The sequence below is a fragment of the Ischnura elegans genome, chromosome 6 (genome assembly GCF_921293095.1).
Source record: "Ischnura elegans chromosome 6, ioIscEleg1.1, whole genome shotgun sequence".
NCBI lineage: Eukaryota > Metazoa > Arthropoda > Insecta > Odonata > Coenagrionidae > Ischnura > Ischnura elegans.
Window position 1 is genome coordinate 100,620,593 of NC_060251.1, and position 72,089 is coordinate 100,692,681.

Here is a 72,089-nt window from a genome sequence, read left to right on the forward strand (position 1 = left end):
CAGATGACTGACTAACGAAAACTTTCAAAACCGTACTACTAGAGCCATCTGTTGGTGATAAGAAAAGCTAAATTATCCTCTTGGCCGAGGGAGGTAATCCAAATGCGAATTCCACGGAGATAACTTCATAAATTTTTACGCTAATTGACATAAACTTGTAAGATTAGTTTGCGGACGAAAAAAATATTCTCACTGTGATTTGGGAGGTTTTGCAGTCTATAATGTCCACCAACTGCGGAAAATTATTGGGAAAAATTCATCAACTACTATGGTGACAGCATATTTCCCCCTATGAAAAAATTGTATAAACCTGTTTCAAATTTTTATACATTGCCATTGTAATATATAAGAATGTATAAAAATTTGAAACAGGTTCATACAATTTTTTCATAGGGGTCTGCAGCAATGGATTAAGAAAAATGCAATAATAAAGTGGAGATGAAAAGTAAGTAGTTAACAGGTGATATACGCATGAATAAAATCATAGATGAGTAATACAGGAGCGAGGCGTCATAGATTGTTTTTTTCAAATGTAAAACTGTGATAGCATGCCTATGGAGTCGGTAAATATATATAGTTAGACTAATATATAATGGGGAAAAACAAAGTTACAGACTTGCCCTTCAGTGTGTAGGTGCAATTAGTGCTTAGATACGATGAGGATTATAATATATGTTATAATACGAGGGTTGTACCAAAAGTAAGGTTCCCATATTTTTTACAAATACAAAACTATGTTTATTTACATTAATTTTCACATCGTTGAAAAGCTTATATACTTTTGCCTATTTTTCAACGTAGTCTCCATTTTTTTCGACACACTTTTAAAGACAGTGGTCCAGCTTTTTTATCCCTAAGTTGAAGAAGTCTCCCGCCAACCTGTTTAGGAAGTGTGTGACCTCTGCTCGGACTTCATCGTCGCTCTTGAAGCGTTTGCCACCTAAGAGTTTTGTTTCGGGGATATAATGAAACACCCATGCTTCATCTCCTGTGACGATAGAGGATAGAGACCAACAACTCCTCCCCCCCCCCTAAAATTGTTGAAGAAATTTGCGAGCACAGTCAAGGCGTTGCTGCATGTGTCCGTCAGTCAGCATACGGGGGACCCAGCAAGCACACATCTTGCAATAACCCAACGTTTCTGTTAAAATTCTTTCAATTATGCCGTGGGAAGCTTCAGGGATGCGTTCAACAAGTTCATGGACAGTGACCCTCCGATCTTTGAGCAGCTCACTATTGATCTTCTGGACAATCCAAAACTGGCGGTCTTCCACTCCGTTCTTTATTGTGAACTTCCGTGCGACCCTCGGCAAAAGCCCTGCAACATTTGCGGACGAGCTGAAAGGACGTGCACTCTTCACCGTAAAGTTCAGTCAGGTGCTGATGAATCTCCAATGGCGGTAACTTCCTTGCAAGGAAAAATCGGATTATTGCTCGATCCTCACACTTGGCGGCAACGGGGATCATCACTTTCATTGTTGACGGTTGCTAAGCCAAAAATGAGCGATACAGTGAATCGCCGGCTGGCGGACTCGAGAGTAGGGGAACCACTGCACACAGCAATGTTGTGGGATTTAGCGTAGCACCTTTGCTCAACACTGTAGCTCATTGGGAACCTTACTTTTGGTACAACCCTTGTATAAACAAGCTTAATAATTTATGGAAGAATACAACAATCTAATAAATATACTATGCCCAATAGCCACAACCATGGTCCTTGCCACAACATAAAGTGTTCATCAAGTGACTGCCTATCACAAAAAAATACATAATAGCTAATCTTTTCATGTAGGTGTACCATCTTCAATGGGTTAACCAGTAAAAAAGATATATTACAAGTAGAATAAATCAAAATATTCATTTTGGCTTGCGTTTGGATTTCAGCAATTACATAAATTTGTTTGCATTAAATACTTTTAAGTGCTACATCAATGGAAACTTAGTCTCCATCATTGCTTACATTAAAAAACAGCAATGTTAATCACTTTCTTACAGAAGATGTATCTTCTCCACAAAACAACATCAGCAAAGATTTCCGTTAAAAAATATGATACGTTGAAAATAAGTTCAGAATATTAAAGTTTTCAAGTGCAAAGACAAACAACTTTTTCCCTGATAAACACAGATTATCTTTCTGAGTGTGTCCATAAGCTAAAGTGATATCAATATGGACATCGACCTCAAACCGATCAATTAAACTTTTTAATAAATTGAAACTGACACCTTGGGTACCATCATAGACACTTATTACCAACAGTTTCAAGTGTGATATCCTAATTATTGTACCAAGATGCTCAGGTAGGGCCCCTTCCGGGTGGATGCAATTCACAATTTATACAATAGAAAAAAATATTGATGGAGAATAAATTGGGGAATTTTTAAATTACAGCTTCTCCTGAGATAGAGACTTTTAACTGTTCAACTTACAAATATCCAAGTTACAACCAATATTATTTTGAAAAACAAGCATTGAAACATACCTAAAATTTCTTTTTGAAAATACCACAGCAATCACTAGCACATGATAGCAATGTGTTCCTATCAAGACTTTTCCTCACCGGTGTTATTTTTTGCAATTTTGTTGTAATTCATAAAGGCCTGGTTACACAATTCATTAACACGTACGGGTTCATGTCTAAATGTATGAAAACGAGAATGAACGCCAAAATGCACCGTGTAACCACCCAACTTGTGCGAATGCATGCACAGAAAATAGAACCTGTTCTAATTTGCTTCATGCATCATTTGTGGTTAGTACATGTTCCGTTCCACCAAAATCATTCATGCAAACGTACATTAACTTGTACGTGCTAATGTACTGTGTAACCAGGCCTATAGTCATAATTTTCTTAGAATACTAAAATTAAAGGATTACACATGAAAAGTGTCTTTACCTCAGTGTGAATCCATGTCAGTCGGTACAGCAATATCTTGGGCTAAATTTTGCCTAGTAGAAGATTTAATAGCTGGTTATGTCACTTCCAACTTCCAACCAATCCAAACTACAACCAAGTTTTTCTGAACACTAGTATCCTTTTTGTAAGTGGAGGAGTACTCGTAGTACATATGTATTACCTATATACCAACAGATGTGGGGGGGACTGTTTGTTTTTTGGGGGATTATGCAATAATCATTCACAGGGATGGGCAAACATAACTACAGATACATACAAAGTCGTTGCTCTCACCATCTGTTGTGGGAATCAAGTTTACCCTGGCAACAACGTTGTTATCATCCCTCCAATAAACACATGATTGATGAACAGGATTTCAATATTGGTGGATAAGTATACATTGAGTAGGGATTATTCTGTGAATAAACACGGGCTATAGAGAAAATACAACAAAAATAATGTGGAAGAGTATTAGATGCAAGTATGAAGAGATACATAGCAAGTAGTGATAGATTGGAATTAGTAGGAACAATGAATTGCTTGACATGAAGGGTGAAGTGAGAATTCTGATGTAAAGAATACAATGAAATTCTAAGGAGACCCAGTTGGTGTGATAGCAAAAGAGTTGATTGTGGACCCAAGTTCAAATCCTGATGGTGGCAAGGATTTTGCAGAGGTTGCCCAATCCAATGATTGTTTGCGAATTCAGAAATAATTAGTGTTAAAAGGTACATTTCTCTGCACTAAAGTAACATGATTGAAGGAGCAATAGCTACTTAGCACCTTCCATTTATGATGATTTTCACAGAAACCGAGGAAGATAATGAATTTGACAGTTTTTTTCACTTATGCTTCTTAACCATTTTCCTCAATTTTGGAGAACACCAGTGGGGATATAATTTCTCTTAACTGCCCTTGTGCAAATATTTCCGTTACATTTTTAGAAATACTCATGTGGTGTACGAAATGGGATACTTTTCAAACTAATACCATTAAAACCCTTCACCACACACTGAGATTTACAGCAGGAAGTCCCAGTGTGTGGGTAACTGGGGCTTTCGACTTCGCCAATCACAATATGCTTTATGATCTTCGGTTTACGGGAAGCTCTAGAGTTTAGTAGCAAGAGAAAAAATTATAACTCAGAAAAATTATGATTCAAACAAGGCAGCCAATATATTTGGTGCTTCTGTACAAATCATGTAGGTCCTTCCACTGGACAAAAAATTCATCAGCAAAATGAAGCAATATTTTTCCAGTTAATGACAATGTCTTAACTCTACATATACTTTCAACAAACACTATTTTACAGTCACATATCCACAAAATTTTCATAAAAAAAGCAATGGCGCAAATTGGAACACACGTTCCCGGCCCATTGCAAAGAATCAATTCCGGCTTTTCACGAAGTAAAAAAGGAACTGAGTACAAGAGAGAGTAGAGAGTAGAAAATACAGAAGAAATGTATGACTGGTTCACATGCCTGCTTCTTGGGATCCTATGAATAATGTATCTTTCCGACTCTCTCTTCAGGTTACCTTCATTTTCAAGATTTATTACTTTGGCCTCACTTCCTTTGTCAGTGCTAGCCATTATGTACAGACGGGGGTTATAATTTGAAAAGTTCAAAGTTCCGACTAACCGCAACATTTCTGCGGTATGCCCTCCAGATCCCATAACAATTGCTGTTTTCGCTGGCTTCAGCCGACTTTGAGGTCTTGCGACAAGTTGTGTTTTACGATAGCGCACTAGACACAAAAGGTAAACGATTCTTGCAACAAGTCCAGCCAGTAAGAAAATGCCGATTGTTACATATGTCATGACTGCACACGAAATTAATTCACCATTCCAAAATATTTTCCTGATAACAAGGAATGAATTCACAAAACGCACGGTGGTTCGGATTGGAATGTTGTTTATTTCTGCGATTTTCCTTCTTACTTTGTTTTTCACATGGTATCATGGGTATTTACCGTTCAAAATTTACCAATGAATTGAAGTTCCAAATTTTTCTAATGAAAGCGCTGTGTGTACGCGGGCTAACTCAGCGTTGTTTTCAAATACTTTAATATGTATTATAGGTGGCCATGAAAGCGCCCATTATTATTTGATAGCGTGAAATAGTGGTTTTTGCGTTGGTTGACTCACATACTATAGGTAAACAGACACACCACTGTGAAAAATTTCGTCCATCTTCAGAAAATATGCTATTTGATTTAACTGATCAATGATGTTATGTATATGTAGATATTCAACTTTTTTACATTCTTCAGAAGACAAATATGAATATTCTAAGGTACTGAAATGCTTAATAAACGAAAAAAAAAAGAAAAATATGAATGAAATTCACATCTGCATGGAATCAATAACTTATAGTTTTTACACCTAAGAAAAATTAGCTGCAATAATTGAACTGCATTCAAAATGAGTCCCCTGAATTTCCATGGATTCTACCCTTTATACCCCTCAGCGACGGACGCATATTCCAATGTTGACTTTGATGGCATAAAAAATTAATTCAAATTTTGATAAGACTGTCAACAATGGAGAGCAACTGGCTCTTGGAAGTTCCAGATTCTGATCCATCAGGAAGGTTTTTTTTGTCCTTCAGAATATTACCCTTTGGTACACTTGTGTGTGACTCCATTCTGGTGTTGTGAATGACTTTATTATTTCATGATGCATAATTGGAATATAAAACCATATTGTGTAAGCAGTTTGTTTGTCTGTCTTGCAGCAATGGAGCAATAAAGCAGAAGAATTGGATGGATGAGGCAGATACTTTATGGAGATCCATTATGAGATATGAAGTGAAACACTTTGCACTTTCCGCATAAAAATTTATTAAACTACAGTTGAAATATTTCGCTGCACGGCAGCATTATCAGGACTTAACCAAAAAATTAACCATACCAAAATAAATACAAAATTGCACACTTGCAAACATTTGGGAAGGTGGGGTGGTAGGAGATTTGGGAATTTTAAAAAGACTAACGGTCGGTTACCAAGAAATTAACCATACCATTTGGTATGATTAATTTCTTGGTTTAGTCTTGATAATGCTGCCGTGCAGCAAAACATGTCGACAGTAATTTAATAAATGTGGAAAGTCCAAAGTGTTTCACTTTATATCTAATAAATCTGAAGCCTGATGATCAGAATGACCTTAATCATTGCCAGAATAAAGCAGTATTAGGTTTGCAGTGAGCACTATCATTTGGTGACAGCCTTAAGGCAAATTTGACGTCTTGCCAACGCTGACATTCTATACAAAAAATGGTATTTGTATAATTTTCTTTTAATATTCTTAATTACAAAGTAAATAATGATAAAATAACTTTTTACTAACATTTATAGTTAACATTTCGGTTACCATTGGAACTGTTAACAGAGAAATATGGAATAGGTATTTGTGAATAATTTTTGTCAGGAATTTTGTACCGACACTGTGGTAAATATGGAACTCTTGTGCAATTAAGAAATGTTAATTTTTATGTTCATTAGTAGAAATACATATTTAAAAAAATGCTGATTTTTATGCATGGTTCTGACATTCTTTATTGCAGTACACAGTAAAATAATGTGTATCATGAGGAAAATGAATGCTAAAAGTGATTTTTAATTAGGTTAAGTCCCCATTTCACTCTCTGATAAAATATTCTCAGAATGCACCTTGCTACAAAAAAAACTATGAATGTTGTGAACTCAAAGGGTTGTGTTCCCGAGTTTGGATGGAGAGGGCTCGGCGGGCCCAGGGTTTGTTGATGGTGGCTGGTTGTCTGGGGGTTGTTGATTTGGTTGTGGGGGATTGTTGTGGGAGACGCCATTGTGGAGAGTAGGGGATAGTGGGCTGGGAATTGATTGTGAGACTGTGGAGCGGTGTAAGTGGAGTTTTAGAAATAAAAGTGATTTTAATAACCTTTGCAAGATTGCATCTCTGGACCAACGAATTGGCAAGGACCCCAAGTTGTGCCCGCTTCGTGAAACTCGTTCGTTCCACGTCGCATGCGCACGACATGTACTCATCACTATCCCTTGGCCTATAACCTCGTGGCAATGGAAGGATAAGTGCATTTATATATAGTCTCAACAGGTTAAAACAGTGGCATGGCCAGGAATTTTGCTTGGGGGAGTGGGGTCCCAAATCATTGGGGGTTTGAGGGAATATTTTTGGAAAGCATGGTACTAAGTTGAGGGTACCATTAAAGAGTTGGCACTGGCCAGAGAAACCATGGCAGAGACTACATTTAGACCTGGCAGGACCCTTTATGGGGAAGATGTTTATGGTTTTAATTGACAGCCACACGAAGTGGCCAGAGTTGAAGGAGTTAAGGACCAGTTCAGGAGAGGAGATCATTTCTCACCTTAGAAATGTATTTTCTGTCTTTGGACTCCCAGAGTATAGATTGTTACCGACAATGGCCCCCAGTTCACTGGTGAAGATTTAGCAAAGTTCTGTGAAGTGAATTGTATTAGGCATGTATTTTCTCCACCATATCATCCAGCAACCAGTGGGACTGCTGAAAATATGGTAAAGATTTTCAACAGTGGTGCCGACTTAGAAAAAATATTGGGGGGGCCCAAACCAGGGATCTTGCCCTGGGAAATTTTATAAGTATTGAGTTTTAAGTTTTTCAAGCATTTTAGAAGAGTCATATGATCAACATTAGAACCCTGATAACTTTAATCTCGATATCTGGACACTCCGGGGAAAATCGACAAGCCTGACACATTTTTTTCTCACACCCATAACGAATTTTTGAGGGGGCTCGGGCCCCATGGAGTTGGCGCCACTGATTTTGAAGAACAAACTGAAAACCCTTCTGCATTCAGGAGTTCCCTTGCATGTAGCCTTGCCCAGATTCCTTTTTGACTATAGACTGGCACCTCACTCCAGTGGCGCAGCGAGGGGGAATTTGGGGGATAAACCCCCCCCCAGAGCTCAGAGAAATTTTTAATTTTAATCCATTTTACTTAATTGGATTGATATTACTAATGGAATAGTGTAAGGATTGCTAAAATGTCCCTCAGAAAGCCGTAAAACTCACCATTTTCAACCATTTATCTGGTCAAAATTCTGCAATTTATTAATCTTGCACCTACCGCTTATCCTGGTAGAAATACCCCAACACACCCTGATATTAGTTGCATCTAAACCCCCCCCCCCCCAGCCTTAATTCCTTGCTGTGCCCCTGCCTCACTCTACCACAGGGGAAGCTCCAAGCAAATTGATGTTTGGAAGACTCCCTAGTTGTCGACTTGCAGTGGTGAAGCCCAACATGAGAGAGGTTGTGACAAACCACCAACGGGCTCAAGGAGGAGCTCAGGGTGGTTCTTTTGGGCGAGTGTTTAGAGGTGGTCAAGAGGTGATGGTCAAAGTTTACCCACATGGTATAGGGAAGTGGGTGAAGGGAGTGGTGAAAGAGGTTCTTGGTACAAGGAACTACAAAATTTTGAGTGATGATGGGAATCTCATTCACAGGCATATTAATCAAATCCAGGGAAGGGAGAAAATTAGGGAGAGGCCAGGTTGTGTGGAGACTGATGAAGTAGGTTTCGCTCCAGTAATAGTTCCCAGACGCGAAGAGGTGAGCATTTCAGAAGAGGGATTGGACCAATCTGTGGGGGGTAGGGATGGGCAAAAATAACCAGTTATTTATAACACGTTTTTTTAATTAGGTTAATCGATAAAAAACCGGTTATTTTTAGGCACCGTTAACCTGAGTATTAAATTATTTTTTGGCATAACTGAAAAATAACATTGAGAAAAATAATCTGTCTGCTGCTTCCCACACTCTCTTGGGAACAGTTGGAACTACCAGCACTATTTGCCGTTGCCCACAGGCTGAGGTTTTCCTGCGCCTCTACCGGCCACAGAGCATATTTTTTCTGATGTAACCGAAAAACCTATTGGCCGGTTGTAACATAAGCGTTGAGTACTCATTGGGTGCTTTCCATTCATTGATACACGTCGACACAAGTCGACTTGCGTCGCGGTTTTCGTGTTCCATTCGGTGTGTGTCGCCGACTGTTGTGACACAAGTCAACAAACGGTAACGCACAGGAATAGGAGAGTTATAAACAAATGCCGCGAGCCGACACAAGTCGACGCGTGAGTCGCATGAATGGAAAGCACCCATTGGCATAACCGAAAAATAACCGATGGCAAGCGGGAGAAAAATAACCGGATGAGTGAATACTCGCGGGGGAAACCTATCACTGCGGAAAGGTTTTTACTGTGGGTCTAAAGTTGAAATGGAACGAGTAATCGGTTATTTTTCGGTTATGTGGGTTATATCTAAGCAACTAGCAGAAATAACCTGACGTCTGAACACTCATGAGCAAGCCATGCTGCTCATCGCTTTGGTATAGGTTTTTTTCAATGCATCTCAACTTGGAAAATGGAACGAATACTTGGTTACTCTCCAGTTACTGCTAAATAACCTGAGTAAAATAACCGAAAAAATCGGAAATGAAATAGAAAAGAAGTTCCGGAAATATTACATTTGTTTCTGAAAGCATGCTTGCCATGTGATCAAAGATATTAATATAAATATGAGTATTAAAAAATTATCAACTTTACAAGTTAACAGGGGTTTTAAGAGTACTGTCACTTCAAGAGTTTTCTGAGGGGGACCGGTTCCCCTCGAAAACCTTATGTTATTTTTTTAATAGATTTAGTTATATTATATTAAAGCACATGTTCTGCATGCGTCATGTGCACCACTTGCACGGCAACCATACCCCTATGAAAAATGTATAAACCTGTTTCAAAATTTTATACAATTTATACAATTGCCATGGCAATTGTATAAATTGTATAAAATTTTGAAACAGATTTATACAATTTTTTCATAGGGGTTGAGATGTTAAGTCATTGCACTTATTTCATATAAATTTGTAATATATAATATAAAAACCAATTTTTAGACATTTTTATTAATTATTTTCGAGTTTCAAACTGTTAAGCCCGTATGGCACTTGCCAATTTATTGGCCAATATATCGGCGCGCAATATTGGTTAAAATATTGGGCTTTAAGGCATCGTATGACACGTACCAATATTTATACCAATATTGGCCGTTATAGTGTTCTAATACCCCACTAGAGAACGCCACACAACACAAAATGACGAAAGAGCATCTCAAGACGCAGATTGATTGCCAATGAGCTACAGAATGGGAGATGGCATAATAATTGTAAATTTAATAACTATTTCGAGGGGCTGCAAAGATATTTTCGAATTGCTCGAAATTTCATTCGGGTGAGTTCCTTGAATGATGAGAGATAGGAAATATTGTGATCTCATAGGTGAGCCAAGATAACGTAGCGGCTCGTTTTGGCTGGAATATGTTCATCGAATAAACAGAGATTGTGTCATCAATTGGGACTTTCACCCGAAACTTTAGCGCTCAAATCATGAAAAATAGTTTAATAATTGTAATTTAAACAAAATATAGACGCAATCGAGGAGAATCACGACGTTTTTATTCATTAAATATCCGAAATGTTATTTCCGAATTACCCACTTTAGACAGTTGATATTTGTGAATTTTAGTTCTCTCTAAGTACATATTAATTATTTGAGCTATTCCATGGATTGCTATGCTTCTAAAGTTTTTATATATGATATTAAAATTCCGAGGTGAAATGTTTTGCAAAGAGCTTCTAGATTTGGCCACTACGAGTCGACAAGACTGAGTTCTGATTGGAGATTGGCCTCGAGAAAATAGAACCCGTTCTAAAATCTAGTTTGGCCAAGAAATTGTGCCCAATATTGTGAAACGGAGATTGGGCTAGAAATTGGTGTGTGTCAGTGGGTCCACAATCCAATATCCAATGGATTGGCCAATAAATTGGGAAGTGTCATACGGGCTTTAACAAAGCTTTTGCGATTAATTCGTAAACACGAGACACCGTAGAGCCGTAGACACCCGTATTTTGAATTCCCACCTTTAAGACAGTGGGCGTAATCCAGTACACGCTCCCAATGCTCCCGAGTGCTCCCGCTTCACGCTACAGATTCGTGGTCCACTTTCGCTCCTATCGCTCCCAGTGCTACCCTACTGGATCACGGCTGGAGCGATTGTAGCATTTGTTAGTCGTTTGTTTTACTAGTATCGTCTGCTCGGATATTAGATCGTCTGAATTAGGGATTGTTATAGCCCTTGTACTTTACTTAGCGTGTTAGAGAGGTCAGTAATATAAATGACAAAAAGAATATGACCATGGGGTACACCACAAGAAACCTATTTAATATTAGATCTTCATTGGATACCATGATCGGGCACCACAGCAGACCGATGCTTGTCCTGAAGATTTTACCCACTGGTTTGCAAATCCTCTAACAACAAGGTGATAAACTTAAACTATAAAGAGCAGATCATATGATACATATAAAAGAAGATAAGACCGATTAAATACCTTATTAGAGAAATTTCAATGAAACAAAAAATAAGCCTAATTAACTTAACTCACCTAAAAGCCTGCGTTTAAACGATACACGTACAAGTTAATGCCTGTTTGCGTGAATTATTTTTGTGGACCGAAACGGAACATGTACGAATGTTTGAACCTAGCTAAAATAGGTTAAATTTGCCGATCATGCATTTGCACAAGTTGAGTGGTTACACGTGTAACCACTTAACGTGCAACAACGCAACCGTACGGTACATTTCGTGTTCTTTCTCGCGTTCATACATTTAGACTTGTGCGGATTTATGTAGGTGTAAAAAGGCCTTAAGTGGAGTGTCCTTTATGCGATTTATCAATTGCACTCATGACATTGTATGACAGTCTCAAAAGCAGTCCTACACTTGAACCAATCACGTCAACAACGAGCCTTAAGCATAAATGCAATGCGTGTCAACCTGACCTTAAGAAAATTACATAAGTAAAATACAACCGAACATCAATAATTGATTAAACTTCAGTTGAAGATTAGAGGAAGATATCATCATTTAACAGAGAATACAATCTTCATGGGGAAAGCTTGAAGAAAACCTAGGTTGGCCGCCAAAAAGCAACAAACGGAATGCTTTAACTAGAAGTTCACGTACCCTAACCCACGGTCTTCCCTAACCTAAGAAGTCATATTCTATCTCAATTTCACGCAATATCAAGTTCAAATAACTAATAATTGATCTAAATAACAAATAAATCAATATAACTTACAAAATTAACGTAATTCTTATGTAACGGACGGAATGCTTCGACCGGAAAGTTCACTCACTACATGTCTTATTAATTTCGAATAGCCATTTTCTATCTCCCCTTCTCGCTAGCTCAAGCTTAAACCACTAATAATTAAATAATATTATATATAATTAATGATCACAACAAATTTTATAAGATATCTTGGTCTTGCCGCTCAATTTCTTCCCCGATCTGGCCCGTGGCGACTCTGAATTGTGAAACCATTGAGTTACAGCCATTTGCCTCACCGTAATATCCCCCGAATAGTTCTTTAACCATTTGTTTTTAGCATTTACTATCCAGGCTCTCTTAGCGACTTCTTCCATCAACTCCAAATGGTCATATTATTGCCGGCCAGGTCCACAATTGTTATGAACAGCATTTTCTTTTGCCTTCCTTCCCGTTCAAATTCGCGCTGAAAACCGGTTCGCTCCAGCCGCCCTAGCTATTTCTTGGGAGCGTTTGTAGCGAGAGAGAAGCGAATATAGTGACGTCATGCGTGACGTACGAGAGCGCCACGGGAGCTTTTGTAGCTTCTACTGGACCACGAAAAGACTCGCTTCCAGTGCTTCGGAGCACTTGGAGCTTGTACTGGACTACGCCCAGTGTACGTCAGAGTCCTCTATATTGCCATATAATAACTACGAAGTTGAGTCGTCGCAACCTGCCATGTTTAGTCATATCATTAATGGCGGGCTGTGTTGTTGTATAGGAGGAACGTCGAGTTGGTGCAGTTTTTTCCATTTTTGTAATTGATAAATAAGAGAGATGAGCGGTTCTTCTGCACCAAACTCTTCCATTAGATGTGGGGATGTGTATCGCGCTTTTGTTTTTCCTTGTAATCCTCAGGTAAGGGCTAAATGGCTACAAATGTGGGGGATGGATGAGTGGCAACCGTAGTCGTCTTCCACTATTTGTGAGGTGAGTTAGAAGATGATGTAAATCAATGTATTGGGTAAGTATTCATATGAAGATCAAGTTCTTACTTATTTTCGGCTTAATTTGATGAAAGGCTGTGATTTACTTCAAAGATTAATACCTTTGCCAATCAGTTTTACGTTGTACGTAATGTAAACAGAAGAGTGCATAATAATTCCTGCTATTGTTGAGAGTTTTTCATGTTTATAAGGTTATTTGTGTCAATGGTTTTTAAACTTTGATAGTGCCGTAATACTGATATAAGTAACCCGTGCTACATTCAATTGATTAATTTAAACTATAAACTAGAATACGCAACTTATTTACATGATGGAATGTGGTAAGTTGTTATTATTTCGTCACGTGAAAGTTATACTTGTAAATGTCCTTGAAAGTTATACCTGTAACATATAAGTACTTTCACGTTTGAAATATCATGAGGAACTTTACGTGTGATACAATCAGTGATACTAGTTTTTATTAAAGACTTACTGAAATCATGTAATATTCATGTCCTTTTTGGAACTATGTTGTTGGTAACGAATGTTTGTAGGCAATTGAACTCGAATCCATGTCGGATTTTACACCTTGTAATTTCATGCGATTTAGAAGCCGCAAAACCTTCCTTGATTAATATTATAGTCAACATACATTACATAATGCATGCACGTAATTATTTAGCCATTTAATCATTATTAAAACATATTCCTGCGAGTTATCTTCGTTTTCCTTGCCACAGGTGCACTTATACGAATCAAAATTTGAATCCACTCGGAAGGAAGGCTGGAAAATATTAAAAGCCCAATGATGTTCCGACGATTTTCGACGTCGCAAATTGTCCTAAGTCTATTACGCCAAAGAGGAGGCGTCTAATATTCGATTGCCGGCTGATAAGGACATGCCACTGGTGTCGCCTGAAGTCTTTTCCTTTGCTGAAGTTGAAGAGCCATCGTGTGTGGTATGTACGTATTAAGGTTGTACTGTTATTCAAATCATTCTTGGCATTTGCTGAGAGAGTGTGTTTATGTTGTTATCAGTGTAAGTGCATTTTGATGAAAGGTATTACTATTGGTGATAACGAAGTATTGTGTCACCGTTCTATTGGGTTACTGTCTTTCAGTCATTTGGTTGTTGGACTTTGTTTTCTTTTGTTCATCTTGAGTAGCATTTTCAATTCCATCATCCTTTGCTTTCACCAACATACCTTCGCTCAACCGGTAGCACTTTTTTAACACAAGTTTACTGCCCACTTATCTCTTCTTATGATGACTAAATTTTGAAATTATTCAATAGTAGCACTAACGGTTGTCCTGTTTAGATTATTAACCAGCCTGAGAAACAATTACCTATTAGATCTAGGCTGTACCAATATGATTGTGCAAGTAATATCGATCCCTTTATAAATGAGTTTATTGGAAATGTTTCTTACAAACAACTGGTGGATTGATAAAGTGATGCCAGGGCATTTATTAGGGAATTGCATCAACAAAGCATTCATGTATCCTTATCGTCCATTCAATAGTTTAGGTTCTCAATGTCAGGCACTGCCTGAAGTATAATTATTAAAATAAAGTGGTAATTAAACATACTCTTTAATTATTGGTTCACATTTGTGCTAATTGTAAGTAAAAAGTGGCAAGCATACACAAGCAAGTGATATCTCTACTTTCCCTTCATAGCTTCATTGTATTCTTGGGGTCTGTGAACTAATTTACAAATCAAAAACATTGCTGATATTGACAATTCAATGATTTTGAAACTACCTTCATTTTGTGATACCATATTTGAACTAACTGCGGCTAAAAGTACAAAAGAAAGAAGACTTTTTAATAATTAATTAAGAGGTACCTAATTGCTATTTTCATTGTTAAAAGTCCTATTTGTTTACTTCTTTATAAGAGAGTACTTAAATGTTATATTAAAATGTGAATTGATACAATTTTTTTGCTTGCAACCAAAATCATTGACCATTGGTTTCTCGATAGTTTTCCTTGGAAAAAAATCATCTGTGTGTTTTGCATAGTCGATGGCTGGATGAATCCAAGGTTTCGTTTCTTGGAGAGGTTTAGTGTTTTTTGAAGACTACATGCAGTCTTAGGAGCTGGAGATATTGAGCATGTCTTTGTGTGTTTATTCATGTCATAAGCACCTATTACCCTGGGTCATGGTCTTCTAAAATCTGTTGTACATAGTTTGTCTGTTTCTATTATGCCTCATTTTAGTGTATTTAGGTGGTGTAAGTCTTTCTTTCTTATATTCCATATATGTCACATGCACTTGGTATTTTGCTGGGATATGACCACGTATGTATATTTTTAAATGAAGTATTTGTAAACATTCTCATTCATCCATTATATTTTGAGAAATCAGCACAGTTGTTGAAAAATAAGCACGCAGTCTTTGCTAATGCTTATCATCTATCAAATAAGGTAGCTTCTCAAATTGACAAGTTTGTTCGAATGTAAGATTGAACTATCCATGCAAGTTCTTTTCTTTCACATTGCCTTGTTTATATTCTGACAATTTTTCAGTTATACCATTTTTCATTACTTCCATAGCATCCACATTGGTACTTTACATTGAAAAAGTGTATTCAAAATCCTTCTGGGGTAATTAAATTGAGTCACTGGTTACTCTTATGTTAAGCTGTTTTGGTGGCCCATGACTGTGTCGGATTTGAGAACTACCATCGTGTTTGCTAAATTCATTCTGACACTTTGATATTCAGTATCCTTTCTTGATTAATATACTTTGGATTCAATTATAATTATGCTTCTACTGCATTAAACTTGAGTGTCTTATTCAATAATGTGCTTAAATGTTTCTTCATATCTGGGCTCATCATCTGGGTGCATCAGTTAGAGTAACAGGGTGGGCAATATCTTGAATTCAGGTCCTCCTAAATTGAGTGCCTAAGAATATTTTGGTACTAAATTCCACCCTTAATATTGTATGGATGAGTTTTATTTATTTTCTAAGTGGATAGTCCTTTTACCAAGGTATTCTGCAGTACATATATTTTGCATTAAATTGTAGTGCATGTTATGTGAATGCCAGTGGTGATTGTTTTATTCTCATATTTTACTCAAGTTCACTCAGTTAATGTCACCAAGATTATTCCTTTGTTCCAGATTCATCGCTGCCTGTTGCATCAGGTTTTTCTGAATTGATGGCTGTATAATGGAACAACTGCTACAACGATAAGATACAATTATTGCATTTCAAGTCCAAATAACCTAAGCAGGAGAAGCATGTGCAGCATTATATTCCCAGCAATCATCTTCTGCATTGGCTTTGTGGTGTCACCTTGTATTTTGCCTAATGAGAGAATATATCAGGAGTAGCAAAATGTATTTTTTTCTTAAATTTTCTAGCTTGTTGTCTGTTTTTCTATATTCATTTTCAAAGGCCAGACTGAATGATATTGAACTTATATATGTTAAAACTGATTCCATGGGTTGTCATCCGGACTATTATTTATAGCAAGTGTTTGATGTTGCTCCACATAGCTAGTTATAACAGAGTCACATCTGTTAGTGTTTACCTGTCCTTGATGTATTTTATTCAAAAGTGATTTTTTAAATGATTACCTCTTAACTATGTATTTCGTTGCTTTAATCTGGTAATTCACATATGTGGGTATATTTTTGTGCTCTTTACATCAAATTTGATGGTGAGTTGCTGATATGGAATTCTCAATCTATTCAATAACATGGAAGCTCCTTTATTCTAATGCTCTAGAGCAGCTGACATATATTTGGCCTGGTTAACTAGTTTTTCCCTCTTTGCTTGTTGTGTGTTGATACAATGACTCTAATGAGTTCTTAATGCATATATCCCTCTTTGGCATATACACATTTCATCATTACCAATATGTGCAACTTTTATGCCATGAGTGCTTGGTTATCTACCAGTTGAGTAGTGGTTAATGTGGATTGTTGACGGCTTTACACATTCTAGTGAAACATGATTGCCTTAAGTTGTCTGATAGAGGTATACAAGCAACTGTTAAATCAGATATTTCATTATTTTGGCATAAAAAGAGTAAAATTTTACTGTAATTACGACCTAGTGTCAGAGCTTTCTTGTTTAAATATCCTTAGAAGTCCTTAATCTGCGGGAATGATTTCCAAGAACACTCCTTACCTAAGATTTTAATGAATGTTCAAGTCTGAGAAAGATTCTTACATCACTTTTAAAAGGTGCATGGTATGTTCTTTTAAAATATTATTTACCTTCTGTTTAATATCTTGTCAAAAGTATGAGCCATTTTTCTCATTTATTACCATACAATACTGCTACCAGTCCACTTGTTTAGAGAGAACACATCAAAGGACTTGTGAATAAACTTAGGTGATTCATGCATGCTAAATTTTTGTAACTATTATTCAGATGTATGGCAATCATTCTATAATTATGTTAATTTCCCAAGTATATGATGAGGTAGTAAAAAATAACAACTAAGCTATTTATGTCATTCACATTTATCTCCAATTTAAGGATATTGATACCTAAGTGTGTGGAAATTGTAAGTTTATTCCATGGCATATTTCAGTTAGGCTAACAGAGATGTCATGTAGTAAATCTTTCACGGAATTGCATTGAGACAAAAGTGGACTGAATGAAGAGCCTGCTGTTGACAAAAGTCATATCAATATCTAGCTGACTTGAAGCTAACTAAGAAGGAAGATTTATTTTCATATCTTATCATACACTTTTGAGTGTTTTGTTGCAAAATACATGGGCATGCCATTACAGGAGTTGTGCCCTGGTCATAAAAAACTTAAGTGATCTTTTTTGGATTAATAATAAAATAGTTCATGTCATTTATAGATTGACTTTTATTCCTGCATTAGTGCCCTGGTATATGTTATAATTTTGGCCTTAATATGTGCACTTTGGTTCTCCTTTATTTATCTTATGTTTCACTTGTTTCACCTTAAGCAGAGATGGGAATTGCTTGTACATAATTACAAATATATTACCCGGGATTGGGGTATTGTGGGAGGAATGATCTATTTTACAGTCATAGATAATTTTTTGCCAAATGCATCTGCTTGGAATTTAAAAGTTAGTACCCTTGTGTCAACTCAGATTATAGAAGTTAATATCTTTTGTCTAGTTAAGTATTACCTACTTTTGTTATAAATCACAACTCACTAGTTCACAGGGTTATGATGTGTTATTAGGTGTTCATTTCATTTCACAAGCCATGGCCAGAGTTTCTATGCGAGCACCTGGCTTACCTCTTTACAATGATCTGAAAATACTAACATTCCCATCACTGTACATACTCAACTGTGCCTCTTTCGTTAAGAATAACCCTGAATACTTTCCAAAAAATAGTTCTCTCCATAATCACGCTACCAGAACCACCAATGACATTCACCTCAAAGACTACCATAGCACTTTCTGCCAAAAAGGACCCCTTTTCTCCCTATCAAAAATATACAACAGGCTACCGTATGATATTAAATGTCTCCCACCTACGCCATTCAAGAATGCTTTGAAGAAATATTTAATGGAAAATAACTATTATAGCCTGAAGGATTTTATGTTGGGCTCGGAGTAATCTTTGCCCATCAACCACTAAAATTGTAACTTTTTTTCTTTTATCTGTAAAAATTGTAAATGTTATATCACTTCATTTATTTGTAACTATTACTTTAATTATTTACTTTATTTTGACGACTTCCAATGTCACCGGAACATGTGATCTCTAGGAACAATAAAAATTATTATTAATTATTATTATTATTATTATTATTATTATTATTGTATCCCACAAGTTTTTATGTTGATTTAATTGTAAGAGTACCTCTTTCTGTACCTACTAGGCTTTTTGAGAATGGTCTGACATGATTCCTGTTAGATTATTTTCTGTTTTTACTTCACAAGGTATTGTACGAATGTTTTAGAATTGTTTTCTTTTGTTATTGTTTCTCTATTCCAAGTACATATTTCCCAGGAAATTACCCGAGTGGTTCACCTAGGCTTGTATTTATTAAATTTTATTTCCATTAGAAATGCACTAAACAATGGAAGGGCTTGCATTGGTATGTTAATAAGCAAGGCGTCTAAACCGTGATTCAGGTTTGTTTTTTCTAGGTTGCTGCAAGCTTGATTCTGGCTTGCATTGCTATATGGGTACAAGGGTGGACTGGCCAGGTTGGCAATCTCTGAGGCACCCAAGGTTAGGGGGGCCCTGCTGCATCTTGAAGGGATATTAAAGGTGTAATTAAAAAAGATATTCATTACTTAGATTACTTGAACCAATGTTTTTTGTAATTATAAAATTTTTCGTATTCATTTGTTGCTTTCTTAACTGCATACTCATTGTAAAAAAATGAAGTGATTTAGGTGTCCCGAAGACAAAAAAGAAACTGCAAGTGCTTATTTGGAAGGGTTATTCGAAAAGATTGTATTTAGTTTCTTTTTTTAGATTTCATTGCTGTTTATGGGGCAAATTCACGAAAGAGATATCAGCTCCCTAATACTTTAATAATTTTCTCACTTTTCATAGTATTTTTTCATGCTAAACTTCTTTTTTATTGACTTTATCTACTATTTAAGAGTGAGAATAGTGTCAAAGTCCATTTTCGGGCATGCAGTTTCCTAAAATTTTCGAAGAAGGACCTCCGAATTCCCCCATCAGGACCCAAATCACCCCAGACCGCTAAATACTACCATCATTGGAACAGATATACCCTCTGTCTGTTTCTATCATTCACGTTTGGTATTGAGCACATCTATTCATGTGAGTACCCAGTAGGGATGCAGCTAGGAATTAAGGCTGGGGGGGGGTTTAGGTGCAACTAATACATGTGTGTGTGGGGGTATAGAATACCCTCCAGGATTAGTGATAGGTGCGAGATCAGTAAATTGGCGAATTTTAAGATAAATGGTGAGTTTTACTGCTTTCTGAGGGATATTTTATTAGTCCTTACACTATTCTCTTGGTAATATTAATCCAATTAAGTAAAATGGATAAAACTTAAAAATTTCTCTTGAGCTCTGGGGGGGGGGAGAATTTATCCCCCAAAACCCCCCTCGCTGCTCCACTGGTACCCAGGATCAAAAAAAGGAGGGCATGTCGTGGTCTTTCAATTAGTAACATTTTTGCAAATAAAGAAGAAACCAAAATTGTAAGTAAATTATGACAGCGTTTCATTGGCCTATACAATGAAGAGAATGATTTTTAAATTTGTTCCATGCCTTATGCGAGTATAGTTTTAAAAATAATTTCTTTAAAATTTTCGTTACGAGCTTAATTTATTTTCGCTTCTAAGGGGGGGGGGCGTAGCCAGGAATTTCGTTCGGGTTAATGATCGAAAAAACTTTATTTGTCAAAGAAATCTCTTGTAAACTCGTCATTTCTCAATATTTTGTTTTTTATATTAATCAAAGTAACTGTGTTTTCATATTGTCGGGGGGGGGGGGCAGGGGGGTCCGATCCCACCGCGCTACGCCGCTGAAGGGCTGTTTCCAGCTGGTTACGCCCATTCATGTACCCGCTGTCCTACTATCTGATTTCAGTCATTAAACTCGCGGCGGAATTGCTTGTGTCAGTACATATTTTGCAAAGAGCCTTTTTATTGAGGGTAAGAGTTTCCGTTAATAGTACTTTCAGTGATTATTTAGCGCAATTGGGTGTCAACCCATTAAAATAAGGGTTCAATCAGGTCGTAATACGCTTAGCCTTTGCCGTGGTTTTATTTTTATTATCGTCGTTTCCATTGTTGTCATGCCTAGAAAATTTGTATTTATGTTACTGAAGGTTTCGAGAATCAATATCAACTATCCGAAAATTACCAACATTCTTCGCTTACCAAAAAAACGAAGAAATTTTACCACATCTCCTTATGGGAAAACGGGGTGTTTGTACTAACAATGGCGGACGTCGTGAATCCCATAGTGGAAGCCTATGCGACGACTCGACATGATGAGAGAGTAGTGTTGAGAGAGCAATCTAGAGGACTCTGGTGTACGTTGGTGTGTGCCGCCACCTACGGCCATTCTACAAATTATCACGTTTTGTCAAGCACGTTTTGTATACAGACCATGGTGATACAGGGAAAGCGCATGTTTGTGGATTGTGGATGATAGCGTGGTCTCCTGTGGACAATTAGGATCATAAATATTCGGAAAGTTTGCTGTTGAGTTTAAGTAAATATTCTATAATTCGCCTATCAGCAGTTATGAAATCATTTGACTCATCATGGCGATTACATAGTCCCTGGCAAGCGGTGAACGGTGAGTAATGCAAGACTATTCACATGTGGTGAAAATTATATTCTTGTCGTGGTGGTTCTTATTATTTAATTCCATACCCAATTTCAGTGCAGTTATCGGGGAGTTATGCATGTGCTCACATGTTGGAAATGATTTTATAATCTGCGGTACATAAATAATCAAAAAGCGTAGCTAAGTTGTATATCCTTCAAAATGAATGCGATTCAGAAACGTGAGGATGTACTTATGAAAGTACGAAATAAGCTTAATATAGACGGTATTAAGCTTTGGATTCAACCTTACTTCATCGAAGGCTCTGGAAGGTGTGATGAGCAATTGGAGGTAATTTTTTTTATATGTTTCTGTACTCACAGAACGACAGCTGCTAAAGTAATACCATTTATATGGAACCTAAATCCTCATTTTTAGCATCATTGGTAGTCTCTAATCTCTACTCCATTGTAGTTAACAGCCTTTTGCTTGCTAGTTACTAATTTTATGCCTTTTATGTTGTAATTAAGCCCCTGCAATAGCTCTTGCCTGAAATATTTTATTTTTACAGGGACTTGCTGTTAATTTAAGTAAAGAACTCAAATTAGATTCGTCGAGTATTATTCCTGTATTACAAGATTTGCAGGCGAATGCTCTCGAGAAGATAGCAGCACGTGAAAAATTTCAAAAAACGGGTGTTGCTACGTTGAAAGTTCGAGTTTCAGCTAACCATCGAGAAGCTGCATTCGTGCAAACCGTAGAAATACCGCTCTCCGAAAATGGATTGGCTCTTAAGGTAGCCTTGGCTGAGAAACTAAACATTGACCCTGTTTGGTAAGTAATACATACCTGTTGCTTACTTGATAGGGGCAAGATAATCAATTATTAATAGACACAAACCTTTCATTATGCAGGTTGAAACTCATTTCTAGTGGTCAAGTCATAAAGGATGAGCTCCTGTTATCTTCTCAATCCATCCGCAATGGAATGCAGTTGATGGCACTTCAGTTGGATGGATCACAGTCAGACTTTCAGGTATGCTAAGTGCATTAATGTGCGTCGCCTGCATTTTGATATGTTTACCGTGATTGGAAAATCATATTTTTTAAATCATGATTTTTATCAACCCTTATCAGTTGCCATTTGTACTTATAAATGTAATTTCAGTGCCAAACTTTATCATTTCAATCCTTTCATTTTCTAGGATGAAGAGAAGAGGCAAAGGCACTTAAATTCCATCAAGGCTGATGCTCAGCTTTTGGCCTGTAGAAGAAATGATCATAATGTTTCGTATCTTCAGGTTTGTTTCTAATTTTATTGCCACTTTACTGCAATAGATATTTTAACTCTTGAAATTTGTTTCTTATGGAAGTGTTGCTCTAAGCAATGTCGACTTAAGTTCATACAAGGAACGTGAAGAAAGTAAAGAGTACTGAAGTTTTCTTTTTTATAGAAAAGAAATTCGTTTTTTAAAATTTCATGATATTGAAGGTATGTACAGTGTTATAATGCAGATTTTAAGCCATGGCGCAAGTGTTTGATTCCCTCTTCATAGAACTCTCCCACCATCTACTTCGTCCACTTAGAGACCTCTTGTTTCACCTTGTCATCGGTTGAGAATTTTTTTCTACCCATGCAAGTATTCAGAAAGGTGGGAAGATGATAATCTGAAGTTACCAAGTTTGGGGAGTATGCAGGGTGGTTTAAAATATCCCAACCAAGCCAGTTCATGAACTCCTTCAGTGACAATGAACCTTATGACGGTGTGCACTTGGCAGCATTTATTATCAATGTATTTTACAGTGTCCTTATGATGAATAATCCTTATGAAGCAGTATCCTTATGATGAATAATGATCACTTTATCTTAGCTCAGAACCAAACCATTATAAAGTTACCATCCTTTGGACATTGCCGAGTCAGACCTCAGAGTAAAAAAATGAAAAATCACATAAATGCTGATTACTAAGGAACCATAGCCCATGAAGCAGTGGTTATTGTTTTATTTTGAAGAAATTCATTTATGCACATTGTGACATAACTTGCAAGTCATTGGAAGCAATAATAAACAAATAGGACGTGTTTAAACAATAAAAATTAGTCATTATTTAACAATTTATTACTAAAAAAGGCCACCTTTTATGTTCAGTGCCCCACTATCACTCAATGTTGCCAACTGTCATAAAAAAATCACATGGCACAAGAGGCACTTACTTTCTGGACATGTATCGTAATTATCACTACTCTTTACGAGTGGTAACCACTTCATGTTGCTACAACTAGCTTCATTTCATTACTTTTGATTCATACAGAGTTTCTGGTTTGCAATTACTAGCGGAGTGTCATACCTTGTTTAACATGTTGATGGCTAAGTTCTAACAACACGTATCTCAATAATAGCAACATTTCAAGCAAGGGTTCAAAAGAAACTATTTATATTTTAATTGTACTCTGAAAGTAAAAACCAAAAATCCATAAAACTGAAAAAGAAGCATACATTTGCAAAAAAGTTGTTATTTGCTTGAATTTTATTTTTTAAATGTGATTACACTTTGTTTAAGATGGCTGTCTCAAACCGGCCAAATTTTGAGATACGTGTTGTTAGAACTTAGCGGTCGATGTACAGTTTTGTTGTAAATTGATATCAGCTCAGAACCAAAAACTTTTTATGTCCCAAACTGATGCCTCTGTGACAGCATGTAAATATTTTTTTGCTGATAACTATGCAAAATGTACAAATATGTTTAGGTTTAATGTCACCTCTTTTTATTTTAATTAGATTTTCTAACTATTAGTGTTTCAGTCAGAATGTTTGTGTTATAAGGTAAGGGGAGGGCTTCCCCAGATTGAGACACAGGCTTCTAAATAACTGATAGTCTTGTTGGAGGGGGCAATTGTTTTCCATGGGCCATCTATTACATGGATTTTTAGAAATTTGGAAGTGTGAGAAGGTTTTTCTCTGGGCGTGAACCTGGTAAGCTTTAACACATGTGCAGGGTTGCTATGAAAACCACTGTCTAATTACCCTCACATCAAGGGATGGTGCCTGCATATCCACTCATTGCCTGCAACTGCCTGTGATACTCATGAAATCTCTTGATTTTAGGCATTTATTTAATTACATACATTTCCAAAGTTCAGCCACCTTATCTCACATACTTGCAAATGGGCATGTTTCTAGTGGAAACTATAAACTGGAGCACAAATGTATGTATGTATTGTCATGAGATAATTTTTTAGTGTTAAATTATTTTACTGAATTTAGTTATACACTTATTGAGTGGACTTTTTCCGTAACTAAAATGTTAAACTGCTTCTCATTTTTTGGGCCAAATCTAATTGCTCTGAAGCCAGTTCAGTTCAGTTGCCTACCCCTGCACTAAAGTATCTACTGTTCTTGTAAAAAGGCGATATACCTGATATGCTGTACCTCAGTAACTACTACGTTGGTTGTACTGACATAAACTGAAAATAAAATGGAATTGGGAAGGCAAGGCTTTAAATTTGAAAGTCTTGAAATTATGCGTATAGTAGAGTTTTCTTTAGCAATAATTTTTAATGCTAATTAAATTATTGTAAGGATCTTCTCTGGCATATGCATTCAAGGATCCATTCTATTGTTTTCTTTACTGAAACTTTACGTCAATACTTCGAGGAGTTCTTAAGAAAATAGTCTTCTAAGGGGTGCTACTGTTTTCTGAGAATCGCAAACTGCATATTTTACTTTAATAAGCAGGTTAAGAAAATTGTTTTTGCAAGGATAAATTTCTGATGATATTGAGAAAACACAAATGAATTCTCTTTCATTTCCAGTTTATTTCAGTTTTTTTGATTGAGTGGATACTGAGATACAACACTTCAAACTTATGTATCTTGACTTTTTTCAAGGACAGTATGTGCCAGTGCAAGAATTATTGCTACTGCAATAGATTCAGAAATTTGTTCTGGAAAATTGAAATCGATTTTTGCCCCATTAATGTTTTTAGGTTGCTGACCAATCTGGTAAGGTTTTGAATCTCCCGAAGGAGGAAGCACAGGCATTGTCTGTGGCCATGGCACTGAACGAGAAAGGGAGAGCTGCCTTGAAATCAGAAGACTATTCATTGGCTCTCTTGTTCTTCCTAGAGGCTGAAAAAGAATTTAAGTAAGTGTTTATTGCTGGGCATTTCCATGAAAATGTCAACTGTATCTCTCAAATCAAAATTTGGGATGAAAATATTTTATCTTGGTAAATCTACAGCTAAATGTTTTAATTTTATGAAATCAGTACAAATTTGAAACATTATTCGAAGCGTTTCAAATTATACTTGGTTTTCAAATTATACTTCGCTCCACAAAAGTTTTGAAGACGTTTGAAATCATTACACTTAGGAGGTTGACCTGGTAGTAATTCCATCACATGTTAATTTTGGGCATATTAGAAAGTATTTCGATAATTTATTTTATTTCCGTACATGAAAATCTCTTACATAATTTTTTTTTGATCCTGCTTAATTAGAAGTTTGACATTTTTTTGCATGCTACAATTTTATCAAAATATCACATGGCATAATTTTCTCCTAAGGTAATTGCATCATAAATGGAATTTCCCTGCTCTACACACCTTTGAAGTTGAGTAAATAAAGGTTGAGCTCTAAGTGGTGATCTGAGATCTCATTTCAGTAAGTGGTGATGTTCTGAGCATAAAAGGATAAATTTTTACATTACTGTTTTTGTAGGATTGGACTGTGCTGTGAGGTGATATTCAGCTGTAGTTTTTATTTTGCTGGTTGTTGGTCTTGGTGTTAGGAAGCTTATAATCACACACAAATATTTGAAATATGTTATGCAGAATTTATTTTAACACCTGAAGGTCCGGTGTTGTATGGCTACCTAGAAGGACAATTACCCTTCATTTTGACGAATAGTAATTATTTTTAGTACAGTAGATTCACGTTAATATGAACAATGTTATTACGAAGCAAATCGTTGGTCCCAACAAAAAGGCATATGTAATCTATGGTAAAAGAATCGTTATTACGAAATTAATAACCTCAGTCCCGGTCCCAGTGGTTACAAAATGAACTTTATTACGAAGTTCCACAACTAAGCAACGGCATTTAGGTTGATATACTCTACGCTACGTTATCATCATTGATCAATGTTTAAGTTCTCTTTGTGTACAGTACCCTAGAGTGTCAATTATGGTTCTTCCTTCAGTAAAAGATACTTCAGTATGCACTCAACATCATATAATAACCTTCATTCTTGTGGAATTATGGTGACACACTCAATAACGCTCGTAAATTGGACGTACTGTTGGTCCTCTTCGTATGCTCATTCGATTTATGAACTTTCAGAGATACGAACATTTGAAGAAATTAAGCGTGCCCAAAATTTCAAATTTGGCCCCTTTGGAGTTAGCCGATGCGACGTGGTACAGAGGAACTCGCACTTTGGGTATAATCTGAATAAAGTACCATGTAATCCTGTGTGATTTCGAGGACTGTTCAGCAATTTTTTTCGGCTCCGCCTACGTCGCACGCCCAGTTCATGTAAGTTCATCACAATCGAGTTAAGATAAGTTCTTCACAATCAAGAGTTAAGGCATGATAGTGATGCAGTTACATTCTGCAGGATAAACACACACCTTGATGCCTTGTATAGGTTTATCAACTGACGAGCAAGGTCTGGGATGCATCTTCTTAGTATATCGAGGACTTGCACGTAATTTAATCGTGTATATTATTCACTTTACTGTGAAGATTTTAAGTTCAGGAGATTGAAGAGACAAGACATTGTGACAAAGTATGTTTTTTCGATGATTCGTAAAAGAAATGTTCATTTGAACTTCGTTTTATTACAAACCTCCAGGTTTTCAGTCCTGTGAACTTCGTAATAACAAGAGTCTACTGTATTTCTTTACGTGAAAATTGATTGATAATCATTAAATATACAGTAGACTCTCGTTAATACGAACAACGTTATTACGAAGTTCTCGTTATTACGAAGCAACTCGTTGGTCCCGACGAAAAGGCCTATACAAGCTATAGTAAAAGAAACGTTATCACGAAATTTTCGTTTTTACGAAATTACGAACCTCAATCCTGGTCCCAGCGATTACAAAATGAACTTTATTACGAAGTTCCACACATAAGCAACGGTATTTTGGTGGAAATTCACTACGATAAGTTTTAATAATCGCGCCACGTTTAAGTTCTTCTCGTGTTCTGTGCTCTAGAGCGTCAGTTATGGTTCTTTATTCAGTTTATACTCAACATTATATAGTAAGCTTCATTCCTGTGGAGTCATTGTGACCCACTCATAACTGCTCGTAAATTGGACGTATAGTCTTCTTACGCACATTCTATTTACGAATTTTCAGAGGTACGAGCATTCAAAATTGTCAAATTTCGGGATTTAGCGCATACGTGTAATGCAGTGTTGCATTCGGAAGGATAACTGCACTTCTCGATTCCTTGCATACAGTCCGGCCGGCGAGATTTGTCCGATGATGGCACAATAAAAGGGGCAGATAACCCTGGGCCAGCACGGTTTACAGCCAATCGCTGTCCCCCAAACGCACCTAACACACCCTCGCCCAGTCATACAACGTCAAATGCATAAGGAGTATTGAAATAAGCCTGATCCACCCAAACACTCGGCGGCCGGACTGTAGGTTTGTCAACTTAGGAACAAGGTCTTGGGACGCATCTAGTTCGTATATCGGACTGACTGCGTTCGGGAAGATATCAACCCACAGATTGCATCATACCGCATTCTTCTATCGAGAAACTGAAACGTATTTTCCTATTTATATGTATTTTCACGTAATTTAAACTCGTTTATTATATCCTGTTTTTTTTCGACGATTCCTAAAAGAAACGTTCATACGAACTTCGTTATTACGAACCTCCGGTTTTTCGGTCCCGTGAACTTCGTAATAACGAGAGTCTACTGTAACATCTTTCTATATTTAAAAAACAACTTTTAATTATAATTAAAATAAATAATTTGATAAGAGTAATTTTTGAAAATCATTTTACAATAAAAAATCTGCAATGAACAAGCGGTCACATCACTTCTGCTTCCCCTATCCCAGCCCACCACACGCCACTTGGTATGGCGGATATGCCTCTTATTTCAATTCAAAATAAAATATTTAATGCGTACATGTGACTTCTAAAACATCAATTTGGCCTGATGTAATGTAGTGCAGTGATTTCCTGGATGAAGTAATCGTTACTTTTGCAAATAAAAAATGCTAAATCTGTCATTTTGAGGGTTGTTGGTCTTTTAAGGTAGACCACTGGTATAATTCCATTTCTATGCAAAAAAATTGAATTAAATTATAGCAGAATACGTTCCATAAAATATAAAGGAAAGTTAGAAAGAATAAAGATGTTCTGAAATCTAGGCTATATAATTACAGTACAGGTTACCCATAAAAAATTACAGGTCTGGTCCTTCTAGTGCTAATTAGCATATTCCCTGCTAGGCTTCAATGGATCTACTACTCATGTGCTAAGCATTTTATCCAGCATTACATTTGTGGAGGCACCATTATTTGACTCAAATTGCATATAAGGTCATTTATTTCATTTATGTTTAAGTGCCTTGTAAACATCAAATATTGGCCTTTACATTGGGGTTACCAACAATGTGATCAGTCACCCATGACCTTTGCTTAGGCAAGCTCGGGACTATAGGCCACAGCCACCAAGGCCAGCTAAGGTTAGCACACAGTGCCATAGGGCATATGAAATGCCCTGTGTGCCAGGGAATGTTTTAAATACGCAACAGTTTGGGGCAAAAATGATTTTTGTGCTTTTAATAAAAAGTAGATTATGTAAATGTACCTAGGTTTAACCTGGTGGTGTCTAAGGCTTCCTTGTAAATCTTTTACGTTTTTACTTCTACTTTTTCACGCTCTCTAGATTTAATGCTGCCTCCATATGTTGGCCCTTCCCGCTGTGTAAAATCTAGGTTTTATCCTATTTACTCCTGAGATAATGGTCTTCAAAAATAGTGTGAAGTTTAGAACTTTGCTTTCCATTGTAAACATTTAGTCAGAGGTCTAGAGGAATACATGAGTCATATCAGGTTTGGTACTTAGTATTTCTACTTGATTTGTTGTTTTTGGTTTTCTTTTCAGTCAGTGCAACTCCAATCTTCTAAAATCTGTAGATAACTATGCCCTTTTGAACCTGGACATTGTATGGTGCTATTTATGCTTAAGGAGTGTCAGTCATCTTCCTGATGCTGAACAGAGGTTGAAGAAGTGTGAAGAAAACTTCCATAACAGTTATGGTACTAATTTGGAGCGACTTATCACCTTGAAAGGAACCACTGGTAATTATTTCTTCCATTTTTGTAATTTTATATAATAAGAAAGTGGTGTAATTTTTCTTAACACATTGCATAGAATTCTCGCCATTTTTTCCAGTGCGTTAAGGACAGTTGAAGAATATTTTTATCATTCAGGCACGTCAACTTGAACAATTTCAAAGCATACTACTAGTATTTTGTAGTATGATTGGTCAATTTTTTGTAAAAACAACACGCAACCACTGAAAACGTGCAATGATGCCACGTGCAAATCATCTCCGGGGAACAAACTCCTGATCAATGAAACAGCAAAATTTCGGTCCCTTGAGTTTCATTTAAGAGGGGTTTCACTGTAGTTGTAATTACACTGTGGAACTATCGCATCTACCAGGGATAGGTCGATGGAATGATAGGATTTTTTGTGACTTAGGACAGTAATTCCTAACAAAATTATATTAATAACTTAAAATATTCTAGTTTGTCTTTGAAATCATCTGTTTGAAAAGTGATCCTAAGGAAAAAATAATGTTTGACTGCCTAGCTCTTGCCCTCGAAATTCCTTTGGCAGTTCCTTGTCGTTCTTCCCATGGATGTGTGAAATGTATAATCCTTGGCCACACCACGAAGAAATAAAGAGTTGATATCTATCCAAATACACCCATGCCTCGCTTAGCGCAGTTATGTTTAACACAATTTCGATATAACGCAAATTCGTTCCTCAGGGAAACATCCCAACGCTGCTTAGCCTAATCAAATAACCTTAACACTCTCTTGACGTAAACTTGTGCTACGTACACAAGAAATTTATCTCATTTATGCATTTATTAGTATTACTAGCCTCAAATCTTATTCTCTGTTAGTATATATTTGTTGAAATTCATTGCTACGCAATGGCCGAAATAACTACTCGTCATGCTGTCCAGACAGCCGACCTACCAAAGTAATTTATCTCGTCTCCTTAACTGAATGACATTAGTTAATTTATATCATCAATTAAGTTTGGAGCTTGTGGAAATGAGTTTTCTTTGGAGCAATACGGTGAGAGATGTAATTTTTTCCATCGTAGGTAATCGGGCCAATTGACTTCCATGTAAAGGGTCCCCTCTAAAGCCTTCAAGGTCATCGGAAATAATGAGGGAGAAATGGAGCAATGGCCGAGTTGCGCAAGAATAGCATCAACGCGTAAAAGGGTCCAAGAGAGAGTCTCAAACACATTGGCTTCATTCCCTCTCAGCAGTTGTAGGCCCTCTGTGTCTCCGAAATATAGTGTGGCAGTTATTCAGCCGTAGAAGGTGATTTTGATACAGCCAAATAGTAAAAACCAAGTGAGCAGTGGTAAAAAATAGGAATGTCAATAAAAAAATAAAACAGTTATCAAGAAACATCATAAACCTAGAAGAGGAATTAAAAGTGATTGATTGCTTTGAAAATGGAGAGTGTTAAAGCGATATTGCACGAAAGTTTAAGCTCACAACGTCGATGGTCCACACTATTATTCTGAATGAAGACTGAGACAAGACTGAGTTAAAATGTCAATGACATCAGCCACGCCAACTTCAGCCAAGCGGTTAACACATACAGGAAGGCCATGGCTGGAAAAAAATGGAAACACTTCTAATTACCTGAATTTATAATTAACAGTCAAATGATGCTCCTCTATCATAGGCTGTTATTTGTGCAAAAGCTCTGGTTTTACTTTGGTTTCTGGAATTGCTTTGAGACATGAGACATTTAGTGAAAGCTCGGGTTGGTTCTGGAATTTTAAACTGTGAGCTGGTTAATATTTTCAGTGAATCTGCTAGTGCTGATAGTACAGTCGTCGCAACGTTTTTCGATGAACTCCCAAGCTGTGATTGAGACTGGCTCGAGCTCAAAGTAGCATTCAAAGTAGCATTTGCTTTTCATTTGGATGAGCAACAAAGAGGCCTGGGTGACGCAAGAGTTCTTTTTAGACTTGTTTGAAAATTCATTGACTGTCGGCAATGGCAATGCATTACGGACCCCTGAGGTAGCATGCATTTTTTCCTGGTTGTTAGCCTACCCGCAGTTAAGGAGAGAATTCCAAGAAGGATCACAATAGATGCTCTTGGGCACTGTGAATGAGGAGAATTTAAACGTAGCACTTAACGGGACTGGGACATAATTGGGTAATAATGAATCTTTTACTAAAGATTGGATTGGCCTTTTCGTTTGGAACAATGATTTGCTTCATAAAAATAAGAACTTTGTAATGAGGGTATTTGATTTAATAAGAACCTACTGCACTCACACATCCCTACTCATTTTGCTTGTGTTTCATTTGAAATCTAACCTAATCTATAGTATTGAATTATTGATGTAGCTGAAAAAAATGTTGCTAGTATGAATTTAAGGTATCCATTTTTTTTAATGTTAAAGGTATTTCATTGTTCCAAGAGATGTCTTTGGTTTTTCTGCTAGAACCACATGGTTGAAGTTCAAATTATAATCTGGATTGTGTACTTGCGTTTTCCTTTATGAATGACTAAACACTCCTTGTTTCTAAGTACATGTATGGTTATAAGTTTGTCAGCTTTTGCTTAACTTTATTTCATTTTGCAGGCAATGAAAGAGCCCTATTCTTCCGCCTTCATCTACTACAGGCAATTGTGAGTTATCATCTGGGCAAGAGTGATGCTGCTAAGAGACTTATACAAAGGGCTGAAAATGAATATAAACTTTTGGCTGTTGATGATGCTAGTCTTAGCCAAGTTTTAGAACTAGGTAAGCTTTAGCACATGGTTGCTTGTATTCTCCTACAACTTGGATTAGATTTTTTATAACCTGTATATAATACCTTTGAGGTAAACGAAAAACTGCTGTCATTGCTTATGCCCCACTTCCATGTGAAAGCATACAGTAAATGTAAATTCTGATAAATTGTGTCCTCGCTTCTATGATTACATTTCCTGCTGTTAGTAGATATTTCTTTTGGTTGAATGCTCCCATCTCCTGGGCTATTTATTCTACTAATTACAGTAAAACCCCTTATTTACACTTTTCTAGGGACCCAAGAAAAAAAGTGTAAATTGCGGGAAAATGCAAATAGTGGGAAGTAGAGAATTTTCACTTTTATTCATATACTGGCTTTGGAAATGTTAATTTTTTTATTGTTAACTAAGCATTATTCCACAACACTGTTTCCCTCTGAAGCACAGTGTTTTTGCTGGCAGAAAAAATTAAAAGATAATCCTGTTTTGTCTGCTCTGAAAACATCTTTTGGGCTGTAACCTTCCAGAACTCTAATATATTCAAATTCTTTCCACTGAGTTGCTGTCTCTATGTTAACATATTTGCTTTCACCACTCACCATCTTATATACAAGACTGTACCTATTTTTGAATCTATCCAACCAACCATTATAGATGCCGTGGAATCTTCGATTCCCAATCTTGTGGGGAAATACTTTTTCTCAAGGGCCTTTGGGCCTGTTTACACGATACATTAACACGTACGAGTTAATTTCTGCTTGCGTGAATGATTTTTGTGGACCGGAGCGGGACATGTACGAATGTAGGCAGGTGCAGATCCAGGATTTTTTTCTGGGAGGGGCACAGAGGGCCTGACAGGCAAAAGATCTTGTCTTAATTGAGATTAAAAACAAGATATAACGATGACTTTACAAAATTCTCTTTATTTTTATATCAAAGTTATTCTTATTGAATTAAATGATTGAGCCTCCTTGAGTAATTCACAAAACAAAGCGAACATAATGATGTCCATCAGGGGGGGATCCAGGATTTCTTTCTGAAGGGGGGGGGGGGAACAATGATACCACGTTATACAAAACGAACGCAATGATAACCGGACCGTATTAAAAATCTTGCATATTTTTAAGTGTCTGGGGGGGCACGTGCCCCCCCCCCCCAATAGATCCTCCTATGATAACCATATTCAAATTTTGTCTCTTTTTTTAAGCATCTGGGGGGGCACGTCTCCTGCCCCTAAATCCGACTATGAATGCATGAACCAAATTTGAACAGGTTCTATTTTCTGTTCGTGCATACGCACAAGTTGGGTGAATACAGGGTGCATTTTTGTGTTCATAATTTAGACATTAACTTGTACGGGTTTATGTACTATGTAAACAGGCCTTTAGATGACACCATTTGCTGGGACATTTGATGATCTTGTACCTAAAAACTAATCTTGTAGAATGCGTTCTATTTATTCTTACCTGGAATTCTTCACATATATTCTCTTTTTCTATAAATGTCCGCACTGGTTTGCATATTTTACAATGGCATCGCGATTTTTCACCACGGTATTGAATGTTGAGACTGGGAATCCGATCGGATTGCCAGCCCCAACATTCGAGTTGCTTCGCCAGCGTTTGAATCGATGCGGATTCCGGTGTGGGAATCAACTATCTCTAAAATTTTCATTTTCTCGTCAATTAAAAATGTCCGTTTTTCACCTCGAATTTCCATTTTCAAGCCGGATCAATTCTATTTCCCGTACGAATTGAGGGTAACTCGGCAACACACGAGTATCTGAACTACTCCTATCGGCGATCAAGTGCGTAGTACAAACTGTCATGGGACTTCATAATTTTTGAAGGTTACAATAGTTTGCGATACAATACTATTTGAATGGGATAATTCAAGTTTAAATAAGTTTTTTTTAAGTATTTATGTTGAATGAAGTCAGCGCAAATGATCCCAGTTGACGGTCTAGTTTTATAGTTCCGGCATTTATCACGTTTCATCACGTCTGGTTTCCTTTCAAACTCTCGTATCAAATTATCGACTACATGATTATTGTCAATATTCCTTCAGGAGTTCTTGCTTTATAATTAATACAGTGCAACCTCGATATAACGACACCCCACGGTGTACTAATAAACACTCGCTATAGCGAGTTGTCGCTTTACCGGAGGTGGAGCAAATAATAGCCAATATACCTGTTGTGAACAGATATACAGGAACAGGAGTGGTGCGGCGACAGATAAACATCTATCCGATAAATGTAAGCATAAATCCAGACGAAAGGCGATGTTTTTTTGCATCACTAAATTTCCTTACTCAAACAATGACTAACTATTCAAACAATTTATAAGCGCCGCACTGAGTAAAAATCATGGAAAGCATTGTTTCGTCAATCATTATGCCAATGCACAACCGACGAAGCCATTTTTCTATGCACTTAATTAGTTCATTTACGTGATCATTCTATTATTTTGGTATTTTCCACTGAAAATTCAAAAATTAATTGATAAAACAGTATCGCGGTTATTTAATGCCTCAAATGTTTCCATTGGTGTATGTTTATTGTTTCTGTACGTTATGCGGCAGTGAAGTGAAATAACGCATTACATTTGTTTCTACAGGCGAAAACGGTGGAAGTTTGTATAACGTTCCCGCCTTGGAAGACTTTTCTATCAAATAATGTAATACCTACATAATCTACGGTAAAAAGTTTGCTAAGCTTGAAAAATGATGTGATTAAAATTGCCGTTGTTGAAAAAAAGTTTCTTTTTGAGTGTTACGCTCGCGACGTATTTGAAGTAATACACCGAGTTTACCACGGCACTGCAAACGAGAGTTAGTTGTTCTGCGAGTTCTTCCAGCGGCCACCAGGGGATGCTCGGCTACCCACGTGACAAAAGAGAGCGCCAGTACGACTCCGACCACTGACGCGAATAGTTCACCCTTGTAAATCCGCAACGGAGAATAAATACGTCCATCCGGGCAATTCACGCTGAGTATCATTGCATCGTACATCCTACATCATCGCTAAGGCGCACTACCTACCTTTAGAGGCATCATTGCAAGAAATACCTCATACTGCAAGGGTTTTGTCGAGGAGTTGTATGTAAAAAAAGTTCCGTTTCGTCTATGTTATATGATGCGGGGAATACTTCTAAAGATACTTACGATCGAAGTCCTTTCTTCCACCACTTCGCGTTTACACCGCAGGCATGACCAGAAATTATGAGGGGAGATAACGCTTTGGTGCTTCGCATTAGTATAATCAACCTTCTGCACTCTTAAAATTCTCGATTCGCGATCTATCCCTGAAATGTTCCGCTGTAGGCTTGGGCGTAGCCCCTTTCTCAGAAGTTCCCGCAGATTGGAATGGGCATAACCACCCGAACAAAGCTCCTTATAACTATTCATCGTCTGCATTCCTTGGGCGCTTCTGTGTTTTTATAATTTTGCAGAGCGAAAAGGAAGATAAATTAATTTCGACACTCTCATATTACTCCTTTATTTTTATTTTCTCACTTAGACGTGTTTGGTGTTTTTTTTGGCCATGGTGACTGCCATCAAATGCTTTCTATTCACGCAACTCACGGACGTGCGGGTATGCTGACGTCAGCTTTCTGCCGTCCGAGGAACAAAAGAAGATGAAGCATTCGCGAATGCTAATGCCACAATATTTTCACCAAAATTAACTACTTATTTATCGAACGACAGTTTACCACATAAATTTGAGACTGAGCACTCCATTAACTTCATATCTAACAGATCGCTAGAAATTACAGAGGTTAAGGAGTCTTGATGAAAGTCTTCCGGCGGTAGAACCCTCGCTATGGCGAGAGGCAGCACCAAAAGGGTGTCTTGTAAAAACGAATTTTTTAACACGCTTATTATAGGGTCAATTGACGGTGCATCGGCTATCTCTCGTTATAGCGGGAGTGTCGCTATAGCCCGTACTCGCTTTAACGAGGTTGCACTGTACATAGCTCGATTGCTCAAAACACCAACTTTCATATCGTGAATCTTTTCGCCGCTGACAGAAAACGAGATGACGTAGTTCAACTTTCCGACGTTAGTGGCGTTCTGTCCCGCCACATTCAAATTCTTTCCGAAAATAGTTCTCATTACGTCGCTCTCTCTTGGATTTTTAATTAAAAATGCGCGAAAGGAAGCCAAAAGACAGTTTTTAAGGGCTGATATGTGCGATTAATTGTTTTACTACGCAAAAAATTTTTTTTAGTCGGCACGTCGTGATGCACATGGCGGGAAAACGAGAAAAACACGGCGTAAATACCGGGTTCTATTTACATTGGAGGGATAGGAAATATGACGGGACCCAGAAAAAAACTTGCAATTTGCGGTAAAACGTAAATTCCGATAACGCAAATACGGGGTTTTACTGTATTTCATTCCTGCTTCTACTATCACTAGGTATTCTGCTTCCCAAATAAAAGAACTTGATCTCCTCTTCCATATTTTGTTTCTCTATTTATTTGTCTTCACTTTTCTTCTACTGAATATATTTATCTAAGTTTTCTTTGTGCTTATTTTCAGCTGATATCCACTCATACTTACTTTAACCAGAATCTTCTTCAAATCCTTCTCTGGCTTTGCTGTGATAGCTATTTCATCAGCAAAATATATCATGCCATTCTTTTCTTTGGAAACATCCACACCTGATGCCTTTTCATTGATTTCATAATTGGTTTTCTTGATGCGAATGTTGAGAGTTATGGGTGACGAAGCATAGCCTAGTCTCACTTTCTTAATTCTAGCTTCTTCACAGCTGAGTCCTTATTTCATCACGACTGCTTGGTTTTTGTATAATCTATGGATAATTCTCTTGCCATTGTGAAGAACTTCAATTTCTTTCAGGATTCTAAGATAAGAGTTCCAATTAACATTTTCAAATGCCTTCACTGAGGCCACAAAAGCCACAAACATGGGCTTGTTCTCTTCTATTCTCTTCTCTACGAGCAGCTTAAGGGATTCTCTTTTGTGTACGCTTTTTTTAAATCTGAATTGGCCCTCATCCAGGTACACTCTTCTGCTCATCATTCTCCTCTTCTGTAGATGATCCTTGTCAGTATCTTCAACGTATGTGTCTTCAGGCTGGTCCTAAAATTACAGGTCTCCATTCTTTTTTCTCTTGGGAATCAGGAAGATGATATTCATCTTGAAGTTATTTGGTATTGATTACATTTCAATGATAATTTTGCACAGCTGGTTCAAGGTCTGCTTTTTTTTATTAGCTTTGTTGGAATATCATCCCTGATGCTTCATTCATCTGCTGCTGCTGCTGCTACTGCTGCATTCTATCTTAATTATTTACCCTTGAGACTCTGGTAGTTTTCCAGCGTGACACTTTTTCCTATGATAAATATTAGACTTTCAGAAGCCATGATGTGCCTTGGTACTGAAATTCACATTTCCCTTCTTGTGCTTCCATATCACAGATCACTTTACTTAGATCCTATTCAATATAATATTTCTCTGATTATTTCCCTTAATTTTTCAAGGCTCCAAGAATTTCTAATCCTAATTATAAAATACTTAATATCTCTTTTAAAATTTTCCATGTTTCTCTTGTGGAAAATTTGACTGCAATTTTAGTCAGGCTTAATATCCCTTAAGAACTGAAAGTTGTATTATAGTTTTATTACCAGGGCTAACTTGAACCACTGGCAAAGTTGGTCATCAATGTCTGAGCCAAGAAAAAATATGGTGATCTAAAGAAGAGTGTAAAAAAGTTGAGGGAAATTTCGATTTGTGGTAGGATTTCGGGTTGGTGTGGTGGATAGTATCTGGCTTCCCACCAGGTGATGGAAATTTCTTATGAGAATTCCCAATCTCTATTTGAGTATTTTGTGGAGGGCAATTAAGTGTTCAGCACTCCGTCTGTCATACAGTTGTGGTTCCATGGTGCCTTTCATTGAGAGCTGCCATCACCAAGTTTCTATCCACCCTCCATTGCCTTTCCCTCATGCAACGTATGACCTCAGCTGTTGTTTGCCTCCTCCAAAACCTTCTCCTTTGAAGATTTTTGTTGGGGAGAGTCAGGAAATATGCATATAAGTAGAAGGTCAAAGACTTTCTTGTGAAAGGTGTTTAATAGGGGCATTTTTGATTGAATGAAAATTCTTCATTTGCAGGCTACACTCCTCCCGAGGCACGATTGGCTCTGCGTGCAACCCATGGCAACGTTGAAGAAGCTGTGGCAATAATTGAACAGAAGAGGAGAGAAAAGGCTGAGTTGAGGCGGAAGGAAAGCTTTGAGCGCAAGCTGGGACTGTGCAAAGATGGAAGACAGTTTGTTGATGTCAAGGCGTATAGTCTCCTAACGGATTCCATGGGATTTGCCCCTCAAATGGCTGCAGCTGCTCTGCGCCTTTCTAACAATGCCACTCCTTTGGCAATCCAAATGCTTCAGGAGCAAGAAGCTGTCGTGTTGGAAGAAGCAGAGCGTTTCAATTTGACCAACAGTGACAAAAAGGCTCTTATCAAGCAGGTAGGCATTGATTTTTTCTTTTGGAATACATTAGAACCCTGGATACGTGGCCTCCATGCATACGAAAACCTCAGTTATTTAATGCTATTTTTTTGTGTAGTCAATATCCCTATATTTCTAAGTTAAAATTATTTATTCCATTGTTTTGTTGAGATCTCTGCTGGATATAACTCCGTTGGCAAAGTTGCCCCAGTTGCAGAGAATCTTTGCCAACTATGTTTTCAATTTTTTTAATGCATAAACTTTTAATTAAGTTGTAATTTTTTCACACATTTTGTAAGTAGAGACCAAGAGTAATGGCTGATAATGGTTTCAAATCATTGTCGCACATGAACTTACAAGAATGCAGTTGAAAAAGAAAAAAAGTGGCAAAGTTGTCCCGGTTTACGGTGGTACTTTTCCACAATATTTTAATGCATACGACACGTTTTGGCTCACAGAGCCATCACTTGTCTTGTACCAGATGATGGGTCTGTGAGCCGAAATGCATTATACGCATTAAAATATTGTGGAAAAGTGCTACCATCTTTTATTTAAATTAAAGATGTGCGAATAGTATCCACGAATACTTGAATACCTCGAATACTAGAAAGTATTCGATATCAGAGGTCTCGAATAATTATGCTAAAGGTATGCTCTCGAATACTTTGAATTTCGCGCCGTACACTGTTGCACGCTGTCGTTGGTAGTTGACTCGGAAAATTGGAAAGAACTCGAGTCATTTAGTGCATGCAGTGCCGTTATACGTAAGTTGATATACTACATCAAATTCGTGGATTAAAGCGGTGAAAAGAGTTCGACATAGGGAACCGAAAATGATTGGGTGAAAGAATCCGAAAATCCCCGGTTTCCCCTACCAGGAGAACCTCAGTGCCGTGGGATAGCAACATTAGGGCATTTCCCACGATCCGCTATCCCCTTCCATTCAGCACTCACCTCACCCACTCTGACCCGTTCCCCTTCTCCAAAATCAAACAAAAGGTCCCGTATTAGGAAGACCTTAGCTTCGAAAAAAATTGCAAAACGCCTCAGATTGTCCGCTAGCACTTGACAGCAGGAGTGGGGGTAAAGCGAGCTACCTGTTGAAAATGAGAAGTTGGATGAAGCCGAGTATCAGATGGGCGTGCCGCTGAAATGGCGTTTGGTAGATAAGAATGTATACATCAGACAGAAATCCATCGTACCAGTGTAAATGCCAAGACGGCATGCAATCATTTTTCTTGAGGTGGTGTGTCCCCTTAGAATATTTGAAAGAGATGTTTGTTGAATCAACTATATGCCCAATTGTTACCACAAAATTAAAATATTCCGTTAATCAACTAAATTCCTGTTCGAATCCTTGAAAGGAAATAAATTTACTCCCCAAAATCTTGTGTTTCCTGCTGCATAGGCAACCGAGTTAAACATTCCCGCATTCATCGTTTAGTATTCGAATTCGAAGGTTCGAATCGTTAGGTATTCGAATATTCGAGCTATGGATTAATATTCGAATTCAATATTCGAGTTCGAGAAATCTGCTATTCGACCCATCTCTAATTTAAATATTTCAAACTTTCTCTGTATAAAGCATGAATCTGTTGAACTTATCATTTTGAAACTATTATTTGTGCTACGTACTCTGTTGTGGACTTCTTTTTCCGGGACTATGAAGTAAAATTCCTCACTTATATGACTTAATAATAAGGAAACAGAATCTTTTGCCAATGTACATCATTTAGCACCTGATATCGCATATCGAGTGTCATTTGTGTACATTGCAAGGTCAAACTTAATATTTTTTATAGACAAGCGATGATATTCCATCATTTTTTCTTTAAATCTATTGTATATACTTTTTGTATAAAATAAACTTCCATAGCACTGAAAATACCTTGGGCTTCTACTGTTCAATTGCAACTGGAGCACTAACCACACTTATTAATGTGAGTATTTTCTTGCAACTTGTTGTAACTCGTTGGCTCTGCTGTGGGGATGTTGGATGTGTGACAAGTGTGCAAAGAAAATTTGTAGTAATGGCACCAGTGCTGGAGAGAAAAATTCTTTCATTGAAAGATAAATTAGATAAATTTTCCAGAAAAAAATTCTCACAAGTAGGTAGCTGTAATCGAAAAAGTATTATCCATACTGAATCAACTTCAAAAACCGGTCTTATGAACAAAGACAGTATACTAAGAGGTGAGCAGTGCTACAGTAATGAGTCTTTGAAATTTGCTTGTATGTAAAGCAGTATGTACGAAGGCTTAGAAAAATTTCTAATAATCTGGTTGAAGCAAGCGAGACTAAAAAACATTCCTGTTGATTGAGTATCCTTAAAAGAAGAAGCCGTAGCTTGTGCAAAACCTCTTAGTGTTAGTGTAGAGAATTTCAAAGCATCAAATGAAAGCTTTACAGTATGAAGAGAAGTCACAGCTTGGTGAGCAGGAATATGTCAGTACTGTCATCCCTCCATGCACTCCTCACTCTCATCCTACTTTTATTTCTAACGAGGGGAGTATCACAAAATTGGGTTCTCAAATTTCAATCAAACCTTGTAGTGTTGTAGTCCATTGGGAGCTGTCCAAGAATCACCCCTCAAGTGGAATTATATAACCAATAGCTTAAACAAAAAATGCAGTTAAACATTTGCAGGTGAAATGTATTCCCTTGAGAACACACTCCCACTAATGTCTGGCATAGACAAGTGGTTACGGTATGGGATTACCATGATGAAGGACCCGGGATCGAATCTCCATCATGGCGTTTATCTGTCATGTATTATTTTTCATTTTTCCTAACAAAAGCCTGCCATTCAACATTATTTTAACAATTTTCCCCGTAAATTTTATTTTTATGCTTGGAATTTTTTCAAGCACATGCATTATACTTGAAATTGTTATTTCTGTGTTGCAACACGAAGCAATTTTACGATACACATGCACTTGGTTTTCTATTATGTTGCAATATCATATTAAGGCCTCATATTTTAAAATTGATTGTTTTAAGAATTCGATTGCTTTTATTAGCTGAAATTTCAGCACAGCAGGATGGGAAAGGAATAATTTAGCCTGGAAGGTAGGTGTATGTTTTATCCATTGGAATTGATAATTCTCTTGCTGTGTTAAGAAAAGCAAAATTTACCTGGGGTATGATTTTCGAAAGCCCATGTTACAGTTGGTTTGTATACAGTTGAGTGACTGCTCGCTGAGTAGGTGGTTTACCGACCCCATCTCCGAAGGAACCCTTACCTCCCTGGCTCGCCCTCTCTGGATTTCAACGGTTCTTTTCCAAAAATTTTTATGACCCTTTTTGCCCTTGTGGCCACTACTGGAGCGTGGGGGATGGAAAGAAAGGAGTGTTACTTATCTTCTGTCTTTTGAATCATGCATAAGATTTGAGTTTTCAGTGTAGGTATAAGATTATATGTAGAGCTGGTGTTTAATACGAGGGTTGTACCAAAAGTAAGGTACCCATATTTTTTATAAATAGAAAAAAAATGTTATTTGTTATAAATTTTTATGTCGCTGAAAAGCTTACACTTTTGCCTATTTTTCAATGTAGTATCATTTTTTTCGAGACACTTGAAGACGTTGCTCCAGCTTTTGTATCCCTAAGTTAAAGTAGTCTCCCGCCAACACGTTGAGGAAGCGTGTGACCTCTGTCTGGACTTCATTGTCACTCTTGAAGCGTTTGCCGCCTAAGTGTTCCTTTAGCGTGGGGAAGAGGTGATAATCCCTTGGAGCTAAGTCCGGGCTGTACAGGCATAACTGATCCAGGCTGATGGGGCATAATAGTCCACCCAAATTTCTCCAAAAGCTCTTGAGTTTGACGAATGGCGTGTGATCGAGCATTGTAGTGAAGAAGCACTACAATGTCAGAGTCGGTCGTCCTCTTCGGCGATTCTGGATAGCTCGCAGGAGTTTAGTCAGTGATTCACAATATCTTTTAGAGTTTATTGTCGTCTCTGGTTGCATGAAATCGATGAGGAGTACCCCCTTTCAATACAAAACACAGTCGCCATAACCTTTCCTGCCGACTGTGTCTGTTTGAATTTCTTCGGTGGCGGTGAACCGAAGTGATGCCACTGACGAGATTGCTGTTTTGTTTCAGGGGTGTAACAAAACACCCATGTTTCATCACCGGTGACGATCTAGTCCAACAACTTCTCCTTGTTGCCTCCCCCTTCAGACTACTGAAGAAATTTGCGAGCGCAGTCAAAGGGTTCCTCCTTGTGTCCGTCAGTCAGCATCCGGGGGACCCAGCAAGCACACATCTTTCGATAACCTAACGTTTCTGTTAAAGTCTTTCAATTGTGCCATGGGAAGCTTCTGGAATCCGTTCAGCAAGTTCACGGACAGTGACCCTCCGATCTTTGAGCAGCTCATTGTTGATCTTCTCGACAATCGCATCCGAAACCGGCGGTCTTCCACTCCGTTCTTCATTGTGAACTTCAGTGCGACGTCTTTCAGCACGTCGCACTGAATGGACATGCACTCTTCACCATAAACGTCAGTCAGTTGCTGATGAATCTCCATAGGCGGTAACTCCCTTGCATGGAGAAATCTGATTATTGCTCAAACCTCACACTTGGCAGGAATGGGGATCAACACTTCCATTGTTGATGGTTGCTAAGCCAACTCCGAGCGAAGTAGTGAATCGTGGACGGGAGGGCTCGAGAGTAGGGGAACCACTGCACACGGCACTGTATTTGGATTTATCCTAGGATCTTCCCTCTACATTGTAGCTAATTGGGAACCTTACTTTTGGTACAACCCTCGTATATTTACGTTTCCTCTAGTAAGTATATTTTGATAAAAATGAAATTATAACTATCAGAGCAAGTTTGGGTTACTCCAGTGGAATCTCTTCCAGGGATCTCTTCGGATAGGAGTAACACTCCACCAATTGAAGATGCTGCAGAAAAAGCAAGGTTATACACTGCAGCCTTTTATCATTGTGCGGCTCTTTTGTATTCATTGCAGAGCGAACAGATGAAGTACCCTCCTCACGTGCCATTGCAGTAGGCCAAGAGATGTTTTGTTGAATTATGGAGTTGATGGACGAGATGGAATTTGAGTTGGCTGACGATTAGGTGGAGGAAAATGATCCTAGTTGTAGAGATGTGAATTTGGATGTCTCCTCTACCACAGATGATGATGAAAGTGTTGAGAGAACGTCATCTTCCAGTGATTTGAACATTGAACGTTCCCCAAAGAAAAGAATCAGGGTCTCCTCAGAAATGAAAGTGAAGGCAGCGTCAGCTGCTAAACTACATTCATCGTTGTCCATTAAATCACTTCACTCCCTTGTGACCCATCATCTGAAGGGCCGAGAACATTTGTCTATTTGGGAAAGAGATGTTAGTTCTGGTGGAACCAGAAGGGACGAAGGTGATATGAAAGACAGGTGGACCTACAACAGGTTCTGCGCGTGCAGGAAAAATTGCAATCACGTCACCACGAGAATGCTGCAGCAGTGGACTGTGGCAGCAGCATTCCAATTTTTTAATGGGGATTTTCAATTCAGCGCGTCATTGGCATGGACCATCCGCTTTAAAAGGAAGCATAAAATTTGCCAGAGGAAGGTCACTAGGTATGTGAGTAGGAGAGAAAAGTCTTCCACAGAGGAGATCTTGAGGGCCGCTCTTCTCTTTCAGGAGCAATGCCGAAAGGCAATGCCACTATTTAACCCTTCCCTAGTCATCATAACGGGTCAGACAGTGTGTGTGTACCACACACATTAGACGTACTCTATCACATCAGGGAGAAAAAGCTACTGAAGTATGTGTTAGTTGATTAAATAAAATGGCGCACTCATACACCGCACAATATAGCGTGGTGACTGCTTCCTAAAGTTTTCATATGCCTACTGGAGGTATCGGGGAAGTTTGGCCGGAGAGTGAAACTTGAGGTGGAAGAAGCTATGGGACCATACAAAAATGTTTTTGTGACTTGTACAAAGTCAGGGAAACTTTTTACTACTAGTTCTTTTGAACTTTACTTGGACAATGTTTTGAACCTGTACGTTAAGGAAGAAAAATTTCTTCTTTTTTCTGATTCCTGGTCGGGGCAGACAAATGAGGCACTGTATGATGAACAATTGCATTGTAATAATGAGCCCAAGTGCACAGTGATAGTTATCCTGCCGAAGTGTACCCCTACCTGCTAACCATGTGGTGTATAATTTTATAGGCAGCTAAAAATAATTATTTCTCGAAATCCGAATGCTGCTACTCTACTGAAAGAGAGATGCAATTTGACTAGTGGTAGTGACACAAATAAAATACATGCACTTATTCATGGACGATTGTTTGCACCAGAATTTTGCCCCATGCTTCTGTATGCATGGTATGGATCTGGACTGTGCAGTGCGCGCCAGTTTTTAGAAAATGTATATTTTATTTTATTATTTTTATGCTATTTTTTTAATATTCACAATCGAAGCGGTAAATTTTAAATAAATATACGTATTTCTTTACAAACAAAAAATATGTAAGACCTGAAATGACGAATGTAAAGGCCAAAAAACTATATATTTATAGGTATGTATTTACGTGATTTAGGGGAAGTTGGTATAGTGGTTATCCTTTTTCGATGTTGTTACCAGAGATCCCGGCCAGTTTCGAGCAGTTTTTTGCAAATATCTTTCTTATTTCACCATGAACTTATACTTTCCCGTACTTATTTTAAATTGGCATCAAATTTCTCAAAAACGGCAAATGGGAATACCTTTTTCTGGATCACTGAAAGTGCATCTTTCAAAGAATATGTGACCAAGTTTCATCAAAGTCTTGCTACTTTAACCGAGGGGTTCTCTCTCTTAAAGGCCATTGTACACGAGGCACGGAATAGGGTAGTTTCCTTCATCAAAGAAAACGAAAGGCACTGATTGCGATTCGTTACCCACCATTAGTGTATTAATAATATACAAATTATTTGGTTTTAGATATCCCAGTTTAAACGAATTTCAGGGGTCAATTTTAACCTCATTTGAAAAAGGCCAGAATGGCGCCCATGCGATGCCACTCCACGTGACGTCACAGGGACCTAGCTTCTACACGAGAGGATAGGAGTTTCACGTCGTCTGAGATTACCAATGCATGCACGAGGCACAGAGCTCAGGGAAACATTTGTCATTAATAACCTATTAAAATTACCTATGGTTGGAAAGTTTTCTTCGCTTGATAAGGTATTAATAATCCTTAAGCAAGGCAAGCGCTACCTGCCAGCAAGGTGCTCTACGCTACCGCCATGCTCTGCTTTTCTTCGACTTCGGAATTTCTTTGTACATGCACAGGCATGCATTGCGCATAAAAATGAATAACGAAATTTGTGTGCCGATAGTACCGTTATATTATAATACATATACCGATACAGATTCTCTCAATTTCAATGCAATGGATTTTTCAATGTAAACCAACCTCTCAGTGTATGAATATTCGTTTTACTTGCACTTCGTCGATAAGTAAGCTCTAACCTTAAAATGGTCTATACAGTAATGAAAGCGAGTATTTTTATTACGGATTGTATAATCCCTTCTGACCGCTTCAAACCACAGAAGTCTCTTCTTCTCGCTCAGTGGAACCGTGACGAACGATTTTCCGCTAGCTTTAAGCATTGTAGAACGACATTTTGGCACAAAACACTCTTTATATGTAGATTTTTTGCTGGCATCCATGCTACCACGGGCATTCAAGTAATTCAGCAGATGCTGTGAATCACTGGATTTAAGGACTTTGGGGAGGAGAGTGTTCAGTGTAGAGGAGTGCCCTACGTAAGGCATTGCATTATTGTTTCAATCATGATATAAGCCTTCGTATTCAATCGTTATTAATTACGACGCGGATCCGAGGCGGCTAGAGCCATGTGAATTTCTTTTGCCAGTCGTAATAAATTGCTAATTATTGTATGAAAACTATTTGGAGTCACATCGTGAAGGTATTATGACCCAACAGTTAATATTTACATTATTGTAACTCAACACTAGTGTCGTAATACATGTCGATATTTGTTTTTCCTTTGAAAGAAGGGATTATGCTTCTAGCCCTACCGCCAAACCTCGTCAGAATACTGTTAAGTATTTTTAATGAATTTAATACAATTCGACATGATATCCATCCAGCGTAATATTTTGCTATGATTAAAATACAATGAATTTCCTCTAATTAAAAGTTCTTCTCATCATATTCACTTCTGTATGTACCATAATCAATTGTTAACAATGCTATTACATTTTTTATATTGAAGAAGACGTGCACCACTTTTGTCAACGCATTTTAATATCTTGGAAGATCCATTACAAAGCGGTTATCTAAGATACTGTGCATTTGGAGTGCAGGTAAAACTTAGTTTTTCTTTGAGAAATATAGTTTTTGCTTGAAGCGTTGAAGGTATCCTCTCAGATGGTGCGTCGTCTGCATCGAAGCGGCGTGGCGCTCTCGTACCAAGGTCACCTACCGCTGACGTCACACGGCGATTACCCATCATTCATACTTACCCGTCGCGTTTTTGCGCGCTTGAAATTTTTCACTTTTTCATTTAATCTCAAAAAATATATATTGTCATTAAAAAATCTAAAACCGTGAAATACATACTCCAGGAGTAAAAATCTTTCGATTAAGGCAATAAAAAAAAATTGGAAACCACCCTATTGCGCAGGTTAGAACTGCATTGATTTCTGAAATGACATGGAATTGCATGGATGAAATTAGAACGGGTTATTTTGCCATCTCATATCCATGCCTTCTCCCATGTGTTCTAGCTATTCACCACTTTACACGACGCAATTTTGACTGCGCCTTCATACACATGTCAGATTGTGCAAGAATGTGCCCCGTGTAAAATGGCCTTAATAATCAGTTGGCGCTAGCATCCTGACCACTTAAATCATTGACATATCTCCAATTGGGGCTTCATAGATCTGTAACTTTGCTGCACGTTGCTGCCACTCTTGAAAAATTAACTGGACATTCTACTCATTCATTGATGATTTTTTGCATCATTGCATTGCTCAGCGTGAAGAAATGAAACTGCAGCATGCCCTTCACACTTAGTGGGAGATACTGGTGTTATAGGCATGTTTTAAGTGCTCAATGCTAACTCAGAATTAACAATAGCCATGTGATACAGTTAACGGACATACTAGAGATACTTTACTACACATGTATTCAGAGCTTCATTGGATTGTCCCTGGGGTTTTAATTTCGTGATCAGTTGGACCTGGAAAAAGATTACCCTTGTATTTATTTAGTTGTTAATTTCATTTATTCTTCTTCATTTTATTAAACTTGTGGTATAGCTAGTAGATTCATTTCTCTGATTTTTTCAGCTGGCAGATATGGGGTTTAATATGAAGAAGGTGAGGTTGGCATTGAAGAAATGCAAATGGAACCCAATGAAAGCAGCAGAATACCTCACTCGTAGTAATGAGCATGATGAGGGTAAGCTTTTCAGCACTTTCTCTCGTGGGCTTTAATTCTCTTTGTTTTGTTCTGGCTGGTTTAATTATTTTCTTATTGGGTTCTGATGAAGAAGTTTTGGCCACTTTCAGCTGCAACTGACCTCACATGTGGTGCTTGGCATTGGAAATTCTTTCCTTTCAATGAAGTGCCAAGGTTTTATGTAAGGTGCTAATTTCTATCATTATAATAACAAGTAGCTTGGCTGATATTAAAGTTCAAGCTAAGTTTTTTCTCTGGTTTTGATCTAAATTTTACTTGTCGACCCTTTCATGCCGAATGCCACACCTGTGCGGCGAGGATTTTCTTCCATAAACAACGAATGCCACACCTGTGCGGCATTAATTTTCCTAACCTAAGCAATGAATGCCGCGCCCCTGCGGCACAGGTCGAAAAAAGTGACCGTGGCAGACTCAATAGACCCACGGACGCGGTCGCCCCTCATGATCCACCTTAGCGAGAGCCCAGTCTCTTCTTCGGCCGCTCAGGTCGACCCTTTCCTATCCCCTCCACGCGCAGTCAACTACTGTTATTTGCAGTGTTTTTGCCAAAACATATTTGTTGCTTACTTTTGAAATCCAACACTAGAAATGAATTCATCTTTTTTTGCTGACCACATGGAAATTTCAAACAAAATTCTAACATTAATATCAACGGAGTTATAGACCAACTAGTAAATATACTAAATCCGTCTATATCAACGTTAGAACTTCGTTTAAAATTTCTGCACGCTCAGTAAAAAAACACAAAATTCATTTTGAATGTAAAAAATCGATGCGAACAACAAATATTTGCATATATTTTGCATTAATATTTTAGCCAGCGACCGCGGACTCGTCCTAGGAAGGGGCTTTTAATCCTTCTAGGGTCTGGGACAGAGGCCGAAGGAAAGGGATCGGCGCCCCGCTGAGTTGGGTCCAAACATGGTTAGGGAGGGAACCACTGCCTTCAGTCGACGCGAAAAAGCTTCGTACAGGGGAGTAAAGAAAACTTTCAAGAGACTTGTATTGAGGAAGAATTTCCCTCAACGAAGGTCCGGCGCGAAAGGGTTAATTGGGCATTTTTGGTGTAATGGCTAGCATAGTTGCCTTACAAGCAGTTTATCTGGATTTGATTCTTGGGTGCCTTACTTTTTGCCAGCCTCAGTAAAAGGGGTAGTCCTTGCCTGCCCATCCAAAATTTTTGAGTTTGAGTCCCGCTTAGTTTAATTGCCCCTGTCTAGGGCATGGATGCTTTTGATTGTTGTCATTACTATGTTGTCATTTATTGGATTCCCTTGCTGTAAAGACCTGCAATGTGCTGTTTCTGGATGGTGAAGATGAATATAAAAAATAAAATCAAACTTAAATAGATCACAAGAAAGAGCCGAAACAGAACTAACAGAAATGTTCATTGAACCAATTAAAGTTTGCTCCTCTTATCATTTTATCGTGGCTTTCAGAAATTAGGTACCTCTACCTAAACTGAATTACAGTAGAACCTCGTTAAAGCGAGTACGGGCTATAGCGACACCCCCGCTATTACGAGAGATAGCCGATGCACCGTCAATTGACCGTATAATAAGAGTGTTAAAAAATTCGTTTTTACGAGACCCTTTCGGTGTTGGCTCTTGCCATAGCGAGGGTTTCACTGCCGGAAGACTTTCATCAAGACTCCTTAACCTCTGTAATTGCTAGCGATCTGTTAGAAATGAAGTTAATGGAGTGCTCAGTCTCAAATTTATGTGGTAAACTGTCATTCGATAAATATAATGATTGACGAAACAATGCTCTGCATGATTTTTATTCAGTGCGGCGCTTGTAAATTGTTTGAATAGTTAGTCGTTATTTGAGTAAGGAAATTTAGTGATCCAAAAAAACATCGCCTTTTGTCTGGATTTATGCTTACGTTTATCGGATAGATGTTTATCTGTCGCCGCACCACTCCTGTTCCTGTATATCTGTTCGCAACAGGTATATTGGCTATTATTTGCTCCACCTCCGGTAAAGCGACAATTCGCTATAGCGAGTGTTCATTAGTGCACCGTGGGGTGTCGTTATATCGAGGTTGAACTGTAATATGCAATCTTCAGCGTATGTTTATCCTGCTAAAATAGCTTTTATTATAGTATGTATCTTCCTCATTTTTCTACAACCTCTGCCCCCTTATGTTTCATTCAGTTGGATTTTGCGCAGAAAGAATGCAGCTTATTCTTTTTGGTAGCTCAGCCTTTTATTTTTCTTTACTTTAGAAAGGCGCGTAAACTAGAACAACAATGGTGATAACAAACTGTTTACAAACATCAACTGTTACTATATCTCCAACACCCCCACTTAACAGCTTATGTCGTCAGGCCCATTCCATTCCTTAATTCTTCAAATTTTATTTTTGGAAGTGGCTTCGTCAGTGCATCAGCAATCATGTCCTCACTCCTGCAGTAAACAAGCTGAATAACATTATTTTTCATTAAATCTCTTATGAAAAGGTGCCGGACATAGATGTGCTTCGTTCTGGCACTAAATTTTTCATTTGAAAATATTTTAATGCATCCCTGGATGTCTTCATAGATTATTATTGGTTCATTCTGCACCTCCCCCAGATCATGCAGTAATTGTCGTAGCCAAACACCTTCCTGACTGGCAGATGCTGCAGAAACATACTCAGTCTCTGTTGTAGACAGAGCGACAGAAGACTGCTTCCTGCTGGACCAGGAAATTGCACTGTTTCCCAAATTAAAAATATATGCACTTGTAGATTTCCTATCTTGTATATCTCCACCCCAGTCGGCATCTACATATCCAGTCAATTTAAGATCTTCACAGGCATAAATATTCAATGCCATATCACTGGTTTGCTTGAGATAACGCATTAGTTTCTTTAAAGCTTCCCAATCTCGCTGTCTGGGATTACTAACCCGTCTGCAGAGAATACTCATTGCTCCAGAAATATCTGGTCTAGTAGTTGTTGAAATATACAGAAGTGCCCCCACTGCTTCCCTATATTTGCCATTATTTGGCAAGGCATCATTCTCTCCTTTCAATTTGGGGTATTCAGGATCCATCGGTATAGATACACCTTTTGCATCTTCCATCCCGAACTTTTTCAATATTCCATCTATTTTGGATTTCTGATTTAACTGAAAACTTCCATCCTCTTTTCTCTGGATTTGTATTCCTAAATAGTTAGTTGCATCTCCCAAATCTTTCACTTCAAAGTGATGATTCAACATTTGTCTTAGTTCCTTAATTTTATCTTCATTATCATGAATTATAATCAGGTCATCTACATAAATCAGAATATACATCCTTTTCTCATTTTCATTCTTCGTATAAAGACATGGATCTGCTAGGCTGCGCTGAAATCATTTTTCAAGCAAAACATCATTTATTTTGACATTCCAAGCTCTTGCTGACTGCTTCAGTCCATTTATTGATTTTTGAAGCTAGCAAACTAGCTTATCTTCAGTGGTTTTTGTGTAGCCCGGTGGTTGTTTCATGTATAATTCTTCTTCGATGTCGCCATTAAGAAATGCTGTTTTCACATCAAACTGTCGGACAAACAGCCTTCGTACTGCTGCTATGCTCATAAGGACTCTAAAGGTGCTTTGTCTTACAACTGGTGCAAAGGTTGAATCGTAGTCTTTTCCATATTTTTGAGAGTAACCTTTTGCAACAAGTCTTCCTTTTCGTCGACAAATATCTCCATTTGAATCATATTTTGTTTTGAACACCCATTTGCATCCAATGGAATGTTTTCCTTCAGGCAATTTAGTTAAAATCCATGTTTTATTTTCTTCGAGAGATTTTATTTCTTCATCAGCGGCTTTCATCCACTCCTCTCTTTCATTTGCAGGCAATTCCATTACCTCTTCTAAAGACTCTGGATCGGGCTTTGGGTTAATTTTAAGTGTATGATAACCATTTTGGTGGCACCCCCTTGCATTCTCTTGATGATTTTCGAACTGGCTGATCTGTTCTGTCCATTTCCAGTTTGGTGTTATCATCTATCTTGGTGATTGGTATTTCTCTTTCTCTCATCAACCTATCATCCAGGTATGTATAACGCTCAGATGATTCTAGGTCGATATCCTTGATTAATTCCTCTTTATCTGTAACATTTTCATCAAATACTACAGTTCTGCTGATGATAATTCTATTCGTACTGGGTTGTAGGATCCTGTAACCTTTGGACGTTTCATTATATCCTACCATAATTCCTTTTTGAGCACGTGAATCCCACTTGCTCCGTTTTTCTTTGAGAAGATAAGCATAAGCTTTGCTTCCAAATACAGTGGAAGCCCCTTATAACGACAGCTGTTGGGAACAGAGAAATCTGTCGCTATAGTGAATTGTCGTTGTTACCGAATGCAATCACATCGTCACAAAAAAATCACTCATCAGGCGTCACCACGGCTGTTTCTGCTGAGAGGCGAAAATTGCAGCATGATAGCCGTTTTAAATCATTATTTTGAACATTTAATTCACTAATGATCATATTCACATGCAATCTATGATCAAATCATATGTAATTATGCAGGATGCTATGAGCCGAGGCATTAAGAAGTCGATTTTAAAAGTCCCAGCTTCAGACTCACTCGTACTGAACTGTGCATTATGAGCTGTTATTATCCTTATTTCTTGGATGCTCCAAATATACATGTCATAACTACCAGTTATGGCTATGCATCAGACTATTAAATGCTAAAACTTCGGAATCTGTTAAAAAATTCATACCTTCTATCTTTCCGAGTAGTAATGAAAATGATGGGTGACTGCTGCAATTGGATGACGAAAGGAGCGTGATAAAATTTTAGGGTTCCACATGAGCATTGCAATTCTATCTTTTTCAGGTTAACGGCGGAATGAAGGTGGAAGTAATCTTCTTATGCTTCAAGTCTGCCTGTATGAATGGTTTACTAACGTTTTTCAAATCAGCCGACTCAAATGCTATCGGAATCATGAAACCGAACAGCATTACGGCATCTAAAAGCATATTAGTCATATCAATTATCTTCGGTGGAAAGGGTGAAAAACTGTTTCAAATAAATAGAAGGACAAATGATAAATGAAGTCCACTCTTTGTCTGTCTGTTAGCAATATTTATGTTTCGTAGAGATTCACGCAATCAGACGCAATATCAGCGGATGTAGAGACCTCTAGCGGGAGTAGCGCACACTTTTTGATATGAATGCTGACTGGAACTGAAGAACGCTCGTAGTGTTAGGTGGCAATAACACAATTTTAACGTTTCTTAGTTCTATTGGTAGGTGGGCTGGGCAATTGTCAATGAATAATAGTACTTTTTTATTACTTTCACCAATCCTGGCATCAAACGCTCATAACCACTGCGTGAAGATAGCAGCCGTCATCCAAGCATTTTTATTTGCTTCGTAAGTGCAAGGGAGAGTTTTAACTCCCTTAAAACATAGGGGATGGGCGGATTTCCCCACCACGAACGGTTTTAACTTATCCGAACCATCCATATTGGCGCATAAAAGAACAGTTACGCGGTCTTTACTTTTCTTCCCTCCTTTGCAGGGGTCCGTTCGAGTGGCGAGAGTTTTGTCCGGGAGAAGGTTAAAAATATATGCCCGTCTCATCCGCGTTGTAAATATCACAGGGGCTGTAATTGTCCAAATAGTCTTTAAGGACCAGAGCCCAGCCTTCCACAGCATTAACATCAACACTTGATGATTCACCGGATAGTTTGTGAAGGGATATCCCCTTCCTATTTTTAAATTGTGCAAACCATCCATCCGAGCACTTAAAATTGTCTTCACCAAGCCTCTCACACAAATACTCAGCTTTAGCCTTCATCATTGGGCCGGTGATAGGAATCCCTGCGGCTCTTTGCTGGCAAAACCACGAGAATAGAGCAGTTTCTAGCTGCGGATGCTCTCCGGGCCGCAGGTGTTTTTGGGTGCTTGGACGCCCTTCTTTAAGCACTGCCGAACGAATTTGCTCTTTTTTCTTTAAAATAGTGAACAATGTCGATGTATTAATTCCAAATCGCCTCGCTATTTCACTCTTTGAACACTCTCCACTTTCACAATCTGCAATAATTCTCATTTTGGTCTTTAAATCCAAGGACTTGCGTTTACCAGCCATGGTGCAAGCAGACGGGCGGAATAATTTTTAATCTCACTGCGGAGGCGTGGGAGGGAGATGACAAAAGAGCAATGAAATTTGTACTCGAGAAATTTATTATGGAAAGAAGAATAGGAGAATACGGAACATGTGGACGTCGACGTTGGCGGAAAAAATGCCGTTTTAAAAGCATTGAATTCCAGAGATGTGGCACGTGGTCAAAAAGTCAACCTGTCGTAATTACGAATGGCGCAAGAGAGGAATCGAGCCATTATCGCTAATACGAATTTATTTTACATTTAAATCATAGGGTTTAAAATGGTTCCTTGGGTAGCTGTCGCTAATTCGAGCTTGTCGCTATATCCCGTACTCGTTATAAGGGGCTTCCACTGTACTCGTATATGCTGAAGATCAGGTTTTTCAGCAGTCCACAGCTCATATGGGGTTTTATCAATGGCTTTACTGGGCAAGCGATTTTGCAAATAGCATGCAGTCATGATAGCTTCTCCCCAATACTGTTTTGGCAAATTCGCATCTAGCAGCATGCATCGAGCTGATTCAACTAGAGAACGATTCTTTCTTTCTGCTATTCCATTCTGCTCAGGGCTGTATGGCACTGTGGTCTGAAACTCAATTCCTTCTTTCTTTAAAATATCCTGAGTTTTCTTTCCTATATACCTATTCACCGCCATTGTCCGTTCGCAGAATTTTCGGTTTTCTTCCGAATTTAGTAGAAACTGCTGCAACATATTCTTCCACTTTGATTGACACTTCTTCCTTTAAGCGTAGCAGATATACAGTTGTGTAACGAGAGTAATCATCAATAAATGTGAGAAAATAACGTTTCTTCCCTGGAGTTTCTGTGCTCATTGGACCACAAATATCTGAGTGAATGAGTTCTATGGGTCTTTGAGCTTTATAACTGCTTGTTTTGGGAAATGATTTCTTCGATAATTTTCCTTTTACACAGTCCCAACACCTCAAGAATTTATTGCAGTTATCAATTTCTATTCCTATAGCAAGTTTATCATCAATTAATCTTTTCACTGCAACTGGGTCTCTATGTCCAAGCCGCCTATGCCATAGATGAATACAATTCCGGTGATTCCCAAACTTCACAGAATTAGCCATTTCTTGACATGATAATTTATAAAGATCACCATCAATCTTTCCCACAGCTTGCATTGTGCTTTTCTTATCAATTATGCAGTCATTCTCCTTGAAAGTCACCACATTACCTTCTTTAGCTAATTTCTTTACCGAGAGTAGGCTGCCTCGCAAATCAGGTACATACAGAACATCCTTGAATAGTATCCTGTTTATTTCTGTCGGAGATATCTTGCAATTGAGGTATCCTTCACCTGTCCCTTCAATAGCAATGAATTCCCCATTGGCAACGATTACCTTTCCTTCTTTATTTCGACGAATTCTTGTAAAGAATTCAATATCATTTGTCATGTGGCTCGTAGCGCCCGAATCTACGTACCATGAACAAAACGCAGTAGCAAACGATGCGTTCAGGCTGGCATCTGTAGCACCTCGCGCCTCGTGACTGTCTTTTTCCTTTTTGAACTCTTTCATTTTTGCTTTCCATATTCTGCAATCCTTCTTTAAATGTCCCCGTTTCTTGCAAACGAAACACTCGCGAGTCTCTTTATAATTACTTCTTTCCGATCTGGATTCATGTGTTTTTCGTGTTTTCAAAGCTGATTCCGATTGCAGGTTGCGTGATTCATCGCATATTATGGACTCATTCTTACGCGTGAATTCATCAATCAGTTTTCCTTTTACGCATTCTAATGTGAGTTCGTCATCTGGACGCGTATCAAGGGCTGTTACAAGGGTGCTATATTCATCTGTCAAACCACTAAGCAAGAGAGCAGCTATATTAAAATCTTTAATTTCTTCTCCGATGCTCCACAAACGTTCGATTAGTTCTAATGTTGACTTTATATATTCTTGCATTGATTGACCCTTTTTAAGTTTTGATTGATAAAGTTTTCGAAGTAGATACAATTTATTGCTTAAATTGGCCCTTTCATGCACTTTTTGCAATTCTAACCACATTTCTCTGGCACTTTTACACTTACAAATGTGTATTATCTGACCATCCTCGACACTAAGGGATATGGTACTTTGTGCTTTCTCGTCCTTTCCTTTCCATCCCGCCTCGGATTTGTCTGGTTTATCTTCATCAACTACTTTCCACGTACCTTCTCTTATTAACACCATTCTCATCTTGAACTTCCATGCTTGATAATTATTATCATTTAGCTTCTGGACGGTTATTCTTTCGCTATGAGCATCCAATGACATCGTGAAAAATTAAATTGTCCAGATTCTGTTTCTTTTTCTTCTTTCACAATTTTACTTTCTATTACTGCGTTCCTCTTATCCTTGCGTAACCTCTGGGCCCATAACCAGTTGGATTTTGCGCAGAAAGAATGCAGCTTATTCTTTTCGGTAGCTCAGCCTTTTATTTTTCTTTACTTTTGAAAGGCACGTAAACTAGAACAACAATGGTGATAACAAACTGTTTACAAACATCAACTGTTACTATATCTCCAACACATTCCGTATCGTAAGTCTTACCATTGCTCAGATGTATCTTCTGATTATTCAATTGTAGTATATTCTCTTGCTGCACTGAGATTTTAGCATTGTATCCTATCTCTGGCTCAATTTGTCTTTAAAGTTGTATCACTTTATCCATGCTGTTAATTTGCATTAATTTCAGTTTTTCGTTTTATAAGGTGTGCTTTTTATCTTTTTCTTTATCTTTTTCGTTATCTTTTTCTTTTGAAATTTGTTTTTCATCTATCTTTTATGCCCATTTGTCTCCTTATAGATGATGATTGTTCAAGTGATTCCGACGAAGGGTCAAGTTCATGGGAAAGGAAACGCAAGGAGGAAGATGATGCCTTTGGAAGACTGAGTGAAGGCTTGTCCTCTAATGAAGAAGACCACTTAGATTTAACTCTTGTGCTGGAGGCACAATTTCTTCGGGAGTACAAAGAGTTATTGTCACTGGACGAGGGAGGATGCTCCACCAGTAATCAGTAAATTCCTTCAAGTGCCTAACATTTCATTTAATGTTTGAATGAAGTACAAAAAGTTTTCATTCACTAATTTATAAGAGTTTCTTTAACGAAGACTGATAGGTAGTGTACAGAATATTGAAAGCCTTTTTAATTCCCGTCCATTGATTTCATAAAATGGAGGTATTTTTTCTGTATGTTGACAGCCTGGCCAATTCTCTTTCTTCTTACCAAAAACTTCATGTCTTTCAATATAGTCAAAAATTTTATCCTATTTATGAATTGGATTGATATTTTTATATACATACAATCCCAAAGATTATTTAATGCTTTATATTGTTCGTTACTTCATTGTTCGTTTATGATGTTTTAAGTATTAATACACAATGATGTGTTGAATGAGATGTAGTCTTCAATTTTTTGTGATGAAGTAATTCATGCAATGAAAATGTGTCGTCTTTTGTTATTTACGGTGCTTTAAGTTAAATATGAAATTTTTTCTCACCATCTGTAACTCTTTTATGTATTTTTTGGTTGTGAAATTATTGTCTAAATAATATCTGGACATCCAGTATTTGCATAGTGCTGTGAAAATTTTGAAGAGAGTAAATATAATGGCTGTTCACTTCGTCTCATTCATTTCCATTTGGCTCCTTAAAAATGATGAATATGAGGCATTGTTTTTAACCTAAGTTAGTACCTGAGCAAATATTTTTTTCTAATTTGCTGATTTTCAATACACAGAGCATTGATTTTAACTGCATGTGGAAAAAAATGGTATAAAAATCATGGAATTGAGGCTTTCTATACATTCTTTAATCAATTCAGCTCTGTATTTACTTAGTACTTTTAGAACATAGTATTTTTTTTAGATATATTGCCCCTGCAGGATGGGGATAAGAATTTTCCTGCAGTATCCCTGCTTGTCGTAGAAGGCGACTAAAAGGGTTGACAAATGTGTGTTGTTTGAAATGTAGCAGTTCCATTTCCTGAGTGGCAGTGGTCTTAATTTTTCTGCTTTCCCGGCAGATGCTCAGACCACCAAGCTATCCAGGTTAATCTTATCTCCAGTGTTTTTGGTGGGGGTTTATGCAACCTATTCCCCCAAGATGTTGCCCAATGAGTCTGCGAAGAGATGGCTTTGGGCGTAGGTCCCACCTGATGGTTCTTACACACCTAAGGCACATGAAATGTCTGATTGGTTTTCCAATGGGTAAGCCAGTTATTTTTGACTGATTTAAAAAGATGGACTGTGTCGAAAACAATGAAAACAATTCATTACTTCAAAGGGATTTTTAAATGACGTGGCCAGAGAACCTCCTCAAAGTAACGGAAACATGTTTCTGTTGACTCTCTTGTTATAAGAAATTATACGTAATGCTTTATACCCAATTTCCATAAGCATATGCAAAACTTCCATACTAACTTTTGCAAATTGGAAGCGGTTAAATGGTTTACAGGACAAAGGACCACAACATCCTTATTCTTGGAAAGTAATGATGTTATCATGAAACATTGAAGGGTAACAGCTTCAGCAGCATTACCCTTTGTTTGTCCCACAACCTTTCCCCCAATATAAGATAGCCCTGGTTGAACATAAATTTCGTCTAATAAAATTAACACTAGTCTTTCACTTTCCTCCAGTGTTTTGAATTTTCGACCAAGTACGAGACATTAGTATTTTTTGGCCCAGTTCTTCCCACAGACATGTTTGAGCCCAGCTGCCTTAAATAAGATACAGATGGAAGAGATACAACCCTCAAATAACCATCTTGCAGAAGTGAATATGAGGCAATGTAGAAAAAATACAGGGAGTAACACCAGACTAGAAAATTGGAAAAATATTTAGGTTGGCCTTTATTATTGGATTTACAGCCCGGCACACAGCACTTCCTCCCCATCTTAAATCACTCCAAAACTCTCTAGTGCAATTTACAACGATATACCGCAAAATATCATCAATACAACAACCAAAACATCATGAGACACAATGTTCACGCATGAGGAGCAAGGCTTGAAACAAGTGAGCTATGCTATTCCCTTAGATTTCTTTCATGATGATAGACTAACTCCGCAGCTCTAGTGACGGGCCTGTATATCGAGACGGCCTTGCCTCTAACAATCCAACTGATGTACATAATAACAAGACATATAGCAAAATACTTGGAGTGATAAAAGAGGCCAAAAAAGGCAAATGATTCTTACCTATGCAATTCAAAGAATTACAAGCCAACCTGGGAAGTAATAAAAAACGAATTTGGAACCTCACACAATACAAACAAGCAAGTGGATACTACAAAGAAATTGGAATTGAAATCATTGAGCCTTAACATTGCTAATTGAATGAACGGCTATTTTGTCAATGTTACCCATGACTTGGGCACTAAGTTTGATATTCAAATAGCTTGTAACGAAATGGTATCAATAGATAACAGCTATATGAATCACACCATATTCCCATTTCAGCCAGTAAGGCAGGAGTAGGTGAAGAAGATTATCTCAATGCTGCAAAATGAAAGATATTTGGCTCGAAACAGCATTCATAATGAAATATGCTAAATTTCATTAAAGAAAACCATAAATATTAATCAAACCAACGTTATAAAATATGCAGTTGTGACCACTATTAAAGAGGAAATCATAAATAGATATTGAGATATTAGTCAGCAGCTCTGTGTCTTCCTTAGAAAATGTATTTAAGGCAAGACTTCTCTGATGTGCAAAGTTGGACGTCAAAATTAATGCACGGGAAATAACTTTCCAAAGCCTCACGCAAATCACACAACAGCCAACCACTATTGAATATCAGAAAACAGTGAATGTGCTTGGTAACCACAACAGAGGTTCTAGACACTTCGAGAGCAATACAGTAACTGACAAGTTCTGGCTCGAAAGCCTCCAATATATCAGTGCGGGTCAAAGTGCCACTTGCGTCACTCAATGTCGCAAAGAACAAGTGGGAGGGCTTCCGCCGCCGCCTTATCTCCTGGGAGGGGGCTGACCCTGACCTTTTCCCTCTGGACTTTGAGTCTGCAATGGAGATAATAGTGTGTTATCCCGGATGTGTATAGGTTATTCTAGTATACACGTCCAGGAAAATTTCCCAAGTCCTTAGCAGTCACGTGCACAGTCAAAGTATAATTTGAATTGAATAAATTAAAAATAACTTAATATCCCAAGGAGATTTCCTCATTGAAAGAGGATATGCAACCAGCAAGTCAAAATGTAATTCGTTTCCCCAAAAAAAAAAAAGATTGACTCTGTCAGTCCACCCAAGGTTAAATCTCTTAAAGCACAGCAGATCATGGGAATAGACTGGACAGAGATGGACATTTCGGTCAGCCTGTCTTTCAATGAGCAGCAAGAGACTCCTCTTCGGCATCGAAAGGTATCGAGCCATTCGTGCCGCAGACATACCCAGCACCCGCTCTGCTTGTACCTGTATAACAACAGGCAGGGCACACAGTTGTATAAATTGGTACAAACCGGCTTGGGGTTGTTGTGCCGCCGCTGGTATGTCTCGTTTTTGGGCTGCCGACATGATGGAACGGTTGCTTTGGTTTTATGCAAATAAAACACCTGTGAATCACATATGGTTTTCTATATTTCTATCACAGAAAGCAAAGTTTATTACATATGTGATTTTATAACGCACTGACACTTTAAAAAAATTACAAATATTTAAAGAATCCACACTGTCTGGTGGAATGCACCCAATATAACAAGAGGGCAATGATCTCACAGAACCAGATTCACTTAACATATTGAATAAGTCCTTATATTTATCAGAGGATAATAACCAGTCAGAACACTTTTACAAGGTACACTTACAACCTGGATACAATTTAAAAACGGCGTTTACTCGCCGACTATATTTTGAATTATCAACATCAGTATAGTTCCCAATTGGGATAGCAGCAGGGACTTGATTTTTAACGTATTCATCTGCAACATAATCTCTCGAAATGAATTTCGTGAAAACAGCTTTCGCGTCCTTTTCCAACAATGATACAGTAGTGTCGGTACTATGGTACTATGTTCCCGCCAATGGCTGGATACTGTCAGCAACCAATTGCAACTATTACAGGTAGAGGTCCAACTCTAAGAGCGAGGCTAGAGGCCAACCCATAAGAGCGGAGCTAGATGCATCCATGAGGGCATTGCAACCGTTCCCGATTCGAGACTCAAATCACCGATGGCGGCGCTGAAGGCGCTGACAATATAGCCGACGCAGCGAGGTTAGTGTTCTGACGATAGCATAGGCGCAGTAGGAGCTCTACAATGGTTCAAAGTATCGTCAAGGACGAGAGAGAGAACGAGCAATAAAACTATCTCTCGTTGCTAAGAATCCAATAGAGCTAAATAGTGCGAGAATAACTACCTGCTATCCAATCTATCAAGAACATTACGAAAAATACAAGCAAAAATCTTATAGGAAATCCAGTTTTAAACCGTAACGAAAAGCGACCCCTAGCTCCTTCTCCAACTGTGGGAAGCAACTGACAAACTAAACCACACTCAGTGGGGGCAAAGCCCCCGCGGACCCTCCTCCACCCCCCTGGGTTTCAAGTAATTTACTTATCTCCCAGGGGCCGCTTTTCTAAGCCTTTTCATTATTTTGCCGATTTTTATTGTTGTTTTTGCGTTTAAAGCAAGATTTGTTTGCCCCGGCTTTCGCCGGGTGAGTGTCCCCCTCACCTTAAAAAAGGATCATTGGGATCGGCTTAGGCTTGTGTGAGTTTCACTTTCATTTTCATAATTTTTCTTTGCGGCGAGTATTTGATTCATTGTCATTTTCGTTGTTTCATAGATGCAAGGCTGAAGTATTGCTTTTTTGTTCATGTTGAAATTATTTTCATGTAATTTTAGAGTCAATGCATTTCTTATTTCCGTTAATTTTCTGCAATTTGCCAGCAGGTGCCAAGCGGTTTCATTTTCTTCTTTGCAGAAAGTGCATTTCTCATTTTCTACAAGTTTAAATTGGTGCAACTTCATATTGAAATCACCATGACCAGTGAAGAATTGTACGGTCACGTGAGTCAGATCCGTCCCTTTTCTTTGGGCTCTTTCCTGGACATTATCAAAGAATGAGTAAGTGTCCCTCCCAACAGTGGAGTTCTCCCAGCGACTCTGCCATTTGGTTATTATTGCTTTCCTGTGATTTCTTCTTTGAAGGGCGCTATCAGTGTTTGTCTTTTTATCTTTGAAGATTAACATTCTTTCTTCAATCATTAGATCGATTGGTATGCAGCCTGCAAGAACACATAGGGCTTCTGTGGAGACTGTACGATAAGCTTTGGTGACAGTGAGAAGTGCAAATCTTTGCGCTCTCATGAGTTGTTCTCTGCTTTTACCTCTTATTTGGATTTCATCCCCCCATGCCTCACATGCGTATAGTATGATCGGTTCTGCGATTCCTTTGTACAATTTTCTAAGCGATGCGCAAGTGTAGCCGTTATTTTCCTTGGCGAGTCTTCTTAGTTTTGTAAAAATGTCTTTAATTTTATTGGTTATGTACTCGCAGTGGTCGCTGAATTTCAATCCTTCGGTTATAATTACTCCCAAGTACTTAACTTTGGTATTATATTTTAGCGTTAGTCCGTTCATTTTGACTATAGGTTTACGTTTTAGTTTTCCTTTTAACAGAGTACATTCACTCTTTTCTTGTGAAAAACTCAGTTTTTTGTTTTTACCCCACAGAGTAATTTTTTCAAGTGCAAGTGTTCCTTTTTCTTCAATTTCTCTGCGGTTTTCCCCTTTAATTACCACCAGCGCGTCGTCTGCGTAAGCTACAATTTCTGTATCTGGAGGGAGTTCTATCTTAAAAAAGTCATTGAATAAAATTAACCAAAATAGGGGACCAAGAACGGATCCCTGTGGGCAGCCTTTTGATAGTGTTTTCCCAGCAGTTACTCCGTTCATGTTTAGCTCCGTCCACCTACAGTAGAAGATCGATAATCCGGAATGCGTGGGACCAGACCCTTTCCGGATTAAAGATATTTCCGGTAAATAGATCTGTTCCCTGGATGCAGGCAACACTGCAATACGGAAAATATTTTTTTCCGGAACGTGCATTGGCATCAACAGAAATGATGTATTGCTGAGTAAGGGATCAAGAAAAACTCAATAAAATTCATGATGAAAGGCGTGAGAATCTTGGATATTTATTGAATATATATTATGGTGAGAATCTTGGATATCTATTTGCCATCTGTGATTAAAAAAAGGTTCAAAACATTTGAAAATATTCTTCGTCCGTAAATCGCAGAGGTACTCTTGATAAGGCCAACTGTAAATGAAATAAATATGGCAAATAATATTTTTACAATCCGACTGGAATATCAACATTTTGCCTCTCCGTATTTTTCAACATGCAGCTATCGCAAATTCCATGTCGTTTTCACGACTACTAGCATACATTTATCGGTAATTATCAAATCCTCCGATCGGAGGTAATCCCACTTCGAGTACGTTACCGTAAATAACAATCGAATTTGAATGTTAATTCTTCAATTTAATATTAATAGTCGCAGCTAATCTTTTAAGGGCGGAAAACGCGAGTATTTTGGAAAATCTACTTGGCATTAACTTCATAAACAACGCGTTCCCTAGCGGCATGAATCCCGAAAAATTGAAAAAATTGCTTACCATTACGTCCATTGGATATTTATTTGCCATGGGTGGAGTGGCACGCAGTATCTGTGGCAGCAACATCCGCGCACTTGGTTGTTGGTGCGTTCTTCATGAGGTCGGTAAGTTTGACCTGTTTCCAGCGGCTGCGTCTCTCTTGTATTAAATTGTTTTTCAACCTATGCATGTGTAATACCTCCATATCGTTGGAAGAAGAGGGCCTCTGCTCCAAGTACTTTATGAGTTTTTCTGCATAAGTGATTGCGTCCGACGTAGTAATTTTCTCCTCATCAGAGCTGCAGTCACTGTCGGTCACGTCTTCATCAACTGTCGAACCCGTGACTGCATCCATTATCTCTCCATCGGTCAAGCTTTGGTACACTGGGGCATTATTGTCGCAGGCATTCCATTCTTTTAGATCTTCATCACTTATGTCGGCATCCAGCTCTTTCACAAAATTTATAAAATGAGAAACGGGATCATTCGACGGACCCTGGAAGCCATCAAATTCTGGTATGTCGTCAGTTTCCTCACAGCGGTTTTGAAAATCCGGCAGCAAATTACTCCAACATCTTTTCAAAACCTGGGGAGTAACCTTATCCCACGCTTCGGCAATACACCATACTGCATTTTTAAGGGTAAATTCCTTCTTAAATTCTTCATAGGAGAAAGCAGTGTCACGGTTGATGATATTTTTCATAACTTCACTTCGATAGTGACACTTAAGGCTATTTATTATCCCCTGATCAAGTGGCTGGATTAGAGCAGTACAGTTCGGCGGCAAAAAAGACACTATAACATTCTCCTCGACGAGAGTTTCTGCTGGAGGATGAGCAGGGCAGTTGTCCAACAACAATAAAATTTTTGCATTTTCAGGCAGTCCAAGAGCCTTGAAATTTTTTCGGACCTCTTTGACAAAGTTAGTATGAAACCATTCCTTAAATAATTCTTGCGTAATCCAAGCTCGCTTATTGGCTCTGTAAATCACAGGAAACTGGTGTATACCCTTAAATACGCGTGGTTTTGCACTTTTACCGATGACCATGAGCTTGCATTTATGGCTCCCGGCAGCATTGGAACAGGCTGCGATGGTGACCCTTTCCATTGATTCTTTCGCTCCGCTCGCAGTCTTTTCATCGCGGCAAACGAACGTATTTCGGGGAAGACAGCGCCAGAACAATCCAGTCTCGTCCATGTTGTAAATCTGATCCGGTGAAAGATTATGTTCATCCACCAACTTTGCCAGCTCATTGACGTAATCTTCCGCAGCATCGTGATCTGCTGACAGTTTTTCTCCGGTAACCTTCAGATATCGAATGCCATGGCGCTGTTTAAATTTTTGTAGCCACCCTGTCGTATATTCGCACGGTGACGTGATTTGTAATTCCTTGTGGAAATATTTAGCTTTTTCCATTATTATTCCTCCGGAAATTGGAACTCCTTCACTTCGTCGCTGCCGGAACCATTCGTATACCACCTTATCCACTTCATTGTTACTCGGCCCCCGTATATTTCTTCTTTTGGAAATTCCGGCCAACGAGTCAGACTCCGAAACGAACTGCAAAAGTTTTTCTCTCTGTCCCTTAATGTCATAAATGGTCGATTGCCCGACACCATACTCCTCACGAAGCTTTAACACACTAACACCTCGATCCAATTTTTTCAATAACTCCACTTTTTGTTGAAGGGAGAGAGTTTTCCTCTTTCTCTTGGATCCGATCGCTGCTTCCATGACCAATAGAGATGAAAATCAATCTATTGCAGGGTTATTCACTTAACGACACAAACTGCACAACGCTATCTGATGGCAAACGCCTTGTTACTGAAGCTGAAAAGAACTGACAACGAGACCCACGGAGTTACATTATGTTGCGAGAACTATTTCACGTGACCGACAAGGCGTGTCATTGGGACATTGTGAGTCATTTTTGACCTGCGGCGAATACAATGTCTTTGGGAGAAGGGTGGAGTGGTGCAGTCGACGTTTTCGACCAGTCCGCATGACTCATAGGGAGAGTCTTAGGGCCTCGCGGCGGGGGTCGCCCGCCCAACGACCAACTCGAGAATGCAATGCATGGTGGCCTTTCATTTTTCTCTTGGATTTAATTATCGCAATCTCAGGTTCAACCGCGGGTCATTAGGAAGGGTTAAATATGTTTTGAGAACATCTACTTGTGAAAAGGGATTGCCATATCCAATATTAAAACTACTAAAGGGCTCCCGCGATTGAAGCAACTGGTAATTTCGCTCGTAGATTTTCAAAAAAGGCAAATTTCTGATCGGAAAATAGTGCTTTCACCAGGGAATATGCCAGCTGAAAAAATGTGTTTTAAGCAATACGTTGATTCTCACTGCTGCAAAATGAGCGCATGCAGATTAAAGACGTCGATAGAATTCCTCTTCCTGACGGTCGGAGCTCATTGAGTGAAAAAGAAGGCAATCGTAAGAAAATAAGCAGTTATCATTCATGTTCCTTACAGTTTTATTTTAACTGCAAATCTCCTCGGATTAATTTGAAGTAATTTTGGGCGTGCGGCGCGCACAATGTAAACTTCAATCCACTTTCATCCCTCTACTGAAGTCCGGAAAGTTCGAGGAATATACATGGTACGTTGATTCCGTGAAATCTTTTGCGCGAAATCACTACATCTAGGGATCCCGGATCACGAAATGAAATATTTTACAGAAAATAACGGCAAATTAGTTGACTATATCTCTTGGGATTAGCGAGAAGACAGCCAGGCTCTGAGACGGCGATTTAACCACTTAGATAGCCATATTTTCGGCGATGCAACTTAAAAAATAGAAATTTTGAAAAACTCCGGGAAAACCTTCCGTTGTTTAGATCATTCCGTTAAATAGATTTCCGGATTATCGATCTTCTACTGTATTTGTAAAATAATCAATGGTTATGTTAAAAACATTCTTCGTGCATTCCTGCGTCCGTAGTTCATTTAAAATCGTGGGCCACCAGGCGTTGTCAAAAGCCCCTGAAATATCTAAGAAAATACCAAGTACGTATTTCTGGGAGGAGTTTCTGGTAATAGATATGGCTTTTTCAATTGCGTTGATCGTTCCTTTTCCTCTTCTGGATCCGTATTGATGTGGATTAAAATATTCCTGCATGCCCAGCTCTTCGTTTATTTTTCCTGCTAGTAATTTTTCAAACACCTTTCCTAGTACTGGCAGTAGAGTAATTGGTCTATATGCCTTGGGGTTCTGGGGATTTTTATTAGGCTTTGGGAAGATTTTTAGGATCCCTTTTTTCCATTCAGCCGGGAAAGTTTCATTTTCTAATAAGTTGTTGAATAAGGTTAACATTTCGTTTCTTAGATGTGGATACGCGTGTTTTATCATTTCACACTTAATACCGTCGTGCCCCGGGGCTTTTTTATTACTTAGGCCTTTAATTATTTCGTTAAGGTCACTTTGTCTGAAGGGCGTTGCCTCTTTGCCTGCTGTTAGTTTCTTTTCAGTGATTTTCCGTATTCTACTTTGTTCTATGGTTTCGTGAGTGTTATAGTCGGAAGGTAGGAGCGTTTCCAGCAACAGCTTGGAGGTTTCCTGCACACTTTTTGTAAATTCACCATCTGGCTTCATCAGAGTACTTGGTACGGGTGTCGTTTTTCTCTTTCTTAAAACCTTATAGGCACATCCCCAGGGGTCATCGTTTCCTTTAGTAACTAATCTTTCCCAGCTTTCTTTTTTTGCCTTTTTAATTTCGTTTGTGTATTTGGTTCTTGCATTCGTATACTCACTCTTCCAGATCTCTAAATTATGAGCTTCAATTCTCTGTTTTTCCCTATACTTTTTCCTTAACTTTTTGCATTTTATTCTCAAATTAGTGAGCTTTTTGCTCCACCAGGGTGCGTTTCTGTTATTAGCCCTTTTTTGAGGAATTGACTTTTTACTCGCATCTAGTATTAACTTAGTCAACGTTGACACTTTAAGGTTGCTTTTTAAATCGTTACCACTGCTTGTTATTATCTCTTCAAATTCTGCCCAGTTTGCTTTCCTGACGTTGTAACTGTTATTGTTTAATTGGACACTGGATTGCTGTTTTTCGTAGAGAAGTTCGAAGGTGATGAGTCGGTGATCGCTCAACGTTTCCTCATCTTGAACGTTCCAATTATTGATGTAATTATTTAAGCCTTTTGATAAGGTTACATCAATGTTGGTCGTGAAACCATTCGGACTCTCGTAGGTCGTTAATTCAGTTAATTCATTTTCAATTGTCAAATTATTAAAAACAATAAAATCTTCGAGCTTAATTCCGCGGTCGTCACTTTTAACGTCAAACCACATTGTCGATTTAGCATTCGCATCACATGCTAGAATCACCTTATGATTGGGATAAGCTCGAAGTGCTCTTTCAATTTCGTTTAGATATGGTTCAATTTCCTCACTGAATTGAAAGTAGCTGTTTATTAGTAGGATTTCTTTATCCTCAATTTTTATGATTGCAGTCACTGTGTTTGAATTGCTGAATTGTGAAATTAACGTCGTTTTAACGCTGGCATTGTTGTTTATGATGCAGGCCCATATGCACTCGGCGTTTGGCGATTTTAGTACTACGCCGCTGGAGAAAGGGACGTTACCGTGTACTGCGTATGGTTCCTGCACCATCAATACATCGATGTTCAGATCTTTAGATAATGTTTCGAGGTTAGCTGTAGCTGCATGACTCCTACCAGCGTTGATTTGTCCTATTTTTAGTTTATGGGGGCGAGCCTCCATATCCAAGCCGTTCACACTCCTTGTCTCTAGCCATTTTAAAGAACGGACAGTTTCTGTCCCCAGATCGATGCTCTGCTTGTTTCTCTGCCGAAGAGCAGTGGTGGCATTTCGGTGGCTTCTCTTTGCCGGTGCAGTCTTCAAGCTTATGGTTTCCTGCACAATGTGCACACACATCTTCTGGTTTCCTGCAAGCAGAGGTCTTATGGCCGTATGCCTGGCATTTGTAGCACCTTAAGACTGTAATATAGTCTTTTATTTTGCAGCAATGCCATTCGAGGTATAATTTCTCCTTCTCTATAAGAATGTGTCTTATTTCCATAGAGCACTCAAAGATCCAATGCTCCTTCTCTGCGTCGTTGGATTTTAACTGGTGCACCTTCTTGAAGTTATTCTTGAATTCTGGTTCTAGCATCATCAATCCTATGTTTTGTTTGTAAAGCTTTTCTATTACAACGTCGGGTGAGAGGTGTTTCGGAACGTCGTAGAGCATCACCTGCGGTCTTCTTTTTTCTATTCTCTCAACTATGAAACCTTTAGATTTTAGTATTTCACTATTTAACATTCTATCGATGTGTGTTTCTTTTTCTAACTCCACTAAAATTCCTCTTTCGACATTTCTGCTTCTCTTCACGTTTACACCTAACTCTGCTGGCGTCACCGTCTTCTTCAAGAGTTCCTGAAGCTCCTTACTAGATTTTTCTTTATTCGAGTGTTTAATAATTACGAGTTGCGGAGCAGGTTTCAGTGGCACCGTTACTCCAGAAACTTTAGGTCTCTGCACCGTAACCTGTGATTGAGTAATTTCAGAGAAGGATTTGGGCTTCATAGCCGGCATTGCGATTTTATTTTCGTTTATTAGATTAACAATTTCTTTCCTCTCTTCAGTCCTACCTTCTAATTTTGCATTATTTAAGGCCATCTTGAGGGTAATGTTGTCTATTTCTCTGATCCTCCAAGTTAGTTTTATTCAACTTTCCATTCTTGTGCTGACTTTTCAATGAATTTTGGATCTGCTCCAGCAGGCTTCTAATCTTTCCATAACTCTCCAGGATCTCTTCGCTTACTGCCATTTCAGAGTTGTCCTCGGTGGTTACTTCCCTTCGCTTGGGCGTGTTTCCATCTGGTTCCTCACTACCCTGCCTACCTCTTTTCTCATTACTAGGCGTCTCCACATTTTCGTTTGGGGGGGTCCTCATGAGAAGTGAGGACCTCCCGAATGCCTTTTCTGCATCGGAATCCTCCATCTTCCGGTCACTAGTATCCATTTCTCAATGTAGTTAAAGTTTCAATGCATGGGGTTCCCCACCGAGGGGGAACGACGGGAGCTCCCGGGGATTTTCCCTAGTCTGGGGGGATTTGGCTGGCCAGCCGGGGATCGAAGCACTGTATGCACCTTGGGGGTATTTCAGGGGAGCGGGTTCCCGGGCAAGGCGATGGGACTCCTGGGGGTCTGGGATCCCGGGCTTGGCGATGAGGGTTTCACTGGGGAGGGCGGCGATCCTGGTTGATCCTGGGAGAATCCCGGGCACTGAGCAGTGCTCGGGCGATGATTCCGGACCTGGGACGTTGAACACTGGGGGGATCTGGGACGATGAGTCCCAGGGGGACCTGGGACGACCGCTACGTCGCCTTTTGCTTTCTCCAACGTTGGAGTCCTCGTACCTATGGACAAAGCACAGTCACACTCGCACACTTGCAGTCAAACACTTCTGCTGCTAAGGCAGTCCAAAGACATTCACACAGTTCACTCTCACTCACTCGCTCACACACAAGGGTTTTAGGGTCTCTATCCCACTGTCCTACTGTCCGAAGCGCGCTAGTCCTCTTAGCCGGCAACAGGTGCTTATTGCGAGGCAAGGGCCCCGACTGATTGCCTGTGCGCGTTGCCCGGCCCCAGCCTCGTGGAGGCGGGACTGCCCAGCTGTTATTGAGCTCTCGACTATATGCTCGTTTCGGTTCACAGTTTGACACAAAACACTCCCTCCAACTGACTAATTAGTTCAGTAAGTAAGTTCAAAATACGGTTTCCGCACTAAACGCAAAACAACAGGAATACAACAATTCCTGCTGGGCCTGGGGCCTAAACTAAACCACAATTCGCATCATTTGTCACCCGCAATGCCAAATCTAAATGATGTTGCACACATTGGGAGAATTTCTTATTCATAGTGTCAAGCAACGCCATTGAATCTAAATACAACAAATTTTGAAGCGTCATTTTTCCAAGTGAAGAAATCAACCCAAATGAAAGTCTGCATTCAAAGTCACTATCATAATCCTCAACAAGACTATTAACACTGACTTCCATTGCACGCAAAAAATCAATAACCGTTCTAATTTCCACCTTCAGAAAACGGCACTCAGCGTCGCCTTGAATGCAGTATGCACGAATAGCTGCAGGTAATCCCCTGTTAATCCAACAGATTAAATCATCTCTTAAAGCGCCACTAAATATCTTATGATCAATGTCCACTCTTAACGGGTCTTCCAAAATTTTTCCTTCAATAAATGATCTCGATGTAAAAGAGAATTTTTCATCAAAATAATTAAAAACTACGTCCTTTCTCTCATGACATACGTCCTTGACTTTCTCAGCAACTTCAACTAGAATCCTATTCTCAGCAGAATTTAATCACGTCTCAAAACCACTAGGAAGATTTGTTTTACAAAATAAGCATCGTAAAACAGCAGGTATGATATGAAATTGATCTTCTCCTTTCTTTAACTTTTCATTAAAAACCGGAATTGAACATAAGACGCTGTTCGGGGGAACAAATTGGTCCATTGCAAGTCTACCTGTGTGAGGGTTCAGTAACAAGGAATAAACTCATTAGCTTTCAATTCTTGGAGTTCTTGCAAACGATCAGGAGAGAATGAATTCAAATTACTCTCTTTCGTAGATAGGTGTTCTCCTAGTTTTTCAATCAAAGCATAAATTTCAATGCCATCAATTTGGTCGTAACGGTTTTCGTTACATTTTAATTAAGTGAAAACATTCGCCAGTTTTTCTTCAATAAGAGCGAATTGATTCTCTAACAGAACTCCCGCTTGGTTAATTGCATCAGTTGATACACACAACACTGAAACCCTTCCTCGTGTGTGGCATTACGTCGTTAAATCTGGTAGATTGTCCACGTAAGCCCAGACATAGGGAAAACTCCAACCGTCGGTCACAAGCTGCTTCAGGGAAAGACTCCACAAACAAGAAATCAGCACACAACAATAAAATTGCCAAAAATATTTACGAGTTATTTTCGTTCAATATCTATTTGAAGTAGAGTATTCAAAATCAGAATTATTACAGAAAACAACGATGATAACTAATGATCCCATAGGAAACATTACCAAACTAAATACCAGCAGTATAATTTTTCTAAAATCGGCCATGTCAGTCACGCCGTCCATCCACCACAAGAGCCCGG

The 72,089-nt window shown here is 38.4% G+C and overlaps 3 protein-coding genes and 1 long non-coding RNA gene across 6 annotated transcripts; 2 read left to right on the top strand and 2 right to left on the bottom strand.

Moving 5' to 3' along the window:
• Positions 1–4,045: 4,045 nt before the first annotated feature.
• On the bottom strand, positions 4,046–4,821 carry LOC124160361 (UDP-N-acetylglucosamine transferase subunit ALG14 homolog). The gene has a single exon (XM_046536200.1). The coding sequence runs from the start codon at positions 4,713–4,715 to the stop codon at positions 4,053–4,055; it is 663 nt and encodes a 220-aa protein (XP_046392156.1). The 5' UTR covers positions 4,716–4,821; the 3' UTR covers positions 4,046–4,052.
• Positions 4,822–13,761: 8,940 nt separating this feature from the next.
• LOC124161256 lies at positions 13,762–17,837 on the top strand. Its single transcript, XR_006865354.1, has 2 exons — positions 13,762–13,965; positions 16,139–17,837. It is a non-coding gene; the product is annotated as an uncharacterized LOC124161256 (long non-coding RNA).
• Positions 17,838–20,957: 3,120 nt separating this feature from the next.
• Positions 20,958–57,925, top strand: LOC124161257 (NEDD8 ultimate buster 1-like). 3 transcript variants are annotated; one of them, XM_046537541.1, is made up of 11 exons: positions 20,965–21,260; positions 21,348–21,581; positions 21,802–22,064; positions 22,145–22,265; positions 22,435–22,530; positions 25,216–25,373; positions 29,364–29,560; positions 32,117–32,278; positions 38,409–38,764; positions 48,068–48,179; positions 57,111–57,925. In XM_046537541.1, the coding sequence occupies exons 2-11, from the start codon at positions 21,453–21,455 to the stop codon at positions 57,323–57,325; spliced, it is 1,809 nt and encodes a 602-aa protein (XP_046393497.1). In that variant the 5' UTR covers positions 20,965–21,260; positions 21,348–21,452; the 3' UTR covers positions 57,326–57,925. The 3 variants fall into 3 exon arrangements, with proteins under 3 accessions (XP_046393499.1, XP_046393497.1, XP_046393498.1); XM_046537542.1 differs by having other exon boundaries at positions 21,353–21,581; XM_046537543.1 differs by lacking the exon at positions 48,068–48,179 and having other exon boundaries at positions 20,958–21,260.
• A 5,555-nt stretch (positions 57,926–63,480) lies between these two features.
• LOC124161258 (jerky protein homolog-like) lies at positions 63,481–66,817 on the bottom strand. The gene is made up of 2 exons (XM_046537544.1): positions 63,949–66,817; positions 63,481–63,589 (listed from the first exon to the last, which is right to left on the bottom strand). The coding sequence occupies exon 1, from the start codon at positions 65,660–65,662 to the stop codon at positions 63,968–63,970; it is 1,695 nt and encodes a 564-aa protein (XP_046393500.1). The 5' UTR covers positions 65,663–66,817; the 3' UTR covers positions 63,481–63,589; positions 63,949–63,967.
• Between the last annotated feature and the right edge of the window lie 5,272 nt (positions 66,818–72,089).

Bases quoted from the DNA above. Each gene is read 5' to 3' on its own strand.
- LOC124160361 (XM_046536200.1), bottom strand. From the start codon at position 4,715: ATGACATATGTAACAATCGGCATTTTCTTACTGGCTGGACTTGTTGCA.
- LOC124161257 (XM_046537541.1), top strand. From the start codon at position 21,453: ATGAATGCGATTCAGAAACGTGAGGATGTACTTATGAAAGTACGAAAT. The intron at 22,065-22,144 runs GTAAGTAATACA...TTCATTATGCAG, and splicing joins CTAAACATTGACCCTGTTTG to GTTGAAACTCATTTCTAGTG. The intron at 38,765-48,067 runs GTAGGCATTGAT...TGATTTTTTCAG, and splicing joins AAAAGGCTCTTATCAAGCAG to CTGGCAGATATGGGGTTTAA.
- LOC124161258 (XM_046537544.1), bottom strand. From the start codon at position 65,662: ATGGAAGCAGCGATCGGATCCAAGAGAAAGAGGAAAACTCTCTCCCTT.